We start from the raw sequence: 72089 nt of genomic DNA, 5'->3' as shown, positions 1-72089 counted from the left end.
GTAGGGCAGAATTTTAGTGACGCCAGTAAATGGAATAAGAAACCGAGGCGACAGTACCGTAATGGAAGATGACGGTGAATAAATGACATGAATATGACACGCGCACGGCTCAGCGCCTTTATTGAATTTAGTTAAAATATCCCTTTCCCTCGACTAGGACTGACACTAGAGCAGCATGTCATTCAAGATACGCAAATTCATTGCCGTGAACGAATGATAAATGTGGCCGATGAGTGTCGTAGCAGGCACGAAACCATTGAGGAGCAGTACACAATCGTGAAATCATCTCTTGAAGATATAGTTTGGAAATACAGCTCTACCTTCAGTGAACACAAATTCTTCTTGTTTAACATACAAACAAGTGTCGATGGGGTTTCACCATCGTCAGTGGTTTCATTTATTTTATATCAAATAATATGTAAAGAAATAATTTTGCGTTATAGTGTATACAGTTTTGAGATCTTTGTTTTTGCATTTACACGTTTGTTTCGGTGTCCGACGATTGTAGAAGGGCTTGTATTTTGCTCCAGTTTGTCATCTGCAATTAATTTTGGTTTTTCAGTATCTTTATACATACATTTAACAAAGAGTAGGGTTGAAGTGCAACTACAGACATTTTAGGCTTTTGTTCCTTTAAAGTGCTGTCATTATCATATGTACTGCCATCAACACCGATTTGTTTTTTTTATTCTTTAATTACACAGGCCAAAAAACGTTTTAGAGGCCTTTTTTAAATCCAGTGATGTGTTTTGTACATTGTAGATGTATGATTAACATAATAGAATTCTGTAGTCATTTATCACATAAGAATTCTTAAAAAGTTTACTTAATACAAAACCTTAAACAGTCTTGAATGTTTTAATTTAGCATTTCGTGTAAGCTATAAGACCAATATTATATACTAAAAATGAATGAAATACAAATTTTGTTTCACTATTTTCATAGATGAGACAGAATTTAGTGCACAAAAATAAAAAAAGGTGTACAGTAACTTGAAACTTATTGTAAGATACAAAATTCAGAGAAAAAAAGACAAACAAAATCCGTTTGTTCATTTAGGTCAACAAGTGAATAGTACCACTGCTGTTTGGATGAAAAGGTTCGTATGCCAGATATTCGCTTCTGTCGTGCATGACTACCACGTTGCAGTATTCAACAATAGTCAGCCATCATGGATGGACTCCATCGCCCCTTGTACTCTCTTTCCAGTTCTTTGATGTCTTGGTGGAAACACTCATCTGTTTCCTGGAAACTTTTCTAAACATTAGTGAAGGAAGTGTACCTTCAAACTTATTTCCCAAGAACTTCTGAATAACTTCCTTGAAGCCAATCCAGGCTCCCTTTTCTTGACACACCTTATTCAGAATTTTTATCTTTATTTAGCTTGCTGTTCTGCGTTCCAATAAATATATTCTCTTTGACAATTGCCTCTTAGAGCGAAGAAAACTTGCTGATTAGGTATTTAAAACAATTGAGAGTTTTATCCAGTGCCATTGTAAATTTGTCTTGCTTCATTACTTCCAATTTAGTATGTGAAGATGATAGCAGAATTTTCTGAGGATCTACGAAGAATTCTTGATAATATTCTAGATCCTAAAATCAGTATATTTCTTCAAGGCAATTCTCGTGTTCTTCAATGGTTCCTTTTATCTCTCCTTCGCATAACCCTGTTATAGTTCTAACATCATACACAAAACACTAAAATCGCCACATATCACCCGCTGATGGTCACTGTAATTTACTTTTTTGAGTAGCAGCTCGAGATTCTCATGAGTCTCCTAGAATGTTGCCACTATGTAGTGTTCATAAGTTATGGAATATTATGTGGTATACTAAAGAAATTTTCTGGCTAAAATACTGTTCCAAGTCTATCTCTCTGTGTCTCTCAATTAAGTCACTTGCTCCTGGAGCTAGTAAGTTCTTTTCTTTCAGCCCTGAAGCTAGGAGTACTGAGATATCCTCTTGGTTATTTAAATCTCTGGCCAAATCACTTTACTCCAGCTGTGCAAATAGTTGGGATCTGTAGAAAATCGTCACAAGGCTCATTTGCGTGCGACTTGATTCAAAATACAGTAACTAAAGACTCTTAGGAGAGTTACATACAGGAACACCAATACCATGTCGTACAGGTCTTCCAGCAGACCCCAGATCAGAAAAAAACCATTCATCTTCTGTTTTCATATTGAAGACCTTCACTTTTCAAATACTACTAACAGTCATCCAAGTGGTTCTTTGGTGAACACTATACCGTTGGAACTCCAGATTTAAGGCACTTAAAATTTCTCTTTGACCAATTTCTTCACTCTTTAACACAAGCGCTACACACTTTATGAGTGGCCCATGATATATTCTGATCTCTCAGTTTCATTCCAAAAAAGCAAAATAACATTTTTATCAAATGATGCTGGGTTCCGTCTCTGAGTGGCGATCATACAACATCTACAAATATAACAAACTATATCTGAATTGTTCACTTTGTGCTCTGCATAATTACAGTTCAACAAACAAACCAAAAAGAAATAGACTCCTGAAAGACTCTGCTGGGTACTCCTCCTCGGCACTATTTGAGTACTTGTATCTGATCCCCGCGATTGTAGCAGTTGACAGTGCTGCCATCAGCTGATGTGTGCTATATAATAGTTTCATTTTCAAAGACACAGTAAGGCAAAATCAATTACTTCTAATTAGCTATTTACTTTTAAATTAATGTTTATAATTGTGTTTCATTGGGCATGTGCGCTTTTAATATCTTAGTTACAAACACTAAAATTATAAAATAAATGCATGTGATAGCACAAAAATAACAGTATTTTTTATTCAGATGAATAAAATTAGTGTAAAACAACTATTACTATCAGGAAAGAAAAAATTATTGTTCACCTGTGCTATCGTTCGTTAGGTTAAAGTAATAGTTTTCGATTATGAGTGAGCTATTCAAATTGATGAGTGGTGAGGGGGCGGGGCTCTGTATGCAAATTGAGTGTACTTACTTTCTGCTAATTCCGGTTTTTAAGCATTTACAGGTAAAGTAAATTGTGCATTCTACAATACCCTATGGCTGTATTTGTCAGATATTTACCCGTTCCACCGTCTTGTTTTAAGTGTTTTTGGTAGAAATTTCATTCTTAAATTTGTAATGACAGCAGGCTTTGTGTGTGTGTGTCTGTGTGTGATATATTCTTGGATCTTCTGATAGCTTTTTTTAAAGCTGTGAAGCAGATTTCGTTGCAGAGTGCTGTGCAATCATTCTGTGGTGTCACCGCCAGACACCACACTTGCTAGGTGGTAGCCTTTAAATCGGCCGCGGTCCGTTAGTATACGTCGGACCCGCGTGTCGCCACTGTCAGTGATTGCAGACCGAGCGCCACCACACGGCAGGTCTAGAGAGTCGTCCTAGCACTCGCCCCAGTTGTACAGCCGACTTTGTTATCGATGCTACACTGACAATTACGCTCTCATTTGCCGAGACGATAGTTAGCATAGCCTTCAGCTACGTCATTTGCTACGACCTAGCAAGCCACCATTACCAGTTAATATTGAAATTATAAAACATGTACCGTCAAGAGCGATGTTCTCCAATTACGGATTAAAGTTAAGTATTCCAAGATCTTCGTACTTTATTTGCTACTATTAATTCCCTTAACTGTTCCAGACCTCGCGCCAGCCTGCGTGAGCTTAAAAGCGTGCATTTCGGCCTCCTCTAGCAACACGGTGTTGACTCTTTTGCCAACACTTCACATTCATTATAACTTTTGCCTGTACTTTATATTTTTATGACAATATTTTTCCGTTATACATTTCTGTGAAGGATTGTTGTTGTATTTTGGAATTGTTACGTCGATGTTGACGCCTTTTCGTCTCTCGTTCATGTACATACGTGCTCTCTAAATGTAAAGTGACTGCTGTTACTCGTAAGGGCTCTTCTATGATAAGTGTATCTCATGATAAAATTTCTACCTGTCTGTCTGATATAAACTGAGTACTGTCTTGATATGTGAGTTAATAGATCCCAGATTTGTTGAGTTCGGCTTTGCCGATGTTAGTTGTCCTCTTTTTTTTCTACAGCTATCCTTTATGCAGCCTATTTTCAGTCCTTTTTTGCGTATGTTACAAATTCTGTAATCTGCTTTGTTGTTGTAAGTGAGTAGACGCAACAAATTTGCTATTGTAAAAGTTTCTTGTTCAGTAGTGTTTGTATTCTGTGTTAAGCTCCGTGTGTCTGTGTTTTTATGTTGGTGTTGATCTGTTCGTTGCTGTGCGTTGGTTGACTCTTCCATTTTCGTTTCAGTTTTGTGGTTTAGTTTGTCTATCATATTTGTTTTGTGTTCATTTTCAACAGGTATTCGTTTGTTTGTCCTTAGCTCAATTCTGTAACTGTCCTCATACACACGAGTTTTATTCAATCTTTGTAGCATATATCGGAAACTGTGTTGTTCGTATGTTGCAGGGTAGTTTATATTTTCATGCGTGGTTGTGCTGGTGGTAATGCGTTTCCTGTAAACAGAAAACTGGTTAGGCCCTTGTGGACGTGTTTTGTGATGTCTAAGAAATTAAACCAACTGGTTGAAATAATATATTTTGACCATATCAGCTAGTGACCGTAATAATATATTATTCTGACCACATTTGGTAAACTTTATTTTCTGTGAGCATTTGATATCTTGCATGTTCCATTTGTATGGACTAATAACCAATTTACTTAAATACTTTGTGAAGATCGTTACTTTGATAGAAGATCAAATGCACTAACAAACATGTCATTTCAAACTTCCCTGTCAGATGTTTTTTTTTTCTTTTACTTTTGGCGTACCGCGTGTAGGGACCTCGGAAAATAAGTTACGTAAGACGTCCCACTCTAAGACCATTGTGGGTGGCGTCTTGTCAGAGGAGAGTACGTGTTCTGGGTTTCCTGTGAACACAGTTCTGCTGCGGAATGCATAGAAGATGAATCGCAGTTTGCGAGTGAAATGGTGATTCAGCTGTAAAACAAAGTTGAAGTATGTGTGACATTACAATCCATCTTGGTAAAACATTTATATAGCACATTGATTCATCGCAAAATTCTGGCAGTATGTGGACAACCAGTTTGACGAAGGCCGCACCGATATGGGCAATGCTAATCAGGACAAAAGGCCATCGATGTTGGCCGCGAACAGTAGTGTCTGGCAATCGATGAAGACCATCTGGGGTGAAAGTGATTTTGCATCAGTAAGATGTTCACACAGTGGTTCTCGAATGGTTCTGTGACCAAGGAGTGGATTTCTGTCATCGAGGAACTTAATGACTGGAAGAACATTCCAACCATTCTTTACAGAGATATGGCAGTCACGTTGAAAATAGAGTCATGTATGTGTGTCAGTTTGAAATGCAGTGCAGCATTCCATTAAAGTTATTCGGCCTGTTATAACAGTATTTAACTTAATTTTGAAGTCTCTAGCATGTAGCAATTTATGACCAAAATTACACAGAATGTGAAGTAGCGAGTGACCACATTTTTCAATCAGAACTCTTCAGATTGCGGGTGATAACTTAATTTTAATGCATCATATAAATAACGAGCTCACCTCCGTAGCTCAGTGGTAAGTGTGTCTGGTTGATGTGCGAAGGATCCATGTTCGGTTAAAGGTTCCGCCAGTTTTCCTTGGTGTGGGGGGGGGGGGGGGGGGGGGACTGGAACAGGTTGCACTCAGCTCTGTGATGCCAGTTCAGGGGCTAATTGCTAATTGATTAAGAAGTAGTGGGTTCAAAGTCAACAAAGCCGACAACGACTGAAGGAGCAATGTGCTAACCCCATTCTCCTTACATCGCATCCAAATGATGCCATCGGTACAGGATGACACGACACTCGGTCGGTCCGGATTGTCTCGACTAGAGCATAACGCTTTGCTTTTTTTCTTTATATAATAATTATGAGCATCAATGGAGACATCTCCGTGATAATAAGCACGAGTCATTTAACGTTCAGCGGTGTATAAATCCATCCTCTTGAATTTTTCATGCATTATGGGCCATGCATCCATTCATATAGCAAATATACTCCCTGTTCATTACGAAGTGACGGTTTCAAGTCATCATACTAGTAAGAATAAAATTATCTAACAAAACAGAATCCTTAAAACTTAATGAGAAATATTACATAGCAAATAAAATTAACGAATCCAGAAACAAGGTTTTTAAATATTTATTTTTATATTCCTTTTAAGGTTACACTGCACCAAGCATTTCTTAATTCTGGTGAGATTTTTGTAAGCCGAATACTGTCTCATCCTAGTTCTATGGGTGTTTTTCCTATCCTGTATCCATTTCAACCGAATTTCTGGACACACCTTTAATTCTATTAGTGACTAGAGACGATATGATGTTCCGACGATTATTCTGTACTGATCTCTGTCCCGAATGTCGTGGTCAATTTTTAGTTTGCTGAAGGACTTTCCTAAATGGTCCTGTCTATATTACCTTAACGGCTTTTCGCTGGAGACAGTGCTCACAGTCTTTGAGTCGAGCCTCCAGTTGTGTATCTGACCACAGAAGATTAATCTGGTTGGTAGAGTTTCTTGTTGTTGCTGAGTACACAGCAGTCTTTGATAGGATCCATAACATTATCAGAATCTTTCTGTCCTTCAGTTTTAGTCGTCTGGCATTTCTCTTTACGACGCTGTACAGGTATTCTGTGGAGTAGAGTACAACAGGTACCACCGTGGTACCGGAAGGTTGGAGTTACAGATTGGGGGATGGAGACTGAGTTCCGTAAATAATATTCTTACGAAGATGATAGGTTTTCTCCTGTTTGATACCCGTGTTCTCCATGAACAGAGACCCATTGATTTTACGGGGTCATCCACTCTGTCAGCTGTCTGAAGGAATCAATTTTCTGTATTCATGTACTACGCACTGAGGTCGGATGAATCTTCGATGTTTGTGATACACTCTGTCTTGCTGATGGCGGTCTTCAATGCAGCTTTAGCTGCTAAGTGGTGGAAAGAGGATAGCCTGCAATTAGTTTCAGTCACTGGACGCAACAAATGTGAGGTAATCTTCGAAGGCTAGGAGATTGACTATTTAAATAAATTGTCAGTTTTGTAACCGATTCTCAATCCGGAGTCAGCTGTGCATTTCTTATTTACAAATAACTTCCTCCAGGATGAAGTTAAAGATAACCGGGGACAGCCGATCTCCAAGTTCCTTCAGAGAAAACTTCTTGGGCGTCGTATTGCTCAAGCTGGCTTTATCAAGTTGTCGAGGCGTATCTACATGTACATGGATACTCTGCGAATTACACTTAAGGACCTGGCAAACCACCTTCACAATAATTCTCTATTCTTCTAACATCGAACAGAGGAAAATACAATCACCCATATCTTTCCGTGCGAGATCTAATTTCACTTATTTTACTATGGCGATCGGCTCCTCCTATGTAGGTCGCCGTCAACAAAGTATTTTCACATTCGGAGGAGAAAGTTGGTGACTGAAAATTTTCGAGAAGATAAGAATACAACGATAAACGCTTTTGTTTCAATGTTATCCGTGACACTATCTCCCCTGTTTCCCGATCATACAAAACGTGCTGCTCTTCTTTGAACTTTCTCGTTGTAGCCCGTTAATCCTATCTGGTAAGAATGCCACACCGCGCAGCATACTCCAAAAGTGGACGAACAAGCGTAGTGTGGGCAGTCTCTCTACTAGATCTGTTGCATCTTCTAAGTGTTCTGCCAATAAATCCCAGTCTTCGGGCTATAATAACTATATACCTACTGTGAAACCCAGCTGTAATTTTACGATTGATATAACGCCTTGTATCCCTTTATTTGATAAGAAACGTTCGAGCAGTAATCTTCTATGGACGTCGGTAGATCAACGAAAAAAAAAATAAAACAATAATCGGGTTTCCAACAAAGGACGCAAAAAGTGTAACAGTGCGACGCTAGCTACTTTTCCGCCATTTCGGCTGAACCTATGGCGCTCAAAATGCATCTGAAGTACGTAGAAAACTTTTACTACCGCCTTCTCAGAAACGGTCGAATATCTGCGGATAAACCGAGACACGCGTTCTCTTGTTTTGGCTCTTCTTCCACTGGGCGAAGTTTCTGGGAAACAGGGACATGGCACTTGCTGTGTCCTGCTCGTTAGATGCCAACGGAAACATGTAACAGTCAAGCAGATTAAAGCGTGCAGAACTCACGCTCACAAACTAGCTGTCTACATATATAGTTAACTAAGGCATGTCCAGTTGTAAATTAAAAACGTAAATGACAGGCAGAGGGGTGAGCAGTTTATAGTAAAGATATAAACACATGCAACAGACTAGACTTAACATAATGAAATTCAAAACCATCCAAATCTCCGCAGTATCTTTATAAATATAAAGTGTGATGTACATGACGTAGTACATATCTATCTAAGTATGTGTTGGTAATTCTTTAAATAACGCCGTATCAAGTCTTGCAGAAGATAATATGTATTTAAAAAAGACACCAATTTAGGCATCAACATATTTCTCACGTAAGAAAAAGTCACGAAATGTACGATATAGCCATTACTTAGAATCACCGTAACAGAACTTCTGTTGGTGCAATAGCCTTTATGATATACTGGACATGACGCTTCGTTGTTTTAGAAAACAGTGTTCGAAAATCTCATCCGATACAAAGCTACGACACAGTGAGTGCTCAGGAGTTTGGGCCGTCTGTGTGTTCCCCATGATAAATTTTCCTCCTGATAGTAGCAGAATATCTCCCGTGAAATATTCCGGTGGTACATCACTAGTTCGAATTGTGTTCCTCTCAGTTTAATTAAACAGCGCATATGAAGTAAGGTTTAAGAGCTGAGTTACGTACTGGGAAGAAGACATTGCCGTAGCTGTTAGAGTAATTACAAGCTGTCTCTCATTCAAGCACTTCACTGGAACGTAGATTATTGCGTGCTTGCGAGTTTGAGCGTTATGAAGCTCTGGATTGATATTGCTCCACGCAAACCACAGGAGTTCCAAAGGCCCTTGTCAACTTTCAGGTCAACTTTGAACAGACTGTATTAGAGTCTATATAATTCTGTTACATCAGTTACACATCAGCAAGCGCAATATTACCCCTATTATAAAAATGTTTCCAAAGCTGGAAGGAGATCTTTCTTTTAGTGATAGTGAAAGACAAGAACATGTAGCATTTTTTTCTTTTATCTATCAAATTTCCCTTGAAATAATTACAATTCCCTCTGAATGAAGTAACAGAACTTCAAGAAAACTGAGAAAAAAAATGCCTTGTCATGAAAAGCGCAAGAGAGAGGAGATTTCTTGACTTCTGCTAATAATTCTAGTAATACAAATATACTCATAAAAAATCACAAGAGGGGTAGGTATAATTGGAAAAGGCGAGGAGATGCAGGAAGATACAAGTCGGGTTGAGTGTGCGAAGTACCATGGAGTATATGTAGACCGAGATACATTAATAATAAAGACGTGTCGCAGTACAGTGAAGTGGGATACTGAACTATTGAGGAATGGTCACGTAGGTTCAAAGTTCTCTGAGGCTGTATATATTGCAGTCGTATGTACCATAGTATGTAATTAAGCTGGGGAGTAATGAAAACCTCCAAAAAGGGGCAATGACAGTCGTTCGAATAAAAGATGTACTAAAGGTGACTGCAAAAAAAGGGTGGACAAGAGAAAAGAGAGGGAGTAAACAAAGAACCTTCAGGAAAACAAAGAATTTTTCGACGTAAATCACTTCGAAATGAAACTGAAAATAACTTCAAGGAAGCGAAGGTCAAGTCGCTGCAGGGAAAATAAATATAAAACAAATGGAAATTGTCAACTTAAGGACAGGTTAGCATATACAAGAATCAAAACACCTTTCGGAGAATTTAAACGTCAAAGAGCAAAAATTAACAGTCCAATATGAATTCTTTGTTAAATGGGGTGGTAGGAGCTGATATGTGGAAAAATACACTCATGCTCATAAATTAAGGATAATGCTGATAGATGATGAATCAGCGCTCTGGTGGGCGGTTTGCGGGTTTAAATCACCTAGGGTTATGACCATGCGGTGCATTTGACCAGCGGTTGTCGCGTGGTGGCTCTGGCAGCAGTCCACATGCGCAGAGGTGTGTTGGTGCATGTCAAAGTACGGTGCAGCGAGTATGTTTGCAAACGTTTTCAGACGTGCTAATGGTGGCTGTGTCTTGCAAATGGCTCAAAGAACACATATTTATGATATTATAAGGGATAGAATACTAGGGCGATTGGAGGCTGGTCATACACAGCAGGTAGTAGCACGAGCCCACCGTGTGCCACAAAGTGTGATCTCATGAATATGGCAACGATTCCAGGAGAGAGGAAACGTGTCCAGGCGCTACAGTACGGGACGTCCACAGTGTACAACATCACAAGAAGACCGATATCTCACCATCAGTGCCCGCAGACGGCCACGGAGTATTGCAGGTAGCCTTGCTCGGGACCTTACCGCAGCCACTGGAACAGATGTCTCCTGACACAGAGTCTACAGACGACAGAACTGACATGGTGTAATCGCCCGGAGACCTGCAAGGTGCATTCCACTGACCCCTGGTCACAGGAGAGCCCGTAAAGCCTGGTGGAAGAACACAGTACGTGGTAATTGGAACAGTGGTCCCAGGTCATGTTCACAGACATGTTTAGGTATAGTCCGAACAGCGATTATCGCCGGGTTTTCATCTGGCGTGAACCAGGAACCGGATACCAAGTCCTTAATATCCTTAAAGGGACCTGTATGGTGGTCGTGGTTTGATGATGTGGGGTGGGATTATGATTGATGCACGTACTCCCCTGCATGTCTTTCACAGAGGAACTGTAACAGGTCAGGTGTATCGGGACGTCCTTTTGGAATAGTATGTCCGCCTTTTCAGGGGTGCAGTGGGTCCCCCCTTCCTCCTGGTGGATGATAACGCACGGCCCCACCGAGCTGCCATCGTGGAGGAGTATCTTGAAACAGAAGATATCAGGCGAATGGAGTGGCCTGCCTGTTCTCCTGACCTAAACCCCATGGAGCACGTCTGGGATGCTCTCCGTCGTCGTATCGCTGCACGTCTTCAAACCCCTACGACACTTCAGGAGCTCCGACAGGCACTGGTGCAAGAATGAGAGGCTATACCATAGCAGCTGCTCGACCACCTGATCCAGAGTACGCCAACCCGCTGTGCGGCCTGTGTTCGTGTGCATGGTGATCATATCACATATTGATGTCGGGGTACATGCGCAAAAAACAACAGTGTATATTGTAGCACATGTGTTTCGGGACGGTGTTCTCAACTTATCACCAATACCGTGGGCTTACAGATCTGTGACGTATTTGTTCCCTATTTGCCTATGCTATCAGCGCCAATTCTGTGTAGTGTCACGTTGTGTGGCACCATATTCTGCAATTATCCTTAATTTATGAGCATAAGTGTACATGGCGGTTCTCTACGAGAGGAAGAACTCGTTGATAACGTGAAGGGCGATGAAATTCATTTCGATGTTGAGGGCGTAGCAGCTCCAGCCTAAGACACTGTGATGGGGCAAACGCTTTGACGGTATCTGACGTCATGGTAATAGGTGATGTGATCCGGTAACGTTAATGTGCCCACCGTCTGCATTCGACGTCAAAGTTCAGTAACCACCCGAGATGACACGTAGTAGTACTATTAGTGGAGGGTATATAAAGCGCGTCGGGGAAGGGTTGCAGGGGGAGGGGGGGGGGGGGGGGGGGGGGAGAGCGCGGACAACAGATCATTTGCTTTCGGGCCAAGGGGAAAAGCATTTCCGCAACGGCAAAGTGTGTAATCTGTTGGCCTACCGTAGTTAAAGTGCACCATGCATGGCAAAATGGTGCTACACAAAACCGGCGCCGATGCAACGCTGGTGCACCACGGACCCAAATGACAGAGGTGAACCAAGCCAGCGGAGATGAGTACGAGGGAATTGAAGTGTAGCTCTTGAGTAACTGACCGGTCAGGCGAAAGAAGGGGATACCAACAATGTCTGCTCAACGACCGTTCAGAGAACGTTGCTTTGTATGAGCCTCTGCAGCTGGCACCTGATTCGTGCACCCATTCTGAGTGCTGTTCATCGGTGACGGAGGCTGGACGTCCACTGAGTGCCTACAGGTGGTCTTCTCCGATGAATCACGTTTTATGCTCCATCGGACAGATGGCCGTTGCTGTGTGTTGTCTTACAACAATCGCCGGAAAGTTGCAGGCCGGAATTGAGAGCCTTATGGTTTGGGGAATGCTTTTGTGGTATTCTGGAAGGTGCAGTGGATCAACACAAGTATGCATGTATCCCTGCAGACCATGCTCATCCCTTATCTGCAGTTCAGTTTTCCTCGGCACAGTGGGTACCTACAAACAGGAAAATATACGCGTGTGTCACAGCTTGCAGCGAACAAGCGTCGTCCGAAGTGCAGCCTTACTGCCATAACTACCAAAACACCGGATTAAAGCCCATTCGAGATTCTCTGGGATTATCTCGGTCAGGCTGTTCTCACCATGGATCCTCAATTGTGGAACGTTGTGCAGCTGACCGTGGTACTGGTGTCGGTACGGCTCTGGATGCCTGTCTGTTTCTTCCTGAGCCTCAGTAACTCGCTCCCAGCTCGTCCGCGCTGGAAACGGTAGTCATTCAGGCTATTGGTGCTCTGTTCAGGCTTCTCTTAGGTGATCACATGAATGTGATCGCACCGTGTATTACCGTCATAACTTTTCGGTTCGCCACTGGGATGTATATCGTCTTTGACACACACAGTGGTTACGGTTACTACAAGCCACACTACAAGTTGGGAAACGGAGCCAAACTTCTAGTTTTTTACTGTCGAGTTGAGTTTTTCACAAATTTTTATTTGTATCTTACAGAAACTAGCAGTACAGCAATAAAAAGCCTTTTAAAGACGGCGCTAACGCCAATCAAAGTAATTCATAGCAATACAACAATTTAAAAAATTTAAAGAAGATTAGCAAACACGTTACTAAAGTAAATACAGAACTTTGTTAATAAAGTACGGTGAGGTAGTGAAGCTACCAACACCGCCATTAAAAAAATTAAACAAGTCTCAGCAAACACACGATTAATGGCAATAAAAGGAATTTACAAACTTGGAGGAATTTAAAAAATTTTAATCAAAGTGTCCTGGAATATCATTAGAACATCACAGATATGACGGACCCGCGTAGGGCGGCTACAAATCACCCACTCAGGGATGCTCAGGCTAGACAGAAAACTGACCAATTTAAATACGCCCGTAAACACAATTGCCACTCTCAGGCTGGTCACTGCACCGACTTTTAGCCAGTGAAAACTTGTTATAAGATGGCTTAACTTGCTGACAGAATTAGAGCTAACCTCGTGCAAGGAAACATTACACCACACAGTCCTGAATGAGCGACCACGTGATCAACCAACAAGAAGCATGAATTTACTCATAACCCACGACAGAATAGCGAAACAATTAAACTGCCCAAAACTACACCTCCAATCGGACAGTAACGAGAGGAGGAGGAAAGATCACTGTCTTCAATTACACCGGTGCCAGGGACAGGAAACCCGGTCGCCGGAGGCCACAAGGCAGAAGAGACGCTGGTTACACAAATTATTACTTAATGATTAAACCTTCCACGAATTTAACTTGTAATTATCCTCGAATAGGCAGTACACGACCTCCGATGGCAAGGATCCACACATCCGACCGCGCATGCGTCGCCAGCGTACCCAACACGCCACGGTCACGCGACAACAAGCTCTGTCACCGGAGTTCACGTCTTCTCTGCAACGTTGACGGGTAGTGACCGCTCCTTAATGTTAGGTGTTATATCCTAGCCAGTAATGCCACCCGAGCCCGCTGCCAAAAGGTTGGCAGCATCAAAGTCCGGACGCTGTCCGCATAAGCAGCGCCAGCGAGACAGGAAATCGCCGCAAGTCTGCGCGCGCCACCGCTGGCTTCTGGTTTCTTAAGCGCTGGAGTCGCGAGCGCTAGGACAGTTCTGCATTCGCCGCTCAGTTGTATACTCGCCACCGAATTGTGTACTTACTAGTCAGTTGTGTGTTCACCTCAGCAGAGTTGTTGTTTGTCGTCAGCCGACGTTGGCCTAGCCGCTCCGACTCCAACTAGACAGATTTCTGTAGACACGGAGTTCACTACTGTGTTTCTGTATCTTCGTTAATAAAGATAAGTACCGACTTTTATTTAATCAGAGTGTTTGGGTTTTCATCTTTCTGTTCACTGTTCCAGCGAACCGGTCGGCCCGCTATTAAAAGTGTGGCGGTGACTTCGTAAGCCGTTTCTACAGCGAATTGTTTGTCGCTACGAACGCCGCCACAAAACTGGCGACGAGGGCTTCCGAACTCGTGTGCAGGGCTGGTTCAACTTGTTTCTGGTTATACTAATTATAGCGATAAAATTTTGGGGGCTGGTTTAATTTGTGTTCACTATGTCTGCCGAATTACAACAGTTGATCTTGTTACAGAGTCAGCAAATACAAAGTCTGGTGGAAGCAATCGCCCAACAAGCGGCTAATCCTCCAACACAAAAGGAACAAACACAGGCAGCACCACCTTTCCGTGCTTTTGATGCATCAAAAGAAGAATGGCGAGAATATTTCGCGCAGTTGCAGGCGCACATGACAGTCTACAAAATCACGTGTACTGAGCGGCAGCTTTATTTAATTTCCACTGCAGGCGTGGAAGTCTATCGACTACTTTGTAAGTTGTTCCCGGAATCCAAGCCAGAAGCTTTAGACTATGACGTTGTTGTTAACAAGCTTGCTGAGTATTTCGAGTCGCGAGTTCATGTGGCAGCAGCCAGATTCAAGTTCTTCAGATTAAAGAAACTGCCACATCAATCTAATAAACAGTGGTTAACAGATTTACGGGGCCTCACCCGTCAGCGCCGATTTAATTGTGTGTGTGGAGCTTCCTACAGTGATGTCATGTTACGAGACGCTATTACTCAAAACATTGCAGATTCTCGTATTCGTGCTGCTATCTTAAAGTTGCCTGACCCGTCATTAGAGACTGTGATGAACATCATTGAAGCCCAAGATACTTTTGACTATGCTGAGTGTGAGTTAGATCAGCCATGTATTTCTCAAATTGCCTGTGCTAAGCAAGTTATGTCACGCCCGCGGCCCCACCGGCAGAGTCAGACTGTAAACACTAGCCGGCCGCGTCATGTTAAACACATTCGTCAGCCGCGTGTGCAAAATGATAGAGTTAAGTCTTGCCCTAAGTGTGTTCTTGCTCATCCTCGTGAACGTTGCCCGTTGAGAAACGCGGTTTGTCACTTTTGTCAAAGGAAAGGACACATCCAGACTGTTTGTTTGCGTAAACGCAAGAACAATTCTAGTGCTGCCCAGCCCATGGATATTCATGTTCTTCAAAGCCAGCCCGCCCAGAAGGTCGCGTTTAAAGACTCTTCCACGGTTCGTGTGGGTAATAAACTTGTTCGCAATAAGCCACCCACCCAGCCCTCTGCTATGCGACCCAAGCGTAATTCAAACGCTGTAAAACGTAATGTACAGACTGCAAGTGAAGCGGGAGTTGTTGTTCCACCCGCCCAACCCACGAGTTGTCGTAAGCAGCGAACACGCGCTGAACGCGCTGATTTTGTGTCTTCCGCCTCCACTGCACCGATCCAGAGACAGTGTAATAAACTATTTGTGAAGCTACGCATCCAGGATAAGACCTTCAATTTTCAATTAGACACTGGTGCGTCTGTGACTCTCATAAATAGTGCTACGTATGCGGCTATCGGCCGCCCTAAACTTTCAGCGGCAAAACATTCTTTGGCTACTTATAGTGGAGAACAAATTCCTGTGTTAGGTGTATGTAGCGTGCCAGCCACATTCCGTGGCAATACAAAAACAGTTTCATTCACAGTGCTCCGCGCTACAGACAGTGTAAACATTTTCGGATTAGACTGTTTTGACTTGTTTGGCCTGTCTATCCAAGACAATGTGTTGCAAATTAATTCTGTTGTTGTTCCTCAAGACAGCATAACCGATTTGTGTAAACAATACAGTGACATCTTTAAAGACGAACTAGGTTGTGCTGCGAACTTTGCCGCTCATATTACGTTAAAAGATAATGCTCAGCCTCGATTTTTTCGTGCTCGTCCAGTGCCTCACGCCCTCCGGGCACCTGTAGCAGATGAACTTCGTCGTTGGCAAAACAACGGTGTTATTCACCCCGTTTCAGCGAGCCAGTGGGCTTCTCCCTTAGTTATTATAAAGAAACCGTCTGGCAAGTTACGTTTGTGTGCTGATTTTAAGTCGACAGTTAATCCTCAGACTGTCATTGATTCTTTTCCTTTGCCTAGACCGGACGAGCTGATGGATAAGTTAGGTGAAGCTCGGTTCTTTTCCAAAATTGATCTCCGTGAAGCATATTTGCAATTGCCCCTCGACGAGCTATCACAACAGTATTTTGTCATAAACACGTCGTTGGGGTTGTTCCGTTTTCTGCGTTTGCCTTTTGGTTGTGCGTCAGCTCCAGCTGTTTTTCAGCGTTTTTTGTCACAACTTCCGGCTAATGTGCCATCGTGTTGCAACTATTTAGACGATATTTTTGTGTCCGGTCGGACGCCTGCTGAACATTTCCGTAATTTGGAGTGTTTGTTTACAGTGTTGTCTCAGGCAGGCCTACGTTGCAACATCGATAAATGTTCATTTTTCCTTACGGAGATGGAGTATCTGGGACATGTTATTAATGCTCAAGGCATTCATCCCTCCCAGTCACATTTAGCAGCTATTCGTGATTTGCCCGCCCCTCGCAATCTGCAGGAATTGCAAGCAGTTCTTGGCAAATTGACATATTATATTAGGTTTATACCTAATGCATCACAGATTGCTGCACCGTTGCATCGTCTCCGCCGTAAGAATGTTCCGTTTGTGTGGTCAGCTGATTGCCAATCAGCCTTTCAGCAGCTTAAAGAGGCTTTATTGAATGATCGTTGTCTGGTCCATTACGACCCTAACAAGCCTCTGGTGTTAGCTTGTGATGCCTCTTCTTTCGGCCTCGGTGCTGTGTTGTCTCACCGAGTCGGTAACACCGAACGTCCTATTGCGTTCGCATCTAAATTGCTAAACAAAGCTCAGTGTAATTATAGCCAATTGGACAAGGAAGCGTTGGCTATTGTGTTCGGTGTCACAAAATTCCATCACTACCTCTATGGTAGACCATTCTATTTAGTAACAGATCACAAGCCCCTGACGTCTCTGTTTCATCCGTCTAAACCAGTTCCTCAGCGGACAGCTCAGAGACTACAACGTTGGGCTCTTTTGTTATCACAATACCAGTATGAGATACTGTATCGCCCTACAGCTCAGTATGCAAACGCTGACGCGCTTTCTAGATTGCCGATTGCTGCGGATGATGTCTTCGATTCCTCTGACGACTCTTGCCATCAGATTGACGCCGATGAGCATCAATCCCTCCGGGATTTTCCGATTGATTATCGTCAGGTGGCACGTGAGACAGCTACGGATCCTCATCTGAGTTTACTATCACGTTTTGTTCAACGTGGTTGGCCGTCCAAGGCAAAGGACATATCGGATCCTGTGGTTCGTCGCTATTATCCGCAACGTCATCTGTTGTCTGTTTCGCACGGAGTTTTGCTGTTACGCACCGAGAATGACCAGCTTCGTGTCGTGGTTCCCCAAGTGCTCCAATCCGAGGTCCTCGACTTGTTGCATCAAGGTCATTGGGGGGGTGGTCCGCACCAAGCAGCTTGCCCGCCGTCATTGTACATGGATCGGCATTGATAAGCAGATGTCTACAGATTGTTCGACGTGTGCCGAACACCAAGCTGCTCCGCCTCAACGCTATTTTGAGTGGGCACGCCCTGCCGGTCCCTGGCAGCGAGTACATATTGATTTCGCTGGTCCATATTGGCATTCTCGTTGGCTCATCGTGATAGATGCATTTAGTAATTTTCCGTTTGTTGTGCCCATGCAGTCTACAACGTCTGCACAAACTATACAGGCGTTGACTTCAATTTTTTGTATTGAGGGTCTTCCAGAAGTTTTAGTGTCTGACAATGGTCCACAATTTACCTCTGCTGAATTTGAAAGTTTTTGTTCTGCCAATGGCATTCGCCATGTTCTTACTCCGCCGTTCCACCCTCAATCGAATGGTGCAGCGGAACGTTTTGTACGCACATTCAAGGATCATATGGACCGCCTTCGTGCTACGCACTCTCGTCAGCAGGCCCTCATCACGTTCCTCTCGTCGTACCGGACCACGCCACGCGACGGCCCTTCGCCTGCGGAGCTTCTCCACGGCCGTCGTCATCGCACCCTACTACGGTTGTTGCACCCCCCGGATCGACCCGCCGCTTCTGAGCATCGCACGCGTTTTCAGCGCAATGACGCCGTTTTTTTCAGAGTTTATCACGGTCGCCGTCGTTGGGAACGTGGTACCGTGATAAGTGTCCAGGGTCGCGGTTTTTATACTGTTCAAGGTGCTACTGGGGTGCACAGGAGGCATCAGAACCAGTTGCGCCGCGCTGGCCGCCCGGATTCTGCCGCTCGTTCTTTGTCCACAGATTTGGTCCGCGGCGGGTTCCAGCCGCGCCTTCCGACTTCGCTGCCGCCCCCAGGGCAGCAGCAGCAGCCGTCGCCGCTACCACGCCGACAGCCCGTCCCGTTGATGCCTCCCGCGCAGCTTCATCCGGGAGCGCCCCCGGTGGTCGCTCCGGCGCCTGCGGTCCCTCTTCAGTCGCCACCGCCTTCGGAGCTGATGGACGTCGACCCCTCAGCCGGGCCGCCTTCCCAAGCGGTGGCTGTGCAGCCTGTCCTGCAGCCGCTTTCCTTGGGCACCCCCAAGGAGTCTGACACCGCAGCCCCTTGTCCGGCACCCACTCAGCAGCCGTCGACGCAGCGTCAGGAGACGCTGCCTCCCTTCGTGGGTCCCGACGCCCCGTCGCGTCCAGTACCAGAAGCTGCGCCCGTGGTCACAGGCGTGCACCCTGACCTCGGTTTTCAGTCGGTGTTTCCCGAGGCCCCGCGCAGCCAATGCTGGAGTGCGGGCCGGGGACTGCCACCGACAACAGTCTCCGCCCCGGTCTCTTCTGCTACGCCTGCGGCCAGACCCCTCCCCCGCCGTCGACGCTCGCCACGTCATTATTCAACGACGGTGCGGCGATTTGGGGGGGGAGGAGTGTTATATCCTAGCCAGTAATGCCACCCGAGCCCGCTGCTAAAAGGTTGGCAGCATCAAAGTCCGGACGCTGTCCGCATAAGCAGCGCCAGCGAGACAGGAAATCGCCGCAAGTCTGCGCGCGCCACCGCTGGCTTCTGGTTTCTTAAGCGCTGGAGTCGCGAGCGCTAGGACAGTTCTGCATTCGCCGCTCAGTTGTATACTCGCCACCGAATTGTGTACTTGCTAATCAGTTGTGTGTTCATCGCAGCAGAGTTGTTGTTTGTCGTCAGCCGACGTTGGCCTAGCCGCTCCGACTCCAACTAGACAGATTTCTGTAGACACGGAGTTCACTACTGTGTTTCTGTATCTTCGTTAATAAAGATAAGTACCGACTTTTATTTAATCAGAGTGTTTGGGTTTTCATCTTTCTGTTCACTGTTCCAGCGGACCGGTCGGCCCGCTATTAAAAGTGTGGCGGTGACTTCGTAAGCCGTTCCTACAGCGAATTGTTTGTCGCTACGAACGCCGCCACAAAATTAGGTGTCTCCTTTTAAACTCCAGTGTTGAAACGGAGGAGTTAAAGAGGCTTGTTAACGTCCCACCAAGGCGAAATGAACAGCAACTGCTCGTGGGGCGATTCTGTATACAACCAACACGCGGGGAGCTCTTCCGTCAACCCGACCCGCTCGTTACACACAACCGACATGCGTCACGTGGCGATTCGGTACAACCGACCATGCCTGCTTCACGCTGGAGAGCCACACTGCCCTCCCGCGTCCGCCACACACTCTCTGCGCGCAACGCGCCTTCTTCCGCGCCACCACCCGAGGTTACAACCGGTCAATGATCTCACTTCCTCCATAGCAGTTTCCCGGAAGCAAAAACGCAGATATCGATAGCAGAGGGAGAATACAACCAAGCAGCCACTTAATGACAGACAACATATGAAACAAACATGTCAGGGGAAGAAAAGGAAAACCAATGCAATCTAAACACAAGGTGTAGCACGAGTCTATACACGGCTCAGTCATATAGAAGGGTGATTATCATATGCCATTATAAATGTTTTCTTATGTGTTGTGTTTCAAATATATGTTGCAGAGTAAAATGAATGAGCGCCGCTGCAAAATCGAATATAGATTTTCTACAGCAGCCTTTCGAGCGGCAGAGACACCTCAGGACACAGCAGTTTGGCCGCTAAAATGAACTGCCGGCCGTCCTTAGTAATACACTGTTTGTCGGAAGTGATAGTAGCGCTGCACTTCTGTTGGCTTTAATGCCTCCAAAAAGAATTAACATGGCTCTTATGAGCAGTTGCAGTTGAGCTCTGGGTACTTTGGGGGCAGAGTAGGTACTAGCCATTGTAACGTTATGCATATGTAGGCGAGCGATTTGGCCTCCTGGAGTTTGTATGATCCGAGGTGAAATTGTTGGTCAGCTGAGCATTAGTGGGTTCAGGGCGCAGGACGCCCTAGGCGTCTACTACGAGCGAGTCAAGGTACAAAGACGAGCTACATCGCCGGAAATGGGTAAACCCAAAACTGGGTATTTGGATGACTGTTGCTTCCATAGCCTTTGTGTAGACGATGTTGCAAGAAATGGCAGAGATCCAAACAAGCTGAAAGATGGCCTCTTGCGGGTCTTCAAGAATACATAACAACACACAATCAAGTATTGAAGAAAATCTGAGTGCATCTGCAACCTCTGAAAAATGAATCACATCCAGTGACACAACAATATTTCAATGTCTCAAAAAATTGGAAGTTAATATTTCACAACGAATAAGCATTTTCACAATGAACCTCTGAATTAACAACCATTAAATGCTTCATGCGATTTCAACATACGATATCTTAGATCATAGTATTGCACTACAGCTGTCTTCTCTGAAAATTATGTATGTATATCTATTTTATTTCTTGATTTATTACGTTTTTTATATATCTTTCCATTATGCAAATGTTTGTCAGAACGTCGTGTCTTCCACAAATTCACAGCAAATGAGTACAGTATGAATACTTCACATTTTGTCATACTTGTGTATTTATTTGACGGGAAGTTTACTCTTTTGCAAGTAACTTAATTTAAATATCGACTACAATTGATAATACAAAATCAAGATAATTTAAGAAGTGGTTAGTCGCATGTGTTAGCCGACATCATCTTTGTAAAAGAATACCAAAATGTGCTTGTGACAAGCAGGCCTAAATAATTGCTTAAACAATATTTAACGACAATCTGATGTCATTTATCATGAGCACACGTGTGCAAGAACACTGGCTTATTTATTTGTGGACAAACTTTTATATTATTTATTGTGAATAGTCGTAGTGTGATCGAATGTTTGTAACATTTCTTTATTTAAATACTTTTGTAATATACTAGTTTAGTCCAAGAAGTGGTTAAGTTGAGCCAAATGATGTCTGTAGAACGAAAGGACGATGTATTTTTGGTGAGGAGAGCATTCAGGCAATGGAAAAGCAAACAGTAGTGGATTACAACGAGAGTCAAGTGGGGACTGGGGCTCCTTCAAATGAAGAGCTGAAGGGAGCGATTTTCCACTCTATTACGCGAATTCTGGAAGGATGGAGACCTGCCAGTGGTAACAAGTGATATTCGATCATAGAGGCTGTTTGATTCTGGGAGCTGAACAGCTGCTACCTATTTTAGCTTCTGAAGGGACTTGATATTCCAAGAGGTCTGAATGTGCTTCAGGGTAGGACTTTTCCACTTGTGCTCTGGAACTGAGGATAGACAGAGTATGAGTTACTCTTCTTTGTATTGTGGGGGATAATTTTAAACCATCATGTGCAACACGGAACTGCTTTGAAGTTGTGAATATTTCATGTACTATGATAACAAAATAGTCGTAGTTTTCACGTATATTTGATTATTTAGTTTTGTGGTTTTGCTAATTTTCTCATAAAGTTCTCAACGTAATTTTACTGTATTTGATAACGGTATTTTCTATCTATATTTTAAATGAATATCGAAGAACTTCTTTCCACTTATTTGAGAAGTCCTTTCTTGAATAAACATTATTCAACATTCAATAAAATTATTCTGGGTTTGTGATCGCATTGTCAATATATATAAAACTACCGACGTTTCGATCCCTGTTGCAAGCGACCTTGCAACAGGGACCGAAACTGCGGCAGTTTTACATATATATATTGACAGTGCGGTCACAAACCCAGAAAAACTGTATTGAATGTGACAATGTCCACGGAAGCCTACGTTTATATTATTGAACGTAATTCTCTGTCGTCTGCATTAATTACTGGCGTTAGAAAAGAGCCTTTGTTATGAAATAATTCATTTAATTTTATTTTGCATTTCTGTGTGTTTTATTAACTCGCAATTCCAGCCAACGCATAGAATTACTGACTTCAGCATTACCTGTCGGGCGTAAAATCATTCGTGCGTACCTCTACCCTCTGACTACTTCGTGCTGTTCTTTTTAAATAGAGTCGTGCATACTCCAAGTACCTACAGTATGAGTAACTACAGGTAAAGACCCAACTGGTTTGCTCGTATGAGATGCTGTTTGGAAAAGCCACTGCACTAGTAGTAACCGTTAGGAACCAACGCACCATATGTGACCGGGGTCCAGACATAGCCGGTACCAAGTTAGAGGTGTGGTAAGTCAGCTATATAGAGAATGACTACTAAGAAATTTTGTAGCTCCTTGAGTTTTCTACTGGTAAAAAATGCGGTAGAGCGGGTTTCGATTATTATTGTCAAAACTGGTTTTAAATGTATGACAGAATTGTTAATATGAGGAGGTCTACAGGGAGTGGGCATATATGAATTCTTAGATTATAGCAGCGTTTTGTTGGTAGAGCTGTATCTTGACAAAACAATTATTATTGGTATTTTGGTTTGAGCATTTGTGTCTATCAGACTACCATCCAATTTGTTGTGTATCTTGTTCTTAGTGATCCTGTTTGGCACTCTCTGACGTGATTTCGTGGCTGCTGCATTTATCTTGGGGATTGGTTTGGTGATTTGCATTGAGCAAGATATTAACTCAACTGAGGATATTTCGTTTAACAGGTACTAGAAGGTTTAAAACAGAACTTTGCTTTGGTCATACAACGTACGTTGCCTGAGGATTTTCAAAGCTCATTCCCTGAATTGTTTAAAAATTGTATCGTAAAGGAACCATTAACGCGATCTTTGCACTGAGTTATCATATACACTCCTGGAAATTGAAATAAGAACACCGTGAATTCATTGTCCCAGGAAGGGGAAACTTTATTGACACATTCCTGGGGTCAGATACATCACATGATCACACTGACAGAACCACAGGCACATAGACACAGGCAACAGAGCATGCACAATGTCGGCACTAGTACAGTGTATATCCACCTTTCGCAGCAATGCAGGCTGCTATTCTCCCATGGAGACGATCGTAGAGATGCTGGATGTAGTCCTGTGGAACGGCTTGCCATGCCATTTCCACCTGGCGCCTCAGTTGGACCAGCGTTCGTGCTGGACGTGCAGACCGCGTGAGACGACGCTTCATCCAGTCCCAAACATGCTCAATGGGGGACAGATCCGGAGATCTTGCTGGCCAGGGTAGTTGACTTACACCTTCTAGAGCACGTTGGGTGGCACGGGGTACATGCGGACGTGCATTGTCCTGTTGGAACAGCAAGTTCCCTTGCCGGTCTACGAATGGTAGAACGATGGGTTCGATGACGGTTTGGATGTACCGTGCACTATTCAGTGTCCTCTCGACGATCACCAGTGGTGTACGGCCAGTGTGGGAGATCGCTCCCCACACCATGATGCCGGGTGTTGGCCCTGTGTGCCTCGGTCTTATGCAGTCCTGATTGTGGCGCTCACCTGCACGGCGCCAAACACGCATACGACCATCATTGGCACCAAGGCAGAAGCGACTCTCATCGCTGAAGACGACACGTCTCCATTCGTCCCTCCATTCACGCCTGTCGCGACACCACTGGAGGCGGGCTGCACGATGTTGGGGCGTGAGCGGAAGACGGCCTAACGGTGTGCGGGACCGTAGCCCAGTGTCATGGAGACGGTTGCGAATGGTCCTCGCCGATACCCCAGGAGCAACAGTGTCCCTAATTTGCTGGAAAGTGGCGGTGCGGTCCCCTACGGCACTGCGTAGGATCCTACGGTCTTGGCGTGCATCCGTGCGTCGCTGCGGTCCGGTCCCAGGTCGACGGGCACGTGCACCTTCCGCCGACCACTGGCGACAACATCGATGTACTGTGGAGACCTCACGCCCCACGTGTTGAACAATTCGGCGGTACGTCCACCCGGCCTCCCGCATGCCCACTATACACCCTTGCTCAAAGTCCGTCAACTGCACATACGGTTCACGTCCACGCCGTCGCGGCATGCTACGAGTGTTAAAGACTGCGATGGAGCTCCGTATGCCACGGCAAACTGGCTGACACTGACGGCGGCGGTGCACAAATGCTGCGCAGCTAGCGCCATTCGACGGCCAACACCGCGGTTCCTGGTGTGTCCGCTGTGCCGTGCGTGTGATCATTGCTTGTACAGCCCTCTCGCAGTGTCCGGAGCAAGTATGGTGGGTCTGACACACCGGTGTCAATGTGTTCTTTTTTCCATTTCCAGGAGTGTAGTTATAGAATATTGTGGCAAGTGACCATTCATTAAGGAAACGTTAGTGAGACACGTTTACCAACACCTGCAGAGGTAAAATTTTGATTCGAGTGTGTTGCTTGAAGGCCTGAAATTGTGGTGGTGCCTAGATTTTTGTTCGATTTTTTTATTCACTTTGTTGGGTCGGGAAATTAGCTTTGTTAGCACTCGTTCACAGTTGACAATAAACTGAAGACCTGGTCGGCTCTTCTCATTTGAAGTAAACAGAATTTCCTCTAATCTTGAGCCATGAGGAAAGAAAGAAGTTATATTTTGAATGATACGTGAAACAGAGTATAAAGATGACTGGGTTTTCCTACAGTGCTATTGATTCATGTATGCAGTCTAAACTGGGAACCTCTCACGGCTGTGGTCGAGTTACTTCCACATCTCGCTGAATAAAAAAGTTTCGAGAATTTATTATACAACATTATACAATGCGTGCTATCATGTGCACAAAATCTCGTTTCGATATTTTGAATCGCTAATGAGATATGACGATTGTTATTACCACATGGTTCGCTATGTGCAAGGGCGTGAATGGTAGTGTCACGAGCGACGATCCATCGGATATAAAACCCAATAACTCAAGGACGAAATAAGATATCGTCCTGCTCTCAATTTGAAACCAAATCTAGGTATCTTTTCATTTACTGCAATCTATGAGCTACACTGAACCATAAGTAAAGTTTACGCACATGCGTTTTTTCGTCTGCAAACTCTTTAAAGTATTGTTCAGCGTTTTGCCTAATATGATGTAGCGCATTACGTATGATGGATAACGAAGAGAGATTCAGTTCTTTATCGAACGAGTATATTGGACTGTAAGATGTACAAAAATTTCTTTCTTTCACCTGATAGTTTCCTTAAACCGGGTGACAAGCGTTTCATATCGGCCGGAACAGTGTCTCTCAGCACAGGCACCGGCATTTGGCAAGTAGTATGGCCGTAACAAAAGCCGTCCTCAGCAGAGAATGCAGAGATAATGATTATTTGTGTGTTATTTGATGTGAAGAAATAAAAAGAGGAAATAATTAATTTGTATAAGTGATGGATATAAAATAATATTTGTAATTTTCGTAATAGGAAAAGAACTCGAGAGAAATAGTTGTTTGTAAATGACAAATATGAGAAGGAGACTAATATGGTTTCCCTGACTTGGTCGTTAACCTGACCTTTGCTTGGAACTGGCAACATTTATATGACAAAAGAAAGAAGACTAGCCATATTTCGGTAAACTGTAAGCAAAAGAACACTTGTTATCACTAGGTTAGCCCAGTTATTTAGCATTTTAACTATAAATTAACGGGAACAGACTCTTTCTTGAGCAGTAACAAAGTTGATTATACTGTCCCTACAAGTCAACGATGTAGCAGAGGTTCAACTGCGCTTTTAAAAAACTATACATCAATTACTGTTAAACTTCGCATGTTGTAATCGGAATACACTGGGCAACAATGAAAATGTTTCTGGCTTAAAAATAGTAAATTTACATGTATTTCCATCTGCTGAATTTAAAAATCACCATAAAAATGACAGTTTAGCTCTTGTTTTGAAGATTAAGTGATATTTCATTTTTTAGAGTGAAGATTTTAAATTTGGGGCAATTTTTGTTTGGGAGTTGGCACACCTGTCAAATAACAAAACACAAATGCTCTTCAGCTGTTTGTAAGTCATAAACATAGATACTGTTGCTGTGGCTGTGAATTACATGTAGTTTCTACTCAAATTAATGCAAAATTTCTGGTTCGCGAGAGCTTTTTTAGTCTAAAATTTGTAAAAATGCCACGAAAAATGTGTAAATATGGTGAATAACTTTTGTTATATTTGTGGTGAAATAACATTTTCCTCACAGAAACGCAATCTGACGCCTCTTGTAAAGACTGCCTATCAGTATTATTTCGGTATGAAAGTAGGGATCAGGATAAGTCTTGGGCTCCACATATATGTTGCAACGCATGTTCAGTTACACTGTGAGAATGGCTGAAAAAGAAGAAACGATCTATGGCTTTCGCTGTGCCTATGATTTGGCAGGAGCCTACAAACCATACAGATGACTGCTAATTCTGCCCGACTCCACCTATAAAGGCAGAATTGTCTATTAAGAAAAGAAGAACAGTTCTTCCATCTGCTATTCGACCCATTCCACATTCGGATTATTTACCAGTTCCTAATCCACCCGAAAATTGTATGTTTGAAGTATAAAATAAAGACAGTGTGGAACAAGAAGAACCAAACAAGCCTTCCACATCCCATGACCCTGATTTTGAGAGAAAAGATGATAAACCGCACAGACTGAGTCAAGCGGAATTGAGTGATCTCATTAGAGACCTTGGCCTGTCAAAGGAGAATGCAGAAATTCTTGGGTCTCGACTACAGCAATGGAATCTTCTCCAAAGTGATGTGAGAATCTCACAGTACAGAAAACGTCACATGGAACTGCTTCCCTTTTTTGAGAAGAAAAATAATCTTGTTGTTTGCTGCGACATTAATGGCTTGATGAAATCTTTGAATTTGAACCATGATCCAACTGAATGGAGGCTACTGATAGACTCCTCCAAGCTTAGTTTGAAAGCTGTGTTACTTCACAACGGGAACCTTCTTTCATCTATTCCTGTTGGTCATGCTGTTCATATGAAAGAACATATGCAAATATGACAGCTCTCTTGGACTCAATTAAATATCATGAATACAAATGGAAAATCTGTGGTGACCTAAAAGTCATTGCCATACTCTTAGGAATGCAACTGGGTTACACAAAGCATTGCTGCTTCTTATGTATGTGGGACAGTAGAGATAGGAAATTGCATTATATTAAAGAAGACTGGCATGCAAAAAATCTTCACCCTAGCAAGAAAAATGTCGTAGCCAAGCCTCTTGTGGACCCAAAAGACGTTCTTCTTCCACCCCTGCATATCAAGCTGGGTTTGATGAAGAACTTTGTCAAAGCTATGAACCGAGAAGGACGGACCTTTAAGTACATAAGAGAGAAATTTTCGAAATTAAGTGATGCAAAAGTTAAGGAAGGTATATTTGTCGGACCACAAATATGAGAACTTGTAAAGGATCCTGCATTTAACCAAGTTTTGGAGGGGAAAGAAAAGGAAGCTTGGGAAGGCTTCAAGGGTGTTGTTCGTGGATTTTTAGGCAACAAAAGAGATGACAACTACAAGAATTTGGTGACAGTACTCCTGCAAAAATACCGTGACCTTGGATGCAACATGTCCCTTAAGATCCATTTTCTCCACTCCCACCCAGACTTTTTCCCTCCTAGTTGTGGAGCTGTCAGTGATGAACATGGTGAGAGATTCCACAGGACATTCCTGTTATGGAACAAAGATATCACAGCCGTTGGTATGAAGTAATGCTTGCGGATTACTGTTGGTCTTTGCGTACCGATTCTGCGGAACTCCATTACAAGAGGCAAGCTAAAAGACGACGAAGTCACTAGGCCCCCACATGATTCTCTTCAGACACGACCATCTGCGAAGTATTTTTCCAGCAATTTAGAACTCTTAGCACGTAATTACCAGTTAAAAAAATCAAATGCAGTTTCATTGTTGTTAGCATGGATGCAATTAAAATGTGTTCTTTTCTCTCAATCCGTTAATATGTAATACTTCCACCTTGTATATATCATAGAAACTTGAGCTAAAAAAATTTTTCATTGTCATATTTGTTTTTCACTTAGTAGGAACTGCCTCATGAAGTGCTCGAAACATTCAAAAATTATTTTTTGTTGCCCCGTTATATTAGATAAGGAGAGGAGCCACGCTTTATTGATGTTGTAATGGAACGAAGAGTTAGTAAGACGTGACATACAAGTTAATAAGTAACAACAGTGCTAGCTCACCATACGCTGGGTATTTACGCGTTATAAAAAACACTAAGATATATCTATTTCTCAGCGTTGTTTTGCAGGAAGACTGAAACCATTTCATGATTTCATTTAAGTATTAACAAAAGGATACATTATAGGTGTTATCATACCTATGAAAAGGAGATGTGTTGGTTTTCGTACTTGAGACTGTATAGAATGAAATTCTACATTTAAACACGTACATGCAACGTCTTAACGATACCTGTCTATGTATACGACAGCCAGATGCGAAATTGCGTAGGGTTGCATGTACGTAATTATATTGTGTACTGAAAGGAATAATATAGGTCCGATTGAATCAGGACATCTACTCACCATTTACGTACGTAATCGTTACCTATTACAGACAGTAATACGGAGTATACGTCTCTTGGTGTTGAATTCAACACTGTACATACATTGTCGGCTTTCTGCGGTCGGAAGGTGCTGAAGTGCTAGTGCATTCTGTGAATTAAATAAAAGTTCGTGGGACAGTACAAAGAGTTTTTGAGCGCTGCGGTGATTAATTTTACAGCCACGCCGGTAAATAGCTTGTGAACATTGTCAAGGGTCTCACTGGAGGCTGATTACGTATACAAATTTTATTCAAATTATCCAGACACGTTATAACATAGTTTGATAGAGCTTTGTAAGACTTTTGTTCAAACAGTGTAAAAGGGATGTTTAAAACTCCTTTGGAAGTTTTAAAATCATGTGAGGAGTAACACCCATACGATTATTCAAATTAATGTGTAGAATGAATGAGACTGGATCCACGCAATCGGACTTTCGGAAGAGTATCTATCATACATGCAGGGGCAGATAAATGCAAGAACTATCACACTATCAGCTTAGAATCCCGTATAGCCACTGTACTTACCAGAATAATGGTATTAGGAAAGTCAAAGGCAACAAAAACAGTTCTAACTTTGCGCTTGATAGTGGGAGCTGAACTTAAAAAATATCAAGTCACTTTTAGATGAATAAGCATTCGACAATGGTGCAAGAAGTTTGAATTCATCAACAAAAAAAAAAAAAAAAAATATGTACACTGTAGAGAGAGACGGACGTAATACGTCAAAAACGAAGAGGGAACATAAAGAATGGAAGACTAAGAGAGAAGTGGCCGGTTTAAAAGTACGCAAGGGCAGGGATGGAGCCTTACTTCTCTACTGCTCAGGTGCATATCAAAGAAACAACGAAAGAAATAAAATAAAGTTTAAGATGTGGAATTACGATTCAGGTTGAAGGGATATCAATGATAAAAAAAATCTGCTGTTGACATTGGTATCATCTTTGAAAGAGAAAATAAACTATAGAACCTGATGAACGGTATGAACACTCTATTGTCCCATAAGAAGGACTGGTAGTAGACCGGAGAAAGATGAATGAGGAGTAGTAGAAATGAGATTAGCGTTTAACTTAACGCAGTGTCGGGTACCAAACAGTAGCCGCAGTGAAGTAACTGTTCTACGTTGGAAGCAAAATAAGGCATGACAAACAAAGCAAGAAGGATGTAAGAAGTAGACAGCACAGGTAAAAAGGGCCTTCATTGCAAGGAAAGTACCAAACGCAAATCTTCGTTTCAGAAAGAAATTCCTGAGAATGTACGACTAGATCAGAGAAATGTACGAAATCATGGACAGTGGAGTAAAATACCGTGAAAAAGAGTGACAGTATTAATGTGATTGCAAACCCAGACAGATAGAAATCTTCTGTTATGAAGAGAAGTCCTTAAACATTGTAATAATTGATGTACCTCCCATTCCTCTCAGTTGTGTACCTTATGCTATATGTATATGTAAACTCTTATAACTTGCCCATATATCGAGCCTCTATTTCATTAGGCACCAATTAATTAAAATTCTATTAGAATACTTCATGGTTACGCAGTAAATCATGTAATAAAGCATTACGTAATTAGATTCATTAGATTGCCCAGGTGTAGGTAGGTTTTATAAATGAATGACCAAAACGTAAACGACGCTCATAAACGTGAGAAATTACTATAGGATCAATATTTTAAATTTAAAACAAAAAAATCGAAATCGTCCAACATTGTAGTGAAATACTGAGAAATAAATTTGGGCTTACAGAGTGCTAACAGTAGCTACCAAAGCATGTCTCCAATAAAAGAGAAGACAAATGATTCCGCCTTTTGCATACAAATACTTTGCAAATTCGGATGAGTAAATCGTGCTCTGGGGAGATACAGCACTTCTATCACATTCTCCGGATACAAATTTTAAGTCCAGAAAATGTGAATAGAAGATACAGCAGGCGCAAATACGAAACTGGTGAGTACGGTAAATTCCACAGCTATCCACATCTAGAAAAATGGAATAGTTACATGACATATATCACTGGATATGAAATTGAAACGCAGTATTAACATAGGTTCAATCATTCATTGTTGTTAAACCTGTTGTTATGCTGATACACGAAGTTCTTTTTACACAAAAATTTTCATTAGTGCTGAAAGGTGGCTATAATTTCGCACCTTACAAGAACTCAGCCACATACTTTGCTGTGATCTACAAACACAATGAGGTATCATGTGATAGGCTGTACATCGTATATATAAACATATAAAGGAGACTGACATTGTCACGTACGTCTTGTAAATAATTGTTAACGATTATTGCATGAAAGGCGACGGAGTGTCTTCATTATAAAAACGGCGTAATGAATGATTGCCTATACTAGTAGAGGTTGGAACGCCAGTGGAGATGAAGTGGCAGGAAGAACTCAACCTCTGGGTGGAAGGTCCGCACCGGTGTTGGTCCTGCTTAAACACAGGAAACAGCTAGACAGACGTCGTGGCACCTGAGATCTGGAGCACAACAGGGTGACGGCCCGCCGCTATTGGCCATTAAAATTGCAACACCACGAATATGACGTGCTACAGTCGCGAAATTCAACAGACAGGAAAAAGATGCTGTGATATGCAAATGATTGGCTTTTCAGTGCATTCACACAAGGTTGGCGCCGGTGGCGACACCTACAACGTACTGACATGTGGAAAGTTTCCAACCGATTTCTCACACACAAACAGCAGCTGACAGGCGTTGCCTGGTGAAACGTTGTTGTGATGCCTCGTGTAAGGAGGAGAAAGGCGTACCATCACGTTTCCGACTTTGATAAAGGTCGGATTGTAGCCTATCGCGACTGCGGTTTATCGTATCGCGACATTGCTGCTCGCGTTGGTCCAGATCCAATGACTGTTAGCAAAATATGGAATCGGTGGATTCAGGAAGGTAATACGGAACGCCGTGCTGGATCCCAACGGCCTCGTATCACTAGCTGTCGAGATGACAGGCATCTAATCCGCATGGCTGTAACGGATCATGCAGCCACGTCTCGATGCCTGAGTCAACAGATGGGGACGTTTGCAAGACAATAACCACCTGCACGAACAGTTAGACGACGTTTGCAGCAGCACGGACTATCAGCTCGGAGACCGTGGCTTCAGTTACCCTCGACGCTGCATCACAGACAGGTTCTGTTTACAGCGTCATGGTGCTCGCATCCGTGTTTGGCGACATTGCGGTGAACGCACATTGGAAACGTGTATTCGTCATTGTAATTCTGGCATATCACCCGGCTTAGTGGTATGGGGTGCCATTGGTTACACGTCTCGGTCACCTCTTGTTCGCATTGACGGCACTTTGAACAGTGGACGTTACATTTGAGATACGTTACGACCCGTGGCTCAACCCTTCATCCGATCCCTGCGAAACCCTACATTTCAGCAGGATAATGCACGACCGCATGTTGCAGGTCCTGTACGGGCCTTTCTGGATACAGAAAATGTTCGACTGCTGCTCTGGCCAGCACATTCTCTAGATCTCTCACCAACTGAAAACGTCTGGTCAATGGTGGCTGAGCAACTGGCTCGTCACAATACGCCAGTCACTACTCTTGATGAACTGTGGTATCGTGTTGAAGCTGCATGGGCATGTGTACCTGTACACGCCATCCAAGCTCTGCTTGACTCAATGCCCGTTATTACGGCCAGAGGTTGTTGTTCTGGGTACTGATTTCGCAGGATCTATGCACCAAAATTGCGTGAAAAAGTAATCACATGTCAGTTCTAGTATAAGATATTTGTCCAGTGAATACCCGTTTATCATCTGCATTCCTTCTTGGTGTAGCAATTTTAATGGCCAGTAGTGTAGAAGGGGCCGGGAGGATAATCAGATAATACTTCCGAACGCGGAAAATCTTGGACGCAGGTGAGAGGAACGAAGAAGCAGCACCTCGGAAACCACGCAGGCTGGGTTATTTGCAAGGTTTTTTACGCAGAAGCGTACCATTGTACGAGTATGTGTTTTCTCTCGCAAACTTTCCGCGCTGGACGACAAAAGACTAAAGTATGATTGGTCGTTGTTCGGAAGAATCTGTAGAGAGGGAGAGTATTCCGTAGTTTCGGGATATGACTCGTTCTCTGAATTACGATGGTGGGGAGCCGAACCTTTCTGGGAAGCCAGCGCTGGAGAGACGTGGTCTTTCCGTTGTGAGCCTCCGTGTATGACGGTCGCTCGATATCAGCTTTGTTGATACAGACGGACTTGCTTTTCTTGCTGTCAGGAGCACTGTACGCACTGTACTGTTTCGAACCTACACGATTCTGGACTTCACCTCCTGGTTGGTAGTCGTCGTTGAGTACGCAGCGTTCAGTAATTGAGAGCACTTCCTCTGCCTATACTTACGTTGAGACGTTATCTGAACTCCGTCCTTGTGGCTGGGAATTTGCCTTTCTCGTCTGTAGAACACAGAGAAGAGAAGACAGTATTAGAGTATATTAGTCACAGGACCACTTTCTGCCGTCCTAGTATTTTAAAGAGTTTATTTGTGGCTTGAGTTCTTCCATTGTCGCAGACGAGTACGAGAACCATTACTTCGACGCAGAAGACGCAGTACATACGGTGATATCGCAAATTGCTTCGGCTTATTAGGGCTATAAAAGCTAAACAGCTGTGATCATGTTAGTTTATTTCCACTGAGGTTCCACACCACCGTAGATCATCTCTGAAGGTAGTGTCTTCTAGTGTTTGGTACGTAGATGATGTCAGTCATTTTGCGTTATTGATATTAGATCGCGCAGTCATAATAAGGGGCAGAGTTGGGCAATTGATTAGTAATTTTACTTAGGAAATGTAAACTTTGTAATATAAAGGTTTTTTAATCTACAGTAAATATATAACTCACTGAGCCGATAGGTATTTAAAAAGTCTCAAATGGTTCAAATGGCTCTGAGCACTATGCGACTTAACTTCTGAGGTCATCAGTCGCCTAGAACTTAGAACTAATTAAACCTAACTAACCTAAGGACACCGCCACATCCATGCCCGAGGCAGGATTCGAACCTGCGACCGTAGCGGTCGCTCGGTTCCAGACTGTAGCGCCTAGAACGCACGGCCACTCCGGCCGGCTAAAAAGTCTCACAGCAGCATAGCCTCCAAAAAATTAAAAAGGAATTAGGCTAAAGCAAACCCTCTACAACAGAAAATGAATGCTAAGAGGGGCAAAAATTCGACACTACAATACCGTCACAAAACCAGCAATCCTCTACGCAAGTGAAACACTAACACTTAACAGAAAACAACAACTTGAAGACATCACAAAATAAGAGTGGAAGATCAGTAGGAAAATTCCAGGAGTAATTCATAGTCAAGATGATTATAGGCTTCAATAAATTAAAAGAACAGAAAAGTTTTCACACGTCGAAACCGATATCAGGAATAAGTAACGCAGTAATTGCCAATAATAACAGTAAAAATAATACGAGTACTGGTAGTAATAATAATATGTTCTGCCAGTCGTAAAAGGCGACGAAAAGAACAGACCACTATTAGGGCTAACCCCCCTTTTAGTGTGATTACTTGGTTCAGGACAGAACTAAAGAAGCCTCGGACAAGCGCCGTCATGGTCGGGGACGACGCTTGAACCCTATGCCCGCCCACAATGGTAAGGACACTGCTAGCCAACTGGAAAATGATTTAAATCCAAATAGAGGTGTTTTGCAGGATATGCTTCCTGCAACCACCCTAGAAGGAAAACAAAGACAGAGGATGAGATGGCCAGATGAAGTTAATCGACACCTCATGTTCTGTTATTACCAAGCAACAAACCTAGGAACCAACACAACTGGATACAGATCACAAGTATACACAACATTTATTACCAGATACCCGGAATTAAAATTTTTAACAGAACAACGACTAGCTGATCAGATCCGTGTAATAATAAAAAATAACAGGACACCCCAGTCAGAATTAGAAAACATCAAACAACAAGTACAACAAATACTGGAACAAAATTATGTGCAATTAGAAGAAGAAAATACAATAATGGACTCAAACATCCCAGAGAAAACAAAAAAAAGAACAAAACGCGTCAATTAAACAATCAGAGGAAAACGAAATCTTAAGACAGCCACCAGAACAAGCACAAATAGAACACGAAGTGACACACATGTTAGATATAGAAGAGAAATTTCAGCTGACATATATAGAATACAAAGACACAAATACAGACATTAGACCATTCTTCCATGTTGTTGTTGTTGTGGTCTTCAGTCCTGAGACTGGTTTGATGCAGCTCTCCATGCTACTCTATCCTGTGCAAGCTTCTTCATCTCCCAGTACCTACTGCAACCTACATCCTTCTGAATCTGCTTAGTGTATTCATCTCTTGGTCTCCCTCTACGATTTTTACCCTCCACGCTGCCCTCCAATGCTAAATTTGTGATCCCTTGATGCCTCAAAACATGTCCTACCAACCGATCCCTTCTTCTAGTCAAGTTGTGCCACAGACTTCTCTTCTCCCCAATCCTATTCAATACCTTCTCATTAGTTACGTGATCTACCCACCTTATCTTCAGCATTCTTCTGTAGCACCACATTTCGAAAGCTTCCATTCTCTTCTTGTCCAAACTGGTTATCGTCCATGTTTCACTTCCATACATGGCTACACTCCATACAAATACTTTCAGAAACGACTTCCTGACACTTAAATCTATACTCGATGTTAACAAATTTCTCGTCTTCAGAAACGATTTCCTTGCCATTGCCAGTCTACATTTTATATCCTCTCTACTTCGACCATCATCAGTTATTTTACTCCCTAAATAGCAAAACTCCTTTACTACTTTAAGTGTCTCATTTCCTAATCTAATCCCCTCAGCATCACCCGATTTAATTTGACTACATTCCATTATCCTCGTTTTGCTTTTGTTGATGTTCATCTTATATCCTCCTTTCAAGACACTGTCCATTCCGTTCAACTGCTCTTCCAAGTCCTTTGCTATCTCTGACAGAATTACATTCTTCCATAGACCACCAAATAGCCCACAAGTCGAAACAACAATAACAACTATCAACCCAATCATACACAACAAAATAAATGAAAATACAACTATGGAAGAGTTACAACTACTGGTGTATGTAGGAGCACTCACTACACTAAATATACACACTAGGCAGAGATCAGAACCAACCAACACACAGAAGAAACCCACAAAACCAGCATGGCAACACAGGCTACAGATCAGAATAGAAAAACTGAGAAAAGACATCGGACAGCTAACACAATTTATAAGAAATGAAATATCAGACAATAAACGAAAAAGGTTGGGTAAAATCTCACAACAAGAAGCAATAGAGCAATTAGATGAAAAGAAGCAGAAATTATAAGCATTGGCCAAACGACTTAGAAGGTACAAAAAAAGTGAAAATAGAAGGAAACAAAACCAAACATTCAACACAAACCAAAAGAGATTTTACCAAATAATAGATAACACACACATTAAAATAGACAATCCACCAAACATAACAGACATGGAACACTTCTGGAGCAACATATGCTCAAACCCGGTACAACATAACAGGCATGCACGGTGGATACAAGCAGAAACAGTCTCATACAAGATGATACCACAAATGCCTGAAGTGATAATTTTGCAACATGAAGTCACCCGAGCAATTAATTCTACGCACAATTGGAAAGCCCCTGGAAATGATAAAATAGCAAATTTCTGGCTAAAGAAGTTCACCTCAACACATTCACATCTAACTAAATTATTTAACAGTTACATTGCAGACCCATACACATTCCCTGATACACTTACACATGGGATAACTTATCTGAAACCTAAAGATCAAGCAGACACAGCAAACCCAGCTAAATATTGCCCCATAACATGCCTACCAACAATCTACAAAATATTAACTTCAGTCATTACACAGAAATTAATGACATATACAACACAGAACAAAATTATAGATGAAGAACAAAAAGGCTGCTGCAAAGGAGCACGAGGATGTAAAGAGCAACTGATAATAGATGCAGAGGTGATGTATCAAGCTAAAACTAAACAAAGGTCGCTACACTACGCATACATTGATTACCAAAAAGCTTTTGATAGTGTACTCCACTCATGGTTACTACAGATATTGGAAATATACAAAGTAGATCCTAAATTGATACAGTTCCTAAACATGGTAATGAAAAACCGGAAAACCACACTTAATATCCAAACAAATTCAGATAATATCACATCACAGCCAATACAGATTAAGCGTGGAATATACCAAGGAGACTCATTAAGTCCTTTCTGGTTCTGTCTTGCTCTGAACTCACTATCCAACATGCTAAACAATACAAACTATGGATATAATATTACTGGAACATACCCACACAAAATCACACATTTGCTATACATGGATGATCTAAAACTACTGGCAGCAACCAATCAACAACTCAACCAATTACTAAAGATAACAGAAGTATTCAGCAGTGATATAAATATGGCTTTTGGAACAGACAAATGTAAGAAAAATAGCATAGTCAAGGGAAAACACACTAAACAAGGAGATTACATATTGGATAACCACAGCGACTGCATAGAAGCGATGGAAAAAATACATGCCTATAAATATCTAGGATACAGACAAAAAATAGGAATAGATAATACAAATATTAAAGAAGAACTAAAAGAAAAATATAGACAAAGACTAACAAAAATACTGAAAACAGAATTGACATCAAGAAACAAGACAAAAGCTATAAATACTTATGCTATACCAATATTGACCTACTCATTTGGAGTAGTGAAATGGAGTAACACAGACCTAGAAGCACTCAATACACTTACCCGATCACAATGCCATAAATATAGAATACATCACATACATTCAGCAACAGAAAGATTCACATTAAGCAGAAAGGAAGGAGGAAGGGGATTTATCGATATAAAAAAACCTACATTATGGACAGGTAGACAATTTAAGAAAATTCTTTCTAGAACGAGCAGAAACTAGCAAAATACACAAAGCAATCGCTCATATAAATACATCGGCTACACCACTGCAATTACATAACCACTTCTACAACCCTTTAGATCACATAACATCAACAGATACGAAGAAAGTAAATTGGAAAAAGAAAACACTACATGGCAAGCACCCGTATCATCTAACACAGCCATACATCGATCAAGGCGCATCCAACACATGGCTAAGAAAAGGCAATATATACAGTGAGACGGAAGCATTCATGATTGCAATACAGGATCAAACAATAAACACCAGATATTACAGCAAGCATATTACTAAAGATCCCAATACCACAACAGATAAATGCAGACTTTGCAAACAACAAATAGAAACAGTAGATCACATCACAAGTGGATGTACAATACTAGCAAATACAGAATACGCCAGAAGACATGACAATGTTGCAAAAATAATACATCAACAACTTGCCATAAAACATAAACTAATAAAACAACACGTTCCCACATACAAGTATGCACCACAAAATGTACTGGAGAATGATGAATACGAATTATACTGGAAAAGAACCATTATAACTGATAAAACAACACCACATAACAAACCTGACATCATACTCACCAATAAAAAGAAGAAATTAACACAACTAATCGAAATATCCATACCCAATACAACAAATATACAGAAGAAAACAGGAGAAAAAATTGAAAAATACATCCAACTGGCTGAGGAAGTCAAGGACATGTGGCATCAGGATAAAGTTGACGTTATACCGATTATACTATCAACTACAGGAGTCATACCACACAATATCCACCAGTACATCAATGCAATACAGCTACATCCAAACGCATATATACAACTACAGAAATCCTTAGTTATTGATACGTGTTCAATATCCCGAAAGTTCTTAAATACAATGTAACATATACCATACAGTTAAAAGGAAGTCACGCTTGATGAAGGTCCGCGTCACTTTCCATTTTTAACCAGACCTAAGGTCTGAGAAAAATAGAAATAATAATAATAACATGATTGCAATACAGGATCAAACAATAAACATGATTGCTATACAGGATCAAACAATAAACACCAGATATTACAGCAAGCATATTACTAAAGATCCCAATACCACAACAGATAAATGCAGACTTTGCAAACAACAAATAGAAACAGTAGATCACATCACAAGTGGATGTACAATACTAGCAAATACAGAACACGCCAGAAGACATGACAATGTTGCAAAAATAATACATCAACAACTTGCCATAAAACATAAACTAATAAAACAACACGTTCCCACATACAAGTATGCACCACAAAATGTACTGGAGAATGATGAATACAAATTATACTGGAAAAGAACCATTATAACTGATAAAACAACACCACATAACAAACCTGACATCATACTCACCAATAAAAAGAAGAAATTAACACAACTAATCGAAATATCCATACCCAATACAACAAATATACAGAAGAAAACAGGAGAAAAAATTGAAAAATACATCCAACTGGCTGAGGAAGTCAAGGACATGTGGCATCGGGATAAAGTTGACGTTATACCGATTATACTATCAATTACAGGAGTCATACCACACAATATCCACCAATACATCAATGCAATACAGCTACATCCAAACATATATATACAACTACAGAAATCCGTAATTATTGACACTTGTTCAATTACCCGAAAGTTCCTAAATGCAATGTAACATATACCGTACAGTTAAAAGGAAGTCACGCTTGATCAAGGTCTGCGTCACCTTCCATTTTTAACCAGACATAACGTCTGAGACAAGAAAGAAATAATAATAATCATAATAATAATCATTCCCCCCCAACACTGTGATTGAACGCCTGTTTATGAAAATAACGAAGGGGGAACATCCCTGAGTTCCGTAACAAGGCAAGATATCGTATTAGCCCAGGGGCCGATGACCTCAGCAGTATGGTCCCATAGACCTTACCACAAATTTGCATTTTTTTAAAGAAGCAATCAATAAACAAACCCATGTGGTCTCACACGGTAAGCTCCAATTCCACACAGATTATAAATCGGCTGATCTTACCACGCATCGTCCAGACTGTTCACTAACATGCCTCTTCACAAACAAGGGCATGCATCCTCAAAAAGGCCATGAAGTATCTCCTAACATTGTGTCGGATCTCCTTTTGCCTAGCTTAGTGCAACACCTCGACGTGACAGGGAAGCGACAAGTTTGAAGTCAGCTGCAGAAAAACTGAGCTATGCGGCCTCTATAACCTCACATAATTTGCGAAAGTGCGGCAGGTGCAGAATGTAGTGCACGAACTGACCTCTCGATTATGTCCCATGAATGTTCGATGGGATTCACGGCGAGCGATCTGGTCGGCCATATCATTCGTCCGAATTGACTGGAATGCTCTGAGGTGACACACTGTCATGCACAACAATTCCATCATTGCTTGGGAACATTAAACCCATGAATGGTTGCAAATGGTCTTCAAGTAGACAAACATAACCATTTACAGTCAATGACAGAGGGACCGTAGGACCATAGGACCATAGGACCCAGTCCATTCCATCTAAACACAGTTGACATCATTACGTAACCACCACGAACTTGCGTTGTGACTTGTCGTTAGTTTGGGTCCATGGCTTCGTGGGGTCTATGCTGAACTCGAACACTACTGTCAGCTCTTACCAACTGAAACTGTAACTCATCTGACCAGGACTCGGTTTTCCAGTTTTCTAGGATCCAACCGATATGATCACGAGCCCGGAAGAGGCGGTGCAGGAGATGTTGTGCCGTTAACAAAGGTACTCGCGTCGGTCGCTTGCTGCCATAGTCCATTTACGCCAAATTTCGCAACTCTGTCCTGAGGGATGTGTTCGTCGTAAGTGTTGTGGATTGGCAAGACAGCCAACCCACTATGAGAGGAAGCCGAAAGACACTCGTTTTAGCTCACGCAGGCTGGCGTGAGGTCTGGAACAGGTCAAGGAAATGAGACTAACAAAAAACGTACGAAGCTGCTGGAATACTTAACTTTAATCAATAATTGGTGAACATCGCTCTTGACGGTACATGTTTTACAGCATCAATCGTAACTGGTAATGGCGCCTTGCTAGGTCGTAACAAATGACATAGCTGAAGGCTATGCTAACTATCGTCTCGGCAAATGAGAGCGTATTTTGTCAGTGAACCATCGCTAGCAAAGTCGGCTGTACAACTGGGGCGAGTGCTAGGATGTCTCTCTAGACCTGCAGTGTGGCGGCGCTCGGTCTGCAATCACTGATAGTGGCGACACGCGGGTCCGACGTATACTAACGGACCGCGGCCGATTTAAAGGCTACCACCTAGCAAGTGTGGTGTCTGGCGGTGACACCACAGTAAGTTCCACATTGATTTCTGCGGTTATTTCACGCAGTGTTGCTTGTCTGTCAGCACTGACAAGTCTAGGCAAACGCCGCTGCTCTCGCTCGCTAAGTAAATGCCGTCGGCGTTATGCGTGGTGAGATATTTTGTATTCTCTACGTACTCGTGGCACTGTGGATATCGCAATACTGAGTTCCCTCACGAGTTCCAAGTGGAATGTCCCATGGGTCGAGCTCCACCATTCCGCTTTCAGAGTCTGCTAATTCCCATCGTGCGGCCATAATCACGTCGGACACCGCTTCATATGAATCACCTGAGTACAAATAACATCTCCGCCAATGCACTGCCTTTTCATACCTTGTGTACGCGATACTACCGCCATCTGTACATGTCCACATCGCTATTCTATGTCTTTCGTATGCTCAGTGTATGGCGAGCGCTGTCTGCTGTCTTCGTAGGTGACTAAGACGCTATGTCTCCTGTCAGCTTGGTATCTGAATGTAGCTTTTCTCTGAGCACTCGGGTGACAAGGTTTATTATTTATTTCCGCATTCGCTGACGTTGTCTTTTTAGAAAGCAAGCACTAGACGTGTTCGGTGAAACATCCCATGAGACTGGGAAAAAGCGCAGGTCACTGCTGTTTAGAAAAAGCTAAATGTCAGGATGCACAGAATTACGCGTCACTTACATAATTCTGCTTCAGAACCCTAGACGCATTCTAAGCTCACACAGTATGCCTTTGCCGCATGAAAACGAACTTCTCTGAAAGCACTAGGGCAGACTCAAAGAAAACAGCTCATCTGAAAGAGATCATTCGTACACGACATCTTGCAAACTTTTCTATTTATGTAAGGCTGCTGACACTGTACCACTTTGTCTTCTACTAACCAAGCCAGCATCAGAATGAATATTATCTCAGATATGTGTCTGACTCGTGGAGTATATGACTGACACAACCCAGTATGGTAGATATCTACATTTCAAAAACTGAGGGATCTTGAGCCTAATAGTTGCCACGACAAATCTAGGAATCACAATGATGTAATAGTAAACGTTTAGATGAGCTTAAACGCGTTGTTACTGGTGTGATACTGGCTGGTGACACATATTGATAATTAATTGAAACCCTCAGCTACCGAAAGCTGTTATTGACATACCTTGATGAGGACAGCTGAAAATCTATGCCCCAACCCGGACTCGAACCCGGGATCTCCTGCTTACACGGCAGATGCTCTATCCACCTGAGCCACCGAGGACATATATGAATAGCGCGACTGCAGGGACTTATCCCTACCACGCTTCCCGTGAGACCCACATTCCCAACTGTCCACAATCTACGTACGTAATGTTCCTAATAATACTTTGCCTATCTACTCATTGCTCGCGCCCACTAACGTGACGATTCATTTAGAGTGTGGGCAACTAGTGTGCATGCGCACAAAGGTCAATGGCCTGGTAGCCATTTAACTTTATATAAAGATAGTAACTGTTCTCGAAAGAAGAGATACCATTGATGACCATGTAGCTTCTCTAGAATAAATGATAATTAACAGTTTCAGTTGCTGTTGGGCTGGGCTAGCACTTGGATGGGTGACCATCCAGTCTGCCGAGCGCTGTAAGCAAGCGGGGTGCACTCAGCCCTTGTGAGGCAAACTCAGGAGCTACTTGATTGAAAAATAGCGGCTATGGTCTCGTAAACTGACATACGGCCGGGAAATCGGTGCGCTGACCACATGCCCCTCCATATCCACATTCGGTGACGCTTGTGGGCTGACGATGACACGTTGACCTGTCAGTACCATTGGGCCTGTTCGGACGGAATTTAGTTTATTAAACCATGTATCAGATCTCTGTGGGTCCAAAAAAAGGAAAAAGAAACTCTTAGGTTTCAATTGACGATGTGGTCTGCATGACAAGCTCTCATTTTTGAGCCGTGGCTCGCTCTTCTACATCTACATCTACATTTATACTCCGCAAGCCACCCAACGGTGTGTGGCGGAGGGCACTTTACGTGCCACTGACATTACCTCCATTTTCTGTTCCAGTCGCGTATGGTTCGCGGGAAGAACGACTGTCTGAAAGCCTCCGTGCGCGCTCGAATCTCTCTAATTTTACATTCGTGATCTTCTCGGGAGGTATAAGTAGGGGAAGCAATATATTCGATACCTCATCCAGAAACGCATCCTCTCGAAAACTGGCGAGCAAGCTACACCGTGATGCAGAGCGCCTCTCTTGCAGAGGTTGCCACTTGAATTTGCTAAACATCTTCGTAACGCTATCACGGTTACCAAATAACCCTGTGACGAAACGCGCCGCTCTTCTTTGGATCTTCTCTATCTCCTCTGTCAACCCGATCTGGTACGGATCCCACACTGATGAGCAATACTCAAGTATAGGTCGAACGAGTGTTTTGTAAGCCACCTCCTTTGTTGATGGACTACATTTTCTAAGGACTCTCCCAATGAATCTCAACCTGGTACCCGCCTTACCAACAATTAATTTTATATGATCATTCCACTTCAAATCGTTCCGCACGCATACTCCCAGATATTTTGCGAAAGTAACTGCTACCAGTGTTTGTTCCGCTATCACATAATCATACAATAAAGGATCCTTCTTTCTATGTATTCGCAATACACTACATTTGTCTATGTTAAGGGTCAGTTGCCACTCCCTGCACCAAATGCCTATCCGCTGCAGATCTTCCTGCATTTAGCTACAATTTTATAATGCTGCAACTTCTCTGTATACTACAGCATCATCTGCGAAAGGCCGCATGGAACTTCCGACACTATCTACTAGGTCATTTATATATATATATATTGTGAAAAGCAATGGTCCCATAACACTCCCCTGTGGCATGCCAGAGGTTACTTTAACGTCTGTAGACGTCTCTCCATTGATAACAACATGCTGTGTTCTGTTCGCTAAAAACTCTTCAATACAGCCACACAGCTGGTCTGATATTCCGTAAGCTCTTACTTTATTTATCAGGCGACAGTGCGGAACTGTATCGAACGCCTTCCGGAAGTCAAGGAAAATAGCATCTACCTGGGAGCCTGTATCTAATATTTTTTGGGCCTCATGAACAAATAAAGCGAGTTGGGTCTCACACGATCGCTGTTTCCGGAATCCATGTTGATTCCTACCTAGTAGATTCTGGGTTTCCAAAAACGACATGATACTCGAGCAAAAAACATGTTCTAAAATTCTACAACAGATCGATGTCAGAGATATAGGTCTATAGTTTTCCGCATCTGCTCGACGACCCTTCTTGAAGACTGGGACTACCTGTGCTCTTTTCCAATCATTTGGAACCTTCCGTTCCTCTAGAGACTTGCTGTACACGGCTGTTAGAAGGGGGCAAGTTCTTTCGCGTACTCTGTGTAGAATCGAATTGGTATCCCGTCAGGTCCAGTGGACTTCCTCTGTTGAGTGATTCCAGTTGCTTTTCTATTCCTTGGACGGTTATTTCGATGTCAGCCATATTTTCGTTTGTGCGAGGATTTAGAGAAGGAACTGCATTGCGGTCTTCCTCTGTGAAACAGCTTTGGAAAAAGGTGTTTAGTATTTCAGCTTTACGCGTGTCATCCTCTGTTTCAATGCCATCATCATCCCGGAGTGTCTGGATATGCTGTTTCGAGCCACTTACTGATTTAGCGTAAGACCAGAACTTCTTAGGATTTTCTGTCAAGTCGGTATATAGAATTTTACTTTCGAATTCACTGAACGCTTCACGTATAGCCCTAATTACGCTAACTTTGACATCGTTTAGCTTCTGATTGTCTGATAGGTTTTGGCTGCGTTTAAACTTGCAGTGAAGCTCTCTTTGCTTTCGCAGTAGTTTCCTAACTTCGTTGTTGAACTACGGTAGGTTTTTCCCGTCCCTCACAGTTTTACTCGGCAAGTGCCTCTCTAAAACGCATTTTACGATTGCCTTGAAGTTTTTCCATAAACACTCAACATTGTCAGTGTCGGAACAGAAATTTTCGTTTTGATCTGTTAGGTAGTCTGAAATCTGCCTTCTATTACTCTTGCTAAGCAGATAAACCTTCCTCCCTTTTTTATATTCCTATTAACTTCCATATTTATGGATGCTGCAACGGCCTTATGATCACTGATTCCCTGTTCTGCACTTACAGAGTTCGGGTCTGTTTGTTATCAGTAGGTCCAAGATGTTATCTCCACGAGTCGGTTCTCTGTTTAATTGCTCGAGGTAATTTTCGGATAGTGCACTCAGTATAATGTCACTCGATGCTCTGTCCCTACCACCCGTCCTGAACTTCTGAGTGTCCCAGACTATATCTGGTAAACTGAAATCTTCAGCTAAGACTATCACATGCTGAGAAAATTTATGTGAAATGTATTCCAAATTTTCTCTCAGTTGTTCTGCCACTAATGCTGCTGAGTCGGGAGGTCGGTAAAAGGAGCCAATTATTAACCTAGCTCGGTTGTTGAGTGTAACCTCCACCCATAATAATTCACAGGAACTATCCACTTCTACTTCACTACAGGATAAACTACTACTAACAGCGACAAACACGCCATCACCGGTTGCATGCAATCTATCCTTTCTAAACACCGTCTGTGCCTTTGTAAATATTTCGGTAGAATTTATCTCTGGCTTCAGCCAGCTTTCTGTACCTATAACAATTTCAGCTTTGGTGCTTTCTATCAGCGCTTGAGGTTCCGGTACTTTACCAATGCAGCTTCGACAGTTTACAATTTCAATACCGATTGGTGCTTGGTCCCCGCATGTCCTGACTTTGCCCCGCACCCGTTGAGGCTGTTGCCCTTTCTGTACTTGCCCGAGGTCATCTAACCTACAAAACCGCCCAGTCCACACCACACAACCCCTGCTACCCGTGTAGCCGCTTGCTGCGTGTAGTGGACTCCTGACCTATCCAGCGGAACCCGAAACCCCACCCCCTTTGGCGCAAGTCGAGGAATCTGCAGCCCACACGGTCGCAGAACCGTCTCAACCTCTGATTCAGACCCTCCACTCGGCTCTGTACCAAAGGTCAGTCCTGTCGACGATGCTGCAGATGGTGAGCTCTGCTTTCATCCCGCTAGCGAGACTGGCAGTCTTCACCAAATCAGATAGCCGCCGGAAGCCAGAGAAGGTTTCCTCCGATCCATAGCGACACACATCATTGGTGCCGACATGAGCGACCACCAGCAGATGGATGCACCCTGTACCCTTCATGGCATCCGGAAGGACCCTTTCCACATCTGGAATGACTCCCACCGGTATGCACACGGAGTGTACATTGGTTTTCTTCCCCTCTCTTGCTGCCATATCCCTAAGGGGCCCCATTACGCGCCTGACGTTGGAGCTCCCAACTACCAGTAAGCCCACCCTCTGCGACCGCCCGGATCTTGGAAACTGAGGGGCAACCTCTGGAACAGGACAAGCAGCCATGTCCGGCCGAAGATCAGTATCAGCCTGAGACAGAGCCTGAAACCGGTTCGTCAGACAAACTGGAGAGGCCTTCAGTTCAGCCCTCCAGGGCAGTATCCAGGGCAGCCACAGTCGTAGTCCGATCGGGGGATGCGTGGGACGAGCTGGCCGTCCCCGACAAACCCCCATCCGGACCCCCACAGTGATGCCCATTGGCAACAGCCACAAGCTGTGTGACCGAAGCCAACACTGTCTGAAGCTGGGAGCGAAGGGATGCCAACTCAGCCTGCATCCGAACACAGCAGTTGCAGTCCCAATCCATACTAAAAACTGTTGTGCAAAGAACGTCTGAACTAATCTACAGAGAGCACAAACAAACCGACACAAAATTTAAACGGTTATTAAAATACAAGATTGCCTAGTAAATGCAGTAATGCTGCTACTTGCGCACTGCTGACACACTGCTCGGCGGCGGAAGGAGACTACGCGATTTTACACTATTCAGGCACTAAAACGCGATGCTACAACTCTCAAATACTATATTACGCCCGAAATTTATGAATTAAACAATGCAAGTACCAAAAACTCGCAAAGAAATTAAGAATTAAACTATGTAACAAATAAGTGAGCTAAGAGTATACGACTTGCTGCTGGCAGCTGCTTATCCAACGGCGGCAGGGAGCACACTCATGTTATGTGTTGGATTAAACCTTGGTTGCTGTTCTGTGTTTAGTGTCCCGCGGTTAACGCAGCGGTGTGTATCGATATTCGCAACCTGTACTATCTTTCGCCTGGCGCTTAGAGTTTCCGGCTGTGCGGTGTGCGATTAGTTGATCGGTTGGCGTGGTGCAGCGAGGAAATCTTCGCGGCGCGTAGTTTCGCCGACGCCGCTGGCGGCGTCCAAGCACGGTCGGGGTGCGTGGTGCTGTTCTCATTGCTACGAGGTCCGTGGATCAGCGATCCTGGACACCAAAGTACCGTTCTGACTTAATCTACCAGCAAGTCACGACTGTTCATATTGTGTCCTTTGGATTTCGTTGTCGGCTGTTTGTCCATTCCCGCGAGCAACAACGTGCGTTTTCAAGTTGGTAAATTTTACCCATCCTCTGGTGGAGTTTAACTGTACTTTGTTATTTTGAATTGAAGCGTACCAGCGGAATCTTCTGCCTTGTGGCCGTTACCGTTCCGGTTACGTGCCCTGGCCGTTGTCGTAAATTCAGGCAGTGTATTTTCCTCATCGTGCTGTCGCTGTCCAGCACGGTGTGTAGTTCGACAGCTCAATGTATAATTAGTTATGGGTGCCAATACTTGCTACGTTGTTCCATTGAACTCCCTGTTGTGTGCTGGTTGGGTGGAACGGAAGTTATCTTGTCAGTGAGTCTGCTGACTGCCTGTCAGTTGGGTTGTCGTCGGATCCATAATGCTTGGGCCGACTGCCTGTCTCACCTAAGAGAGCGTTAGTGTTTGAATTCCAGGCCGACAGAAGCTTCTGAGCGCTGTTGGGTATACTGCCTTTTCTTATTTGTTCTTTTTGTTTGTATTTGTATGGCCTCTAGCCGATTTCTAAATTAAGGTTGTTTTGCCCTTAAGGCGTGAGATTGTTTCAGCCTTCTTAAGTAAGGCCTTTGGCCTTTATAAAAATTTAATTTTGTTGAGTCTTAAGTGATCGCCCTTCAGCCGATTTTTAAATTAAGTCTGTTTTGCTCTTAAGGTGTCAGAACTGTTTTAAGATAAGACTTTTGACTTTTCGCTTTTTAATAAATTCTGATTTTGGTGTGAGTCTTAAGTTGTTGGCTTTCAGCCGATTTTAAATTAAAGTGGTCTTACCCTTAAGGCATGAGATGGTATTGCGTATTCAGCCGGTTATTAAGTTCCAAAAATTAATGCTGTGTTCATTTAAAAAAATGTCTTGGCTCTTGTAATGTTCGGTCAAATAAATAAAGTTGCATGTTCGAGTGTAACTGACAGCCGCTTATTTTGACCGCTTTCCACAATTTAAACTACCTGTACTGTTCTGCGGGTTTAGCAGGGCGTCTCAATTTTATTTTTAGTGTAGGTTAGAATGAAGTGTGTCTACCTGTGTTTCCAGTAATGTCATATAGCAACCGCAATATGGAAATGATATGCAACTGAATTATTAATTTTGTAACCTAAAAGATGCATTTTGAGTAATTTGTAATCGAAGTGATAATGTTGTAACATAATAGTTACTCCTTGAGTTTGTTATTATGTATAATGTTAACGTTAACTGATAATCGATCTTTTCTGGTAAATGCATCTTTGCTTTTTGTTGAGTGTCTCGTTGGATAATCCTTAACCTACTCTGTGGAGTCCACAAGTTTCTCACAAAACTGACAGCTATGAGGGTAAATGATACAATATTACACAGAAATAGCTAATAGTAATGATGGAACATTATACATCCGAGAAATTGTACTAAAATTACGCAGGTGCACAGCACATTTCGTTTTGTAAGTACTTTATTGCGGTGACATAAGTTGTGTTGCATTTATTATTGTTTCACCGAACAGCTGTATACTTTTCTGTTCTTCTTTGGCGCGCTAGGTCCGATGATGGTCTAACACTAAACCGAAATTGGTCGTCCGTAATGAAATATACCGTTACAGTTGCGTATTGCTTAACGCTCTTCTTAACATTCATTAAAGCTGCACATACCCATCTCCAAAAAACAGAACCCCGTGCGCTGTACAGGACGGCCAATGTTCCACTGAAACGAGACTGGGATCGGGTTCGCCCCAAGGAAGATAATAGTTCCTCTAACGCCGGTACAATGTACATAAACGAGTTATCAAACAGAATGCGTCGTGTGCAGGGAAGTATCATCGTTGGATAACTGTAAGAAACTACAGAGAGTCTTGGATATAATATGTCCTCTTGGTTTAATAAATATTACGTCTCATGTAGATAAATGCAAGATAATGTCTGCAAACAGCGCTCTTTTTCTAAAAAGAAGTAATTAACATTACCTAGAATTATGACAGTTTGCAGACTTACGTCAACTCACAGGTGCCGTACTCTTCATCTATTGTTACTTTGCGTAATGTCTTGCAGGGTAATTTCGGTCTCAAAATCAATGAAACCTTTATTCTTTATCGTGACTTGAAAAGCAGTCCGGAACATGTGTGCTCTCGCTTCCTGTCTGTTCTGAAATATCGTACTACAAGCATTATCCAAAGTCTTCTCTTTAGAACAAAGTAGTATTTTGTCAGTAGCTTGATGAACGAAAATTTCTGTATGTTTATTTCGACGAAGAATCCATCTCTTCTTTTCTTGAGTCACCTGAATATAGGGTAGCCCAAGTTTGTGCAATGTTCATGCCTTCTTTATTTATTCCTACACCCTAAATTCCTACTTCCTTGCAAATTTTGTAACGAAGTTTTTTGTTTGAAAAGATCAACCAGTCATTTTTCTTACAAATGAGATTTCTTGACCCAGAGTCTAACACTCTGGACGATCATTTGACTTGCTTTCGTATACACTTTAGTTCTCTATATTTTCACACCTGGATCATTGGTTCGGGTTAACATTTTCGCTTTATCATCCATTGGCAACGTTGAATTTACTGACTTTTCACTCGCATAAGAATCATTGGCCAGTTTTAGCCTTTTAGATGCAGAAGAACGAGTAAAATAGTTTGTTATTTTGCTGTTCATCTTACCTTAACGTCAGAGCTAATTTCCAACAAAGGGGAGGACACATCATGCATACAACCAAGAAGAAGAGAACAGTAAGTGAATAATAAAGTACGCCGTGCCCCATGTACAGTCTCACTAATACAACAGAAAAAAGCAGACTCACTGAAAAAATAAAATGATCCTATGGAATTAACGTACAGGAGTCCCCATGTGGGCCGCCGAATTGCAAGTCTTTTTCCAGTTGCCACATTCGGTGACTTGCGTGTCGATGATGATGATTATAATGAAATGATAATGGGAACAACACAGCAACCGGTTCTCGAGCGGAGAAAATTTCCAACCTGGCCGGGAATCGAACCCGAGCCCACTGTAAGGTAGTCAGATGCGCAGACTATTCAGTTCCAGGTGGGGTCAGTTGGCTCAATGACAGGCTGCCATCGACTCAGTTATGGAAAGCGCTTGCCTACTGCTTCGAAAAGTTTGAAATACTTAAATGTATGAGTTCGTAAGTTTGCAAAGCGGGTGTAATTTTGTATGAAATAATTTTGGGTTTTGGGCAGCGTCATTGTAGCTACTAGAACAGCTAAACTGCCAACGCTTCGACCGACTTACTGCGGTTGTCTTCAGGATGGTTCACTGCTGTACAATGATGAATGTCCTCTTTTATATACTCTCATTTTTTCGTTCTCTGAAGGCTACCTAAACAGCTCAACGGCTTACACAAGAAAGTACAGTTCTCGCTAAAAATGGAAAACAACGGAGCCATTCTTTCTCTCGATGTGGAGGTCTACAAAACATCTAGTGGAAAATTAGGTCATAAAGTCTACAGGAACATGACGCACACCGCCAACTAGCACAAAAGAACGCTGTGCTACGTACGCGGACAACCAGAGCTCACCGTAACCACATGCAACAGGAACTGAACGACCTCAACACAACATTTCGTGGGGATGTATACAACAACAGAGACATGCAAACTTGCAACGAGCTATGAGGTGAAGACAAAACAAAAAAAGGAACAGAATATAGTCTTCGTATTGATCGCATACCTTACGTGACAGGCGTCAGCGACCGTGTAGGCGAGGTTCTGCGTCGCGCCGGGAGCGGGCCTGTATTTTAGAGTGGCAGCAAGATCCGACATTTGTTGACACCCAGTAAGAATCGCCCGAATACTCTCCACATTGAAGGTGTCTACGAACTTTGTTATGACTGAGGTCAAAGTGGCACATTCAACAGACAGCCAATACGCTACCCTCTACCAACTATCTACTAGAGTTGCCTTCCAATCAGCATCAGGATAGGACAGCCAATAGTGCACCAGACAGCCACCCATCCATAACAACATCTTTAAACTGTCCAATGATATCTCAGATATGTGACGTAGGTAGCCTCCAGATAATCGAAAATGACAGTATATAAAGGAGTCTTCACCAGCATACAGCAAAGAATCGTCCCGAAGATGACAGCAGCAAATCAGTCGAAACGTCGGAAATTTAGTTGTTTTAGTAGTTACAATAACGCAAACCAATACCCAAAATTATTGTATCCACAACTTAAATGTGTCGCTTTTCCCAAAACAGTCAGCACAGGCGTCGTTCCTATTGAGTTTGCAATATGAGAAAAGGAAATAAATCTGGTTTGCGTCCGTGAAATAAATCGCTGGCAAACTTTTAAGTTCTCCAACATCGTACAAAATTTACGTTACGGACAGAAAAGTTTTGTAGTACTTGTACCCCAGTGATCCCTAGCGAGCACTGTTCATAACAAGGATGATGATGATGATGATGATGATGATGAGCCGGTCGGGGTGGCCGAGCGGTTCTAGGCGCTACGGTCTGGAACCGCGCGACCGCTACGGTCGCAGGTTCGAATCCTGCCTCGGGCATAGATGTGTGTGCTGTCCTTAGGTTAGTTCGGTTTAACTAGTTCTAAGTTCTAGGCGACTGATGACCTCAGAAGTTAAGCCGGCCGGCCGGAGTGGCCGTGCGGTTCTAGGCGCTACAGTCTGGAGCCGAGCGACCGCTACGGTCGCAGGTTCGAATCCTGCCTCGGGCATGGATGTGTATGATGTCCTTAGCTTAGTTAGGTTTAATTAGTTCTAAGTTCTAGGCGACTGATGACCTCAGAAGTTAAGTCGCATAGTGCTCCGAGCCATTTGAATCATTTGAACCAAGTTAAGTCGCATAGTGCACAGAGCCATATTTTCTTTTTTTTTATTATGATGGTGATATTTGGTTTGTGGGGCGCTCAACTGCGCGGTTATCAGCGCCCGTACAAATTCCCAACTTTACCTCGGTCCAATCTCGCCACTTTCATGAATGATGATGAAATGATGAGGACAACAGAAACACCCAGTCATCACATAACAAGGAGATAGAGCGTGATGCATCTGAGTTCTGTATTAGCATTGAGTATTTCGACACATCGGTAGTTATAAATATTTGGAACTTATGTGAAATAGGACGATGAAGTAAAGCTTGTATTTGAGCGGGGGGGGGGGGGGGGGTGAGAGTTAGATTTTCTCAAAGCTCTCTGTGGAAACGCGAAGCATATGTAAAGGAGATCACATAAAAAACGGTAATGTGGACAACTCTCGAATATTCCTCCATAGTATGGTATCCTTATGAAGCAGACATGATGACAGACATCGAATCAGTTCACAGAAGTCCGGAACGGCGCTGCTGCTACGGTCGCAGGTTCGAATCATGCCTAGGTTTAAGTAGTTCTAAGTCTAGGGGACTGATGACTTCAGATTTAAAGTTCCATACTGCTCAGAGCCATTTGAACCTATTCACAGAAATGCTGTGACAACAGCAACAGAACGGTCTAGCCCATACGAATGGGTAACAGAAACGCTCCGGCAGCTTGAATTGGAAGCCTTTGTAGCAAGGTCGTTCTCGCGACATTCAGTTCGATAAATTTAGAGAGCCAGGATCCGACGAAGATTGTGTTACCATGCGGTCACCACCGCGTGTCTCGTATAACGTTTATCAGAGTAAGATAAGGAAGATTATGGCGCGTACAGAGCCAGGTAGATAATCATTTTTTCGCTCAGTACGTGAATAGAGTTGAACAGAAAATCTATAATCATGGCACTACACAGTGCCTTTCGGAGTACGTATGTTCAAAATGTGTGAAATCTTATGGGACTTAACTGCTAAGGTCATCAGTCCCTAAGCTTACACACTACTTAACCTAAATTATCCTAAGGACAAACACACACACCCATGCCCGAGGGAGGACTCGAACCTCCGCCGGGACAAGCCGCACAGTCCACGACTGCAGCGCCCTAGACCGCTCGGCTAATCCCGCGCGGCAGTACGTATGTAGAACACATTTCTCCTCCATGTATTTTAATGCACTAACAGAAAAAATCGCAACAACAAGAAAGGAGTTGTACGACTTAATAGAAAGTTGGTAGGCCTGTTTCTACATCTGTTCTAATTTTCTTCCAGTCGTATTAGAATGGCGTTAGTTGCGCCACTATGAGGATGCAAATCAGGTTTGTTTTACACGCTGTAACGGTCGTGTTCATTATTTACCTTGATGAATGGACGTGGTAAGTTGATGTTAGTCAATAATGCCTTTAAGACAACAAAGACGCCATTATAAGCGCCTCACTGAGTTTGAATGAGGTCGTGTGATAGGGATGGGAGAAGCTGGACGTTTCTCACGTGATATCGCAGAAGGACGTGGGAGGAATGTAGCCACTGAACATGATTGGTGACAGCCTTGGTCACGAGAACGTACGGTCGCAAGGAGACGGTCTCCAGACGGTCACGTGTTCGGCGTACGGCTGTGGAACGCTGCACGTGCAGCAGCAATGAGCAGAAGTTGGCACCGCTGTGGTGTCACCGCCAGACACCACACTTGCTAGGTGGTAGCCTTTAAATCGGCCGCGGTCCGTTAGTATACGTCGGACTCGCGTGTCGCCACTGTCAGTGATTGCAGACCGAGCGCCGCCACACGGCAGGTCTAGAGAGACTTCCTAGCACTCGCCCCAGTTGTACAGCCGACTTTGCTAGCGATGGTTCACTGACAAATTACGCTCTCATTTGCCGAGACGATAGTTAGCATAGCCTTCAGCTACGTCATTTGCTACGACCTAGCAAGGCGCCATTATCAATTGCTATTTATCTTGTGATGCATGTACCGTCAGACCGATGTTCACCAATTGTGGATTAAAGTATTCCAACAGCTACGTACTTTATTTGCTAGACTCAAATCCTTTAACTGTTCCAGACCTCACGCCAGCCTGCGTGAGCTTAAACACGTGCCTTTCGGCTTCACCTCCTAGTGGTTTGGCTGTCTTGCCAAGTCACAACTACGGCAGTGACACAACGAGCTATTACAAATCGGTTAAATGGCTCTGAGCACTATGGGACTTAACTTCTGAGGTCATCAGTCCCCGAGAACTTAGAACTACTTAAACCTAACTAACCTAAGGACATCACACACATCCATGCCTGAGGCAGGATTCGAACCTGCGACCGTAACGGTCGTGCGGTTCCAGACTGTAGCGCCTAGAACCGCTCGGCCACCCCGGCCGGCAAAAATCGGTTATTTCAAGGACAGTCCGAGTCAGACACCCATTCCATTGACCCCAAACTTCAGCTAGTTTCGACGTCAATTGCGTCAAGCGAGAGCTCGTTGGAGGGCGAAGTGAAGGTCGGCTCTGTTTTCTGAGGAAAGCTGGTTCTGCCTCGGTGGCAGTAATGGCCGTGTTTTGGTTAGAAAGTGGCCAGTTGAGAGACTGCAACCGACATGTCTGCGTGCTAGACACACTGAACACATACCTGGCGCAGTGGTTTGGTGTGCCATTTTTTAAGACAGCAGGAGGACTGTCTGACTACAGATTTGTACTCAATCTGGTGATACGGTCTTTTGTGCTGCCATTCATTAACAGGATTCCAGGGGGGTGTTTCCAACTGGATAAAGCCCGCCCATATACCTCTGCTGAACCCAACATGTCTACCGACATCATCGGACGAGAACTCCAGTGTTGTAAATAGTCTTCACGGGTTTGCCGCCTGATCACGATGTGCAAATTCCACAATATTTCCTCGGAGTAACTGTCCGACATCTTCAGGTGGTTCAACCTTGCTCGTGGCTACATACGACTGACGGTTTCCGCACACCGATGCCCCGTTTTTAGAATACGCGCGCGAAGAATGCGCAGCCGCGGAAGTAGCGCATGCGCAGTGATTTGCCACATTCAAACACCCGCTGCCGAAAATCGTAGAGCGGCTCTCCCGCGCGTGCGCTGTACGCTGCGTTTGCCAGCAGTGTGGCCAGACGTTACTCACCAACGGCCGTACTAGGCCAGTGTTATGACGGGCCTGTTAGCGAAGAATCTTCATTTTCGCGTCGTGATTTAAAAGCTGCCAATGCAGGGTTCCAAGCTGTGCTCAGTTGAAATCCCGTATCCTTGTTGATGAGATTATCGGCTGTACGGATATGTATTGATCCCTCAATGATGCTGTCCCAGAAAGATGATGCCGTGGATAAAACTTCCGTCTTTTCATACGATGTCCTGTATTCAGGCAGTGTTCCGCAATTTCCGACTTTTCCGGTTGACGAAGGCGTGTATGACGCTGATGTTCATCGCAGCGTTCTTGTACTGTGCGGCATATCTGGCCTATATCCGCTGCCCCACACTGATAAAGAATCTTGTACACACAACATTTCCTCACTCCAAGCTCATCCTTAACTGAACACAACAGGTTTTCAGTTTTGCAGATGGTTGAAATACACACTTAATTCCGTATCTCCCGAGGACTCTTCCGATTCTTGATGACATGGCACCAAAATATGGCAAAAAGGCCAAAGTGGTGGGTGTCTTCGTATCTTCATTCTGCTCCATACATTGAACTTGCCTGGGCCTGAATGCATTACGTATTTGTCTCTCAGAATAACCGTTTTGTCAGTACACTGTCTTCAAATATTGTAATTCACTCGACAGGCTCTCAGCATCAGATACCACAACTATAGATACTCCAGTGTTGTCCACAAACACCCCCCATGAACCATGGACCTTGCCGTTGCTGAGCAGGCTTGCGTGCCTCAGCGATACAGATGGCCGCACCGTAGGCGCAACCACAACGGAGGGGTACCTGTTGAGAGGCCAGACAAATGTGTGGTTCCTGAAGAGGGGCAGCGGCCTTTTCAGTAGTTGCAGGGGCAACAGTCTGGATGATTGACTGATCTGGCCCTGTAACAATAACCAAAACGGCCTTGCTGTGCTGGTACAGCGAACGGCTGAAAGCAAGGGGAAACTACAGCCGTAATTTTTCCCGAGGGCATGCAGCTTTACTGTATGGTTAAATGATGATGGTGTCCTCTTGGGTAAAATATTCCGGAGGTAAAATAGTCCCCCATTCGGATCTCCGGGCGTTATCAGGAGAAAGGAAACTGGCGTTCTACAGATCGGAGCGTGGAATGTCAGATCCCTTAATCGGGCAGGTAGGTTAGAAAATATAAAAAGGGAAATGGGTAGGTTAAAGTTAGATATAGTGGGAATTAGTGAAGTTCGGTGGCAGGAGGAACAAGACTTTTGGTCAGGTGAATACAGGGTTATAAATACAAAATCAAATAGGAGGAATGCAGGAGTGGGTTTAATAATGAATAAAAAATAGGAGTGCGGGTAAGCTACTACAAACAGCATAGTGAACGCATTATTGTGGCCAAGGTAGACACGAAGCCCACGCCTACTACACTAGTACAAGTTTATATGCCAACTAGCTCTGCAGATGATGAAGAAATAGATGAAATGTATGATGAGATAAAAGAAATTATTCAGGTAGTGAAGGGAGACGAAAATTTAATAGTCATGGGTGACTGGAATTCGAGAGTAGGAAAAGGGAGAGAAGGAAACGTAGTAGCTGAATATGGATTGGGTGTAAGAAATGAAAGAGGAAGCCGTCTGGTAGAATTTTGCACAGAGCATAACTTAATCATAGCTAACACTTGGTTCAGGATTCATAAAAGAATGTTGTATACATGGAAGAATCCCGGGGATACTAAAAGGTATCAGATAGATTATATAATGGTAAGACAGAGATTTAGGGACCAGGTTTTAAGTTGTAAGACATTTCCAGGGGCAGATGTGGACTCCGACCACAATCTATTGGTTATGAACTGTAGATTAAAACTCAAGAAACTGCAAAAGGTGGGAATTTAAGGAGATGGGACCTGGATAAACTGAAAGAACCAGAGGTTGTACAGAGTTTCAGGGAGAGCATAAGGGAACAATTGACAAGAATGGGGGAAAGAAGTACAGTAGAAGAAGAATGGGTAGCTCTGAGGGATGAAGTAGTGAAGGCAGCAGACGATCAAGTAGGTAAAAAGACGAGGGCTACTAGAAATCCTCAGGTAACAGAAGAAATATTGAATTTAATTGATGAAAGGAGAAAATATAAAAATGCAGTAAATGGGCAGGCAAAAAGGAATACAAACGTCTCAAAAATGAGATCGACAGGAAGTGCAAAATGGCTAAGCAGGGATGGCTAGAGGACAAATGTAAGGATGTAGAGGCCTATCTCACTAGGGGTAAGATAAATACTGCCTATAAGAAAATAAAAGAGACCTTTGGAGAAAAGAGAACCACTTGTATGAATATCAAGAGCTCAGATGGAAGCCCATTTCTAACCCAAGGAGGGGAAAGCAGAAAGGTGGAAGGAGTATATAGAGGGTCTATACAAGGGCGATGCACTTGAGGACAATATTATGTAAATGGAAGAGAATGTGGATGAAGATGAAATGGGAGATACGATACTGCGTGAAGAGTTTGACAGAGCACTGATAGATCTGAGCCGAAACAAGGCCCCGGGAGTAGACAACATTCCATTAGAACTACTGGCCGCCTTGGGAGAGCCAGTCCTGACAAAACTCTACCATCTGGTGAGCAAGATGTATGAGACAGGCGAAATACCCTCAGCCTTCAAGAAGAAAGTAATAATTTCAATCCCAAAGAAAGCACGTGTTGACAGATGTGAAAATTACCGAACTATCAGTTTAATAAGCCACAGCTGCAAAATACTAACACGAATTCTTTACAGACGAATGTAAAAACTGGTAGAAGCCGACCTCTGGGAAGGTCAGTTTGGATTCCGTAGAAATATTGAAACACGTGAGGCAATACTGACCTTACGACTTATCTTAGAAGAAAGATTAAGGAAAGGCAAACCTACGTTTCTAGCATTTGTAGACTTAGAGAAAGCTTTTGACAATGTTGACTGGAACACTCTCTTTCAAATTCTAAAGGTGGCAGGGGTAAAATACAGGGAGCGAAAGGCTATTTACAATATCTACAGAAACCAGATGGCGGTTATACAACTCATGGGACATGAAAGGGAAGGCAGTGGTTGGGGAGGGAGTGAGACAGGGTTGTAGCCTCTCCCCAATGTTATTCAATCTGTATATGGAGCCAGCAGTAAAGGAAACAAAAGAAAAATTTGGAGTAGGTATTAAAATCCATGGAGAAGAAATAAAAACTTTGAGGTTCGCTGATGACATTGTAATTCTGTCAGAGACAGCAAGGGACTTAGAAGAGCAGTTGAACGGAATGGACAGTGTCTTGAAAGGAGGATATAAGATGAACATCAACAAAAGCAAAACGAGGATAATGGAATGTAGTCGAATTAAGTCGGGTGTGCTGAGGGAATTAGATTAGGAAATGAGACGCTAAAAGTAGTATGGGAGTTTTACTATTTGGGGAGCAAAATAACTGATGATGGTCGAAGTAGAGAGGATATAAAATGTAGTTTGGCAATACCAAGGAAAGCGTTTCTGAAGAAGAGAAATTAGTTAACATCGAGTATAGATTTAAATGTCAGGAAGTCGTTTCTGAAAGTATTTGTATGGAGTGTAGCCATGTATAGAAGTGAAACGTGGACGATAAATAGTTTAGACAAGAAGAGAATAGAAGCTTTCGAAATGTGGTGCTACAGAAGAATGCTGAAGATTAGATGGGTAGATCACATAACTAATGAGGAGGTATTGAATAGAATTGGGGAGAAGAGGAGCTTGTGGCACAACTTGACGAGAAGAAGGGATCGGTTGGTAGGACATGTTCTGAGACATCGAGAGATCACCAATTTAGTACTGGAGGGCTGCGTGGAGGATTAAAATCGTAGAGGGAGACAAAGAGATGAATACACTAAGCAGATTCAGAAGGATGTAGGCTGCATTAGGTACTAGGAGATGCAGAAGCTTGCACAGGATAGAGTAGCATGGAGAGCTGCATCAAACCAGTCTCAGGACTGAAGACCACAACAACAACAACATATTAAAGGCTCCAAAATCTGGTAGATGACACCCTTAGTAGAATGTTTAGTGAAGGTACTGGGAGATGAAGGGACTAGCACAGGATAGGGTGGCATGGAGAGCTGCATCAAACCAGTCTCAGGACTGAAGACCGCAACAACAACAACAACATCCACAAACAGCATTAACCATCCCTTATTGAGTGACTAAGTGCAACGGACGTGGAACTCCATCCCACAAACTGACATCCGGCACCAGTACGACACAATATATGCAATTTTGTAAGCTAGCATTCGACATTCTTGCGGCTACACCGGTTAGTAGTATACCAGCAGTTCACATTCGCAGTGTCGTAACTCGCGCTTACATCAACCTGTGATCTTGTAATGCTTATCATTTAAATACTTGTATGGTACCTAGACAGATGACGTATCCCCGAAATTTCATTACTCTGCATTAATTATTTTTTGGCGTTTCGATTTTTTTTCTGTCGGTGTATTTCAGTTCAACTGTATATTCAGCTGCTTCTTAAGCTGTTAAATAGACATATCACGTTGTTTGCATGGTTCTGATCCACTTTCAGCACCAGTAACATGGCATTCACGCAATACTCATGTTACTGGATACTACTCAGCGTTTGTTGCATCTTTTGTTTTTAGTTTTCGCCTTCAAGGAAATAGTGAAATTTCCTGATAACGTTCCTTAAATGCTGGAGCCCATGTCTAACCAGTTTTAACACAAATAGGAATTGTTTCTTAACGAGAAATACACTGATCACCTGCACACTGAACGCCTTTTAAGATGTCCCTGTGCAGAGTTAGCAATCCATTGCTTCCTAGGCGTTGGTGTGACAGGGAACAATTTCGACATACCACAGCTGAGTGGCACTAATGTTCCTGAAATAGCACCTACTGGTCTCAAGCGAAATCTTAGTGATGTAGAAATGGATGTCTATTACACCAACACCTAAGAATTTGGCAAATGGCTGTTTCTGTACCAGGACATTTTTAAAGCGCCAAAAAAAAAAAAAAAAAAAGGTGTGTGTATGGCACCGATGGTGTTGCCGAACTGGGGATCCTGGACGGACCCTTTGACGTTTTACTCATGCGTGTGTCAGCATCGGTCCCCTCCAAAATCACGCCACAGGAGGGTGCGTAATGGTACGAATGAAAAAGCGTAAATATCGTTTGCTGCTTCGGATCATGTCTAAATTCCATATAAAGGCTATGAGCGGTCCCTAGTTTTCCACCCTTTGCAACTGCACTACAGTCCAAAGGGGTGCAGTAATTTCAGTAGGGCTGAGGTCAACATTGTCCTTGGAGAGGGGTTGCATCGCCCAAGGTGTGTTAGTAGTGTCAGAAATTTTCAAGAATGTCGTCCTGTCCCTCATCGCACTATGTGGGCAACAGGGAGTTTGATGACCTTCCAATCGTGTGAATCATTCACGATGGTATTGACCAGACCTGTGGTTAAATTTGGTACCAGTATGACACTATGAACCCATATTACACTTTATATGAACTTCCGAGGTCTGCTCTTTATTTCGCATTTGTCGATACTGTTAGAAGCGTCGCCGTGCCCGATGGCGACGTTGCAGGATGCCACGCTTTTTTACCACTGCAAAGGATGCATACAGGCCCCTTTGAACCAAATTTCTATTTCTACGTCATAATGGGAGACAATTATGAGGTGTCGAGGAAGTAACCCTTTAGCTGCGTTGTACAGTGTTCAGAAGAAACTGTAACAGCTCACTGAATTCGACAGTTTTCTGTAGTGATTGCCTTTTGTGCTTTAGCAGGGTTTTTTTTCAGATAACCCCCATAACTCCCTCATCGACATTGCAGTGTCTGCATTTCTCCGAATTGCAATGCGATGTTTCTTCGCACATGCATACAAGTCCAAAGGAACAGGCATTGCGGCGTCCCTAGCCATTATGAAATACGTGGAATGTATTGACGTTTGCGAATATGGACAACCATCAGCTGTATAATGGAATGATGACAATGAAAATTTGTTCTAGACCGAGACCAAAAAAGAATTTCCCGCATATCGCGAGCAGTCACCTTACCACTAGGCTTCCCGAGCACGCCTCACGGCCAAGCCCACTCTACCATGTGTTTTAGACACATGGTTAACGACATATGGAAGTTTGGGTGTTTCCGTGAGTCGAGTTTGGATAGCCTAGTGGTGAGGTGACGGGTCGCGATGAACGAGAAATCCGAGATCGAGTCCCGGTGCGGCACAAATTTTCATTGTCGCCGTTCCATTATACAGCTGATAGTTGTCTGTCCTGGCAATTGGGAATACATTTCACATGCTTCGTCATTGGGCTCGTCTGTGTATAGATTCTTAATGTCATTGGATTAAAAGAGTACACCTAAAAATGGTATTGGAGATCAACAAGATGTGCAGTGGGGTACGAAGAGCACTGATGTGTTGACGTGTTTTCCGGTTATAAGCTAATTGCTGTGGCACCCGTGTCATCTATTTGTCATATTTGCGACTAAAATAATGTTTGGAGCTCGGGGATAACTTTTGAAGAATCGCGTATTTAAATCAATTTTTAATCAAATTTTGAATTTCTAATGTACTGATAAAATCTCCATTCAAAATACTTCACATTTTTCTCACGTACATAGCCTATATTACTTCCTGTGAAACTAAGGTTGGTTGGGTTGTTTTGGGGGAAGAGACCAAACTGCGAGGTCATCGGTCTCATCGGTTTAGGGAAGGACGGGGAACGAAGTCGGCCGTTCCCTTTCATAGGAACCATCCCGGCATTTGCCTGGAGCAATTTAGGGAAATCACGGAAAACCTAAATCAGGATGGCCGCACGCGGGATTGAAACGTCATCCTCCTGAATGCGAGTCCAGTGTGCCAACCACTGCGCCACCTCGCTCGGTGTGAAGCTAAGGCATTAGCCAAAACTTCGTCAAGGAGTTCTGTCCTACGTTCACGTTGGAAAATGGAGTCCACATTCTGAAGCATAAAATTACCTTAAGAGTGCTTCACTTGGACAAAGAAAGCAAACGCGATGATGTATGACAAACTAAAATGTCTCCACATGCTCTTGTATCACTCTCAGAGTTACTATTTTCTTTTCTTCAATTTACTTCAGTACTAGCTAGTTTTGACGGGGTAGGTCTATTTCTGCTTCACAGGAAAACATGGTATTAAAAGCTTTATAAAAGTTTGGCCAGATAGCAGTTCACTGATTTCAGAAATTTGTTTCAAATTTACCTTACATTCAATAATTTTGTAATTACTTCGATTATTTTGATTTAAAGATCTGATTACTCATAAAAAATATAATAAGTAATATTTTTTAAATTCTGTTCTAAAAACGTAGAACAACATTTTTAATGTTTTAAAAAGATAAATGAAATAGTGAAACGTACAAGAAAATGAATGTCAGTTAATTTGCCTTATTAAGTAAAATTACGTAAACGTAGGCTGCACAAACAAACCTGTTTTATTCGTTTTCAATTCATTGGTGTGGCTGCCATTCAACGTAGCCTATAAGTAGAATCATGAAACTAATATGAGAAGAAGTTGGTGAGCAGTACGCTAAGTATCAAGTAATACTCTTCGTGTGACTGGCACTTAGCGTTTTCACGTGTGAGAAAGACTAGTTTCACAATGAAGTGTGTTTTGAATACTAGACAAAATGCCTTGCGTTGTCTCCGGCCAGTTCTGCTGAAGAGCTACGAGGAGAATAATCAGCATTTTTATATGAAATATGACTCATTACGTTAGATTCAGAACAATCATACAGCTGTTTCTCATTATTGAAGAAATGAGAGTGTAATTCAAAGGTGGTTTAAAATTGTCTCTATTGTTTATGAAAGCCATTACCATTGACTGTGAAATTTAACGTAAAGATAAAATTCTTACGTGGTTGAACACTCTACCTTTGAAAACTGCGATGTTGGAACATTGGACCATGGAAGAAAACTTACTCATCCAACGTTGCTAATCGGCTTACCTTCCCTACTAGTTACAAATACATCGTTGTTTTTGGTATCTCTAAGCATACACTGCTGAAGAGAGATAAATTCACTGTTCGATTGCGTATAACGTTTCAGCGTGATGAGAATGGGCAGCTATCAGCTACTACTGCAGGGGCGCTCTTTGATCACGTGGCTTACGTGCCAACATGTGTGACACATCACCAGATTGCATACCGTGACGTCGTTGACCGCCTCGCTTATCGATGAGGTGTTTCGAGTAAACAGTTGGCGATTCCTTGCGTGGCGGTATGTGGAACATGAATCAAGAGGCGTATTACAGAGTCGTTACAAACAACTGTTACTCAAGGCATAAAACGACAGCGAGAAATACGAATTCAAGGAGGAAACTCCTCGGTCTCACAACGAATCTTCTCTGTACTCCCCCTTTAAGGTTTGAGGTTAGCAATGATCGAAGTCAGCCGAAATGGGTTTTGTATGTTCAGTGTAGATAAAAACTTGTAAACGGTATGGGCGATTCTTTCGCGGAAGACGTCATAAGTCATTTTGCTGAAGATCCTTGAAAATTACTTTTAAAATAATCCCTAACTAAACAATTTAAATTGAATAAATGCTTGTTTATATTCATATTTGCTTATTTGACTACCTATAAAGCCCTATAAAGCAGTATCTTCTACGGTTGTTTTTCCTACATCATACATCCATCTAAGGCTTCGTGTAAGTGTCTTCGTGCAGTGTGTAGCGTAACACTAGCTTGGGAACATGTCTGAATAAATTTTTTATTTGATCCCTCCCCCTGGACCAAAATCTGGGAACGCCCATGGCCACCTCCGTTATCTAGGACTCAGCCTACGTAATCGTTCCCTTCCATGTCGCTAGTTAGTTAGTTAGCTACACAACTACAAAGATCGTATGAACAATTATTTTATTGAATGATGTAGAACAAGTCAGATTACAGGTATACATGATTAGTGTTACCATTAATGAAGATGTTTTTTAGTCCCATCATTTAAAAATAAAATTCTCTATTATTATTATTTTTTTAAATTTTTTTTTACAGGCTACCAGTTTTTAAATACAGATGTCCATGAACTAGAAGAAGTTGTCAGGGAGAAATGATTTTAGGTTAGATTTAAAACTTGCTTTGCTACCAGTCAAATACACTGATCCGGAGCCTCGCGACTGCTACGGTCGCTGGTTCGAATCCTGCCTCGGGCATGGATGTGTGTGATGTCCTTAGGTTAGTAAGGTTTAAGTAGTTCTAAGTTCTAGGGGACTGATGACCATAGATGTTAAGTCCCATAGTGCTCAGAGCCATTTGAACCATTTGAATCAAATACACTGAAGCGCCAAAGAAACTGGTATAAACATGCGTATTCAAATACAGAAATATGTAAACAGGCAGAATACGGCGCTTCGGTTGGCAACGCCTATATAAGACAACAAATGTCTGGCACAGTTGTTAGATAGGTTACTGCTGTTACAATGGCAGGTTATCAAGATTTAAGTGAGTTTGAACGTGGTGTTACAGTCGGCGCACGAGCAATGTAACACAGCATCTCAGAGTTAGCGATGAAGAGGGGATTTTCCCATACGACCATTTCACGAGTGTCCCGTGAATATCAGAAACCCTGTAAAACATCAAATTTCCGACATCGCAGCTGCCGGAGAAAGATCCTGCAAGAACGGGACCAACGACGAGTGAAGAAAATCCTTCAATGTGACAGAAGTGCAACCCTTCCGCAAATTGCTGCAGATTTCAATGCTGGGTCGTCAGCAATTGTCAGCGGGCGAACCATTCAACGAAACATCATCGATATGGGCTTTCGAGGCCGGAGGCCTGCTCTTGTACCCCTGATGACAGCACAACGCAAAGCTTTACGCCTCGCCTTGACACGTCAACACCGACATCGGGGTGTTGATGACTGGAAACGTGTTGCCTTCTCGGACGAGTCTCGTTTCAAATTGCATCGAGCGGATGGACGACTACGGACATGGAGACAACCTCACGAATCCGTGGACTCTGCATGTCAACAGTGGACTGTTCAAGCTTGTGGAGACTCTGTAATGGTGTGGGGCGTCTGCAGTGGGAGTGATATGGGATCCATGATACGTCTAGATACGACTCTGACAGGTGACACCTATGTAAGCATCCTGTCTGATCACGTGCATCCATTCATTTCCAGTGTGATTTCGACGGACTTGGGCAATTCCAGCAGAACAATGCGACAGCCCACACATCCAGAATTGCTACAGAGTGGCTCCAGGAACTCTCTTCTGAGATTAACACTTCCGCTGGCCACCAAACTCCGCAGACGGGAAAACAACTGAGTATATCTGGAATGCCTTGCAACGTGCTGTTCAGAAGAGACCTTCACCCCCTCGTAGTCTTACGGATTTATGGACAGCCCTGCACGATTCATGGTGTCAGTCCCCTCCAGCACTACCCCAGACATTGGTCGACCCATACCGGGTCGTGCAGTGGCACTTCTGCGTGCTTGCGGAGGCCCTACACGATATTAGACAAATGTACCAGTTTCTTTGGCTCTTCTGTATGCTGGGCAAATTACGTATTAAAATATTTGGTTGCAGCAAACTGAACTCCTTTCTGAGCCCATAAAAACTTTGTTGATGGTCAACAAAGGTTACTTTTTCTCTAGTGTTGTGGATATCACAATTCTTCTCAAATGGTGATGGTTTCTTAATGACTGATTTCATTGACGAAAATATGTATTTTGATGTAGTTACAATGCCCAACTTCTTGATGAGGTACCTACATGACACTGTGGGTTGCTTTTGTGCAATCAATGCTGTCTTTCTAAGTAATGAGGTACCCAAGAAAATTATTCCATGAGACATTACTGGCAATAAGAATACAAACAAAATATCCCAGTAAATTGATTCATTTGTTGCCAAGAGTAGCAATTTTCGGAAGAACAAAATTATCTGAATTTAATCATTGGACAAGCGCATTAATATACTTCTTATAGTTCAAGTTTTTATCAACATGTACACCCAAACTCTGTTTACTGAATCCTGGTTATAAGCTACATAAATTGTTGTTATGACTATTTCATGAACGAACTGAATATAGTGACTTTCCTCAAAACTATGGGAGAGTCCTTTTCAGAGAATTACTTGACAATTTTTTGTGAAAGATCATTCTGTGGCTCTTTTGCTATTTTCTCTCTAATGCGGTTCATTGCAACTTTAATATCGTCTGGAAAAGTGTCAATTCTGTTTGCTCAATATAGACTGGAAGGTCATGCAGAACACGAATGAACCCAAAACTGTATCCTAAATGATTTCTGCAGATCACTACAGTTTTCTGTCTAACATTGTCTGAACCTTTCAGCACAACTTTTGCGTTCTGTTTGTTAAGTACGACTCAAAGGGCTTGTGCAAAGAGTCATCAATGCGACAAAACTTGAGTTTCTCTAATTGTTAATATGAGCTCTACAATTAAATGCCTTTGAAAGAACAAAAAAGATATCATCTGGCGATATTTTAGTTTTTAAGTCTTTTAATCTTTGAAGAGCGCACATGTAAATACCAAGCCGAGTGAAAACTCTTCTGGAATCCAAGCTATGACATGTTGAATAAATTGCCGTTACTTAACGTGAGACTGCTCCTGAGTACATTACTATTCAGAAAATTTTGGACAGCAATTTCAGTGTTCAAACAGGTTTAAATGCTGCATATTTTAACCTGTCTGCAAAATTTTCTTATGGGTGTGATGCGTTATATATATTACTAAGGTTATGATATACTAACTTAGAACAATTTTGCAGAATTCTATTTGAAATTCCATGAGTACTATATGAGCCTCTGTTTTTATAATTGTGAAGCCATAGAGAAATACACCCTGTGATGCCAAAAACTCAATGGTATAGAAAGCAAACGGTGCCAAGAGAACTTTAAACAACCACAACACAAAATGGCTTCAAATGGCTCTGAGCACTATGGGACTTAACATCTATGGTCATCAGTCCCCTAGAACTTAGAACTACTTAAACCTAACTAACCTAAGGACATCACACAACACCCAGTCATCACGAGGCAGAGAAAATCCCTGACCCCGCCGGACCACAACACATATGTAACGTAAAGATTGCCTGTTTGCACTTATGGAGACAGTGAATGTATAAACCACATAATGTTAGGTTGTTCCGAGGAGAAAACCACTGCAAGATGAACGCCAAAAATATTTATTTCTACGGGGTAGAAAAGCTGCTACTGAATTTGCACCCTGTTTCGAAAATGAGACATCAGGAGTAGTATACTTCGGTATATACATTACCTGGCCAAAAAAAAAAAAAAAAAAAAAAAAAAAAAAAAAAAAGATACAAGGTGACGGGGAGGGGGAAACTAAATGAAACTTAACAGGCTGAGAGTGTATGTGCTGTGTGCTGTTGCATCAATTATTACAAAATCGAGACAGATTCGCAAATAGCTTGGTAATAATATGAACGTACTTGTCAGTATGATGTTGCAGCCCGTTTGCCCTGGATGAGGCACTGATTTTGTTGAGAAGTTATCATGAAACCTCTCCTTAGGCATTCCAGCCCACAACTCTTGTAACTGGTCCTTGATATCCTGAATACTGGCATTGGAATGGAGTTAATGTCCGAACGTAAAGACTCGTGCCGCAACAAGACGAGCATCGTCCTGCTGAAAAATGGTACTACGTTAATGTCCCACATTAGACGTAACACATTAGGACACTAGATGTCCTCGTCGTACCGCTGTGCTGTCAGGCTTCCCTCAGTCACTAGCTGCCATAACCTGCATTCATACCCAAAGGCTGCCCACAACATGACGCCAGGTTTAACATGGCTGTGTCCCACCAAAACATTGAAAGAATGGACCTCTGGCAAGGTCGCCACCATACTCGCCGAAAATGGTCGTTAGGGAAAGTGGGGAACCGCAACTCATTGCTGAACAAATGTCCTTCATCAGCACTCGATATATCACGGTCACCGCATCACACCAAACACAGCCGTTTTTGATGTGTTGTTTGTGGAATCTTGCCCACTCGTCGCTAATAGGGTGCGCAAGGTATGCAGCGTCCTCGTAATGCTATACTACGATGCAAACAAATGATATTAGTAGTTTTATTTCTGTAAATCAACTGACAATACTTAACTTTGGAGATACATCGGTGTCACAAGTAACATGCCAACAGTAACATTCCTCACTATAGGCAAAGTACAGACAAGTAAGTGATAATGATCACAACTGATCGTTCTTCTAGCACGCTCCCAAAATACGTTGCACTAACGTCAGTATTCTGAGGCGATCACAGCCCAAGGCTGGCAGGAATGGCGCTTATATTCACTTCTTCACTTCTTTCAGATGTCACTCCTGGCTCGGCGCAGTCCAATTCCGCTCACCATTGGCCAACGTTTCCTCACCGCCTTCTGTGGTCTTCCGTTCGTCTACGTTCCGGCGCTTGTGGTTACGCCAGAACATTGTTAACGTCAGTTCAAGCATGGGCCTGTAATTCCATAATGAGACTGGCGATAGACTCCGACCAATGCCGCGGAATGAAACGAAATATTTGAGGCAGTCCATTACTTGTCCTCGGATGGCAGACAAAGATGTGAAGGGATTAAGTGTGCTCGGAACACCATATGGCGATCTTCCCTGGTGGTGGTCAACAATGGTGACCGAAATCTTGACTATGAGTATGTGTGCCTTCTACATCTACGTCGAACTCCGCAAGCCACCTAATGGGTACTTTTTGTACCACTAACTGAGCCCTCCAAACCCGTTGCACTCTCGAATAGCGCGTGGGAACAATGATTGTCGGTAACCCTCAGTATTGGCTCTAATTTCTCGAATTTTCTTGTCGTGGTCGTTACGCGAGACGTATGTGGAGGGAAGTAATATGTTGTCCGACTCTTCCCGGAAACTGCTCTCTCGAAATTTCAATACTAAATATCTCCGTGGTGCAAAACACTCTGTTGTAACGTCTGCCAGTGGTGTTTGTTGATCATCTCCGTAACGCTCTCGCACCGGTTAAACGATTCCGTAACGAATCGCACCGCTCTTCGTTGGATCTTTTGTCTCTGTCTCTTCTATCAATCCTATCTGTTATGGATCCCAGATAGACGAACAATACTCAAAAATCGGTCAAACAAGCGCCTTATAGGCCACTTTTTGCGTGGATGAGTTACATTACTTCAGTGAATCTAAGTCTGGCATCTGCTTTTCCCATTATTTGTTTTATGTGGTCATTCCATTTAAGTTCGCTCTCGATAGTTACTCCTAGATATTTTAAGGTAGATATTGTTTCCAGCGGTTTGTTCAACAGTGTAGCTTTACAGTAGGTGAAATTTATAAAACTGCCCAGGTCGACTGCGAGTGACATGATTGTGAGGTGGAAACGCGAGGAAACAACGACAGCTACTTCAAGACCACACTGTCCTTACGTGCTGAAGGACGCTGACAGTCGAGCACTGTGGAAGGTGGTAGTAAAAATCAGAGGAGTTAGTCATTTGCGAGTTCCAAAGTGGTACCACTATGCAGCACTACCACTGTGGGTCGGGAGTTAAAAACAATGGGGTACAGTGGTCGATCAGCTCCTCTTAAACCGCACATTTCTGTAGTCAGTGCGCCGGCCGGGGTGGCCCAGCGGTTCTAGGCGCTATAGTCTGGAAACACGTGACCGCTACGGTCGCAGGTTTCGAATCCTGCCTCGGGCACGGATGTGTGTGATGTCCTTATGTTAGTTAGGTTTAAGTAGTTCTAAGTTCTAGGGGACTGATGATTCTAGGGGACTGATGACCTCAGAAGTTAAGTCCCATAGTGCTCAGAGCCATTTGAACCATTTGTAGTCAGTGCTAAGCGGCGCCTGAGGTGATTTAAGAGCCGACATCACTGCACAGTGGATGAGTGGAAAAGAATGATTTGGAGTCACACTTTACCCTATATCAACCAGATGGAAGGATTTGGGTTGGTTTGATGACTGGAGAAAGTTACCTACTGTTACGTGTAGTGCCATCTGTGACGAGGTAGTGGTGCGGTATGGCGATGTTTTTCCTGTTTTGGGTGTGATACCATCATTCCGCTCAAGAAAACGCTAAATGTGGAATAATATAAACACATTTAACAGTATTGTGTACGCAGTACGGTAGAGGATTTTTTTCGGAGACGGCGATTGTGTGTATCTGCATGACAGTGCACCCTGTTAGAAAGTTAGGCAATGGAGGCCATGCCAAGAGAAGACCTTGGTCTAAACTAGAACATAGGGTTCGCTCCAGACGCATCGTCCAACATCGCTACCTTCTCTGGTGTCTGCTCTTAAGAAGAATGGGATGCATTCCTCCGGATACGTTGAGACACGTCATTGAAAGTGTCCGCAGCAGACTTCAGGCCGTCATAAAGATGAAGAGGGGACACCAGACCCGTACTAATGTTCGCTAACAGGTGCTGAGATAATTTTTATCGGAGAGTGCAGAAACAGTAAGGCAAGCAAACGCCGGGGGAGCGGTCCGCTTAAAATGTGAACACTCCTGGAAGAACCGTACTAATACACTGTGCTGGACGTTCTTTGTATCTGATGTCCGCAGTTACCGGATATGCACGCCAGTTTATTGTAATTTCTGCATTATTTGTGGTTGACCAGGAGCTACTGAGATTATAATAAACGGACTTGGCTGCTGATGTATATTGGTGTTAATGTTGAAGTTCATGTGTTCCCACTTGTGTATATATGCACTAGGGCAGTGGGTCATGTGCTATTGAACTTTTAACTGACAACGTTTGTAATCTCTCAGTAGCTGATCAAATAGTCAACAGGAAGCCAAATTTATTGCCATTTACCTATAATTTTCCAATTTTTGAGCTCTCTTCTTTCATAACTACTGTTCTGGCTCTGGGAAAGGTAAGAGCGTTAGTGTAGAAATGATTGATTATGTTACATTGGAAATTTAAATCACTTCTTAATTAACAAAGATTTAAATCATAATATTACATACGTGCGTAACGGTAACATTACATACACATACGGTCAGTCTAATGAAAGCCAAAGAGATGGGAAAAAGTAAATAAACTGTTCATTACATGTCAAGTAATCATCCTAAATGTTAATACATTTATCTCACTATAAGACAAGAAGGTTAATACGTTCACTGGACCATGATTGGATACAGGCATGCACCTCTTAGTCCGAAGCAAATTAACAGCCTCGAATGTCTTTCTCCAGGGTTACAAAAATATGGAAATCACGTGTAGAGAGATGTGAATTGTATTGAGATTTTTAAGGGTTTCACAGCGAAAATTCTGCATCATAGTAGAAACAACCTTGGCATCGTGTGGGCGGGCGTTTTATTGGAAGGCTGTTTCGACTACGCTGCAGGATTTTCTCTGGGAAGCCGTTATACATCCTCCGCACAGTCCCGTACTCCCCGCCCCCCCCCCTCCCCCCCCCCCATGCAACTTCTAGATTTTGGAACTCTGAAAAGATATATTCGCGGCCGTCGACTTGGTTCG

The 72089-nt window shown here is 43.0% G+C and overlaps 1 protein-coding gene across 1 annotated transcript; it reads left to right on the top strand.

The window, feature by feature from the left end:
• The first annotated feature begins 15357 nt into the window (after positions 1-15357).
• Positions 15358-63842, top strand: LOC124613651 (proline-rich protein HaeIII subfamily 1-like). Its single transcript, XM_047142365.1, has 3 exons — positions 15358-15487; positions 18543-18958; positions 63711-63842. The coding sequence occupies exons 1-3, from the start codon at positions 15358-15360 to the stop codon at positions 63840-63842; spliced, it is 678 nt and encodes a 225-aa protein (XP_046998321.1).
• Positions 63843-72089: the final 8247 nt, after the last annotated feature.

Source organism: Schistocerca americana, chromosome 4, assembly GCF_021461395.2.
Source record: "Schistocerca americana isolate TAMUIC-IGC-003095 chromosome 4, iqSchAmer2.1, whole genome shotgun sequence".
Taxonomy (NCBI): domain Eukaryota; kingdom Metazoa; phylum Arthropoda; class Insecta; order Orthoptera; family Acrididae; genus Schistocerca; species Schistocerca americana.
The sequence above is the reverse complement of the archived record's forward strand: the minus strand, read 5'-3'. Positions and strand labels throughout refer to the sequence as shown.

What these genes read in the sequence shown, in the direction of transcription:
- LOC124613651 (XM_047142365.1), top strand. Translation starts at nt 15,358, where the DNA reads ATGGATATTCATGTTCTTCAAAGCCAGCCCGCCCAGAAGGTCGCGTTT. An exon ending in CTCTGCTATGCGACCCAAGC is followed by an intron (nt 15,488 to 18,542) that starts GTAATTCAAACG and finishes CTTTGTCCACAG; the next exon opens with ATTTGGTCCGCGGCGGGTTC. An exon ending in CTGCGCCCGTGGTCACAGGC is followed by an intron (nt 18,959 to 63,710) that starts GTGCACCCTGAC and finishes ATAACGTTTCAG; the next exon opens with CGTGATGAGAATGGGCAGCT.